The sequence below is a fragment of the Rhinoderma darwinii genome, chromosome 1 (genome assembly GCF_050947455.1).
Source record: "Rhinoderma darwinii isolate aRhiDar2 chromosome 1, aRhiDar2.hap1, whole genome shotgun sequence".
In the NCBI taxonomy this organism is placed as follows: Eukaryota; Metazoa; Chordata; class Amphibia; order Anura; family Rhinodermatidae; genus Rhinoderma; species Rhinoderma darwinii.
The window spans coordinates 521242315-521314403 of NC_134687.1; the positions used below are offsets into that span (position 1 = coordinate 521242315).

General features: G+C 42.9%; 1 long non-coding RNA gene and 1 pseudogene across 1 annotated transcript; both read right to left on the bottom strand.

Moving 5' to 3' along the window:
* Positions 1 to 6273: 6273 nt before the first annotated feature.
* On the bottom strand, positions 6274 to 8048 carry LOC142744809 (uncharacterized). The gene is made up of 3 exons (XR_012881666.1): positions 7861 to 8048; positions 6709 to 6853; positions 6274 to 6468 (listed from the first exon to the last, which is right to left on the bottom strand). It is a non-coding gene; the product is annotated as an uncharacterized LOC142744809 (long non-coding RNA).
* Positions 8049 to 28984: 20936 nt separating this feature from the next.
* On the bottom strand, positions 28985 to 30548 carry LOC142744820 (phosphatidylinositol 5-phosphate 4-kinase type-2 gamma-like; annotated as a pseudogene).
* Between the last annotated feature and the right edge of the window lie 41541 nt (positions 30549 to 72089).

Sequence of the window (72089 nt, forward strand, 5' to 3'; positions counted from 1 at the left end):
TATATTAAAGAGAAAAGTGCAATATGTATAAAGTAATGTTGCTAGTTTATTAAGGGACGTAGGCAGCATTAAGTATATTAGGCAGAGTTTGGAATTGGTCGCAGCAGGCATATTTTATTCACACAGAGTTATCACAAAGACTACGTCAAAATAATGAGGCTGATCCCCATGGACTCTTTATATTGTTTCTGTCATGTTAGGTATGAAAAGGAAATACCTTCTGTGAATTAAATTCATAATCTTTTTAAAATTACTCCTGCTTTTTTCTATTGGGAGGCTCCACATGCCTAAATGATTTCCTTATTTCCAGAGTTAATAAAAACGCTTGCATGTGAAAATGAGTGCTCAAAAAAGCTACAAGGATTGAAACCAAATAATCCTCCTTATTTCTGTGACTTTTCTCTCCTTTCGCGTGAATCTGCAGGGGACCTGTGACAGATTGTAGACAAAGCTGCACCTTATTTCCTCAACTCTGATATGAGATCCATCAGATTGGATTACACACTGGTATCTGTATAGGACTCCATAGGGATGCTGAGTGCTGGGAAAGCATTACAGGCAGGCAAACCTTAAATTGGTCTTGGTGAGAAAATATATGCTGGTTCACTGTGGGAAGATGTAAATAACAATACCAAAAGCTTATATGATTCTACGTTTATACTATACAATATATAGTCATTCTTCTGTGACACTATTAATATGATAGATGCAGTATTTAACAGATAACATGGTCTTTCACATATCTCAATAGGTATTTTTTTGACAATAGTTGCCTTTAGGTGAATCCAAAAGTAGGAATGTGTCTATATTAAAAATACTAACATGCATTCGTATTAGGGTGGTCTTACACGGCCCGACGTGGGTCGTGTAAACGAGCGGCGCTCAACAAGACAGCTCGTTGATCGGCACTGATTTGTTCCTTTGACAAGGAGCTATGTATGGGGACGAGCAGTCGTTACTACGTTCACTCGTCTCCATACATTTACCCGATAATTGGCTGGTGTAAAAGGGCTACACTGTTGTTTGCATATTTTGGATGGTCTTTTTAGCCCAGATTTTATCAACCCAAAAAATATAATTAATGTATTGTTAGATAAGCCAAGGTGCTAAAGTAAGTCAGAGGAAAAACAAAACAGAATTAGAGGAACTTTGGGTGGGAACACTAAAGATGGCCATACAGCTTTAATAGTTGTTGGCAGAACAAGCAGGTACTGTAGTTTTTTCTTCCAACCTCCACATACACACGCATGCTCAGTTTAGCCCAGTATGCAAATGTTCTCAATGTGGAAAAGGCAATCTGGCGGCGGCTTATCTCTCTTGAGAACGAAAAATCCTTTTGTTACCTGACATCTGCCAAACAAACGTTGGCCAAACATTTAATATACATTAGATGTCTGGCCAGTCCTGTTGAATTTGGTGGGTTCATAGTCATATATGTATGGCTACTGTTAATGTAAAAGCCTAACTCCTCCACAAGAAGTATCCTCAACCAGTCTAATAAAACCCCTAGCTCTATGCACATTATCACCTTTTTTTCTTCTTATCTGCCCTCCATCTTCTAAGTCAAGCACAAGTACTTCCAACATAGCTCAGGACTGGGAGCCATCTTTCATAACTGCTTCTGTCTTTACTGGTGGAATTTCTCTGCCCTGTTTTATTTCAGGCCACTATTTGAATTATTGTCTGTACACCGGGGCAGGCACAGACAGCACGGGGCCCTAGGATATGGGCACCTTGCACCCCAATAGCTAAACATAAAACACCCTTTTATGTCTCTATAACAATGAACCAGCCTTGACATTCATTAGCTTACCCCTGACAAGCAGAGAGATGTAACTATTCAGTGGAACTTGGCCTTTCATCTATCATATCTAGAGTACTTCTCCTTGGGCTATGATATGGACAGCAAACCAGGAAAGTGCAAACCTGTCTGTGGTAGTTTAGAGTGAAAACCCCAATCTAACCGTATGCTGCATGCCCAGGTTTTCTCAATGAACACCCTACAGAAACACAACAGGTTGTATTCAGGCATTATGATCCTGTGGGCCCCATTTTACATGCTATTATAACCCCAGATTATGTACCATTTAGATCAGTAATTGTTGAACATATGTCCATATTGGTTTGCACAGAAAACTAATCTCATAGACCGTGTAATTTATCTTTACTTCTCATGCTACAAAAAAAATTGTACAAGTGGTATTGAGTAAAGTATGGGCTTTCTGCTTCACGGGTCTTGGGTATCTTCCATCACAGTATATTATAACTTTCTATTACTGCCCACTAATTTACAATACAATACATCTTTCATGGACATTCTAGGATCCTTTATTCTTGATCCAGTCAACTTAGGTTTGTCACGATCCGTGGGTATGTGGAACCACTAGGCCGCACCGCCGTAGCGGAGTAGCAGCTGGTCAAACAACAGTGTATAAAGTCTATGCAAAGTTCTAGCACAAGAGTACCTCTAAGAGTCCAGACAGTAGCAAAGGCTTAAGCTCAGATGGAACTTGAAGGTAGATGACACCAGACGTGGTGTATGACAGCAGGCATGGCAGATGGCACAAGACGACTAGATAAGGCTCAGGAACAAACACAGCATGGAATACAGGATGAAGGTAGCAGGGCACAGGAACACTGGGAAAAGGAAAGACTAAGGGACCATTTGCTAAGACTAACATGGGAATACAACAACAAAAACGCTCAAACAAGGAGTGAAAGGGCAGGCCCTCTTTATAGTCCAGGGTGATTTGGGGATAATTACTAATTATTTGCATGTGCCAGGAACGGGCGCACACGCACCCTAGCGGACACTACAGGGCAGTGCGTCCGCATGATCTGGCATCTCTGAGGAGGGAGACGCCGGCAGGAGAAGAGGGGTCTGTGGTCTGACTCTCAATCAGCAGGTAAGGAGAGGCAGCAGTCCCCCCCTTACGATTTGGGTCCAGAGAGAGACAGGAATTTTTTAATGAGGGTAGGGGCATTAATGTTCTCTTCTGGCTCCCAGGACCTGACCTCAGGACCAAACCCTCTCCAGTCCACCAAATAGAAAGTCCTTCCTCCTACTTTCTTATAGTATAGGATCTCCTTCACCTCGAACACGTCAGAAGAACCGCTGGGAGCAACTGCAGGGCTAGGAACTTTACTGTAGCAGTTCAGAACCACAGGTTTCAGGAGGGACGCATTAAAGGAGTTGGGGATTCTGAGGGTAGGAGGCAGCCAAAGCTTACAGGAGAAAGGGTTTATCTGTTGCAGGATCTCAAAAGGTCTGAGGAACCTGGGATCAACTTTGTAAGGGGGCACCTTCAAACGAATATTCCTTGAGGACAGCCAGACTTTGGTTCTAGGAAGAAACTGAGGCGGCTCTCTTCTTCGTGTATCAGCTTTTCGCTTCATGCGATCGACTGCCAGTAGAATAGATGACCTGGTCTGTTGCCAAATGTGTAAAAAGTCCCCAAACGCAGAGTCAGATGCGGGTACCTGAGATGTAGCAGGAACAGGAAGAGGAATTTGTGGATGTTGGCAATAGACAATGTAGAATGGCGTGGAAGTAGTGGACTCACTTGTGTGGTTGTTATAAGAGAATTCGGTCCATGGCAGAAGCTGTACCCTGTCATCATGATGCGCGGTCGACTTGACCATTAGACTGAGGATGGTAGGCTGAGGAATAGTCCAATTTCACATCGTGGAGTTTACAGAGGGCTCTCCAGAATTTTGAGGTGAACTGAATCTCCCGATCAGACACGATATGAAGGGGCAAGCCATGCAGGCAGAAGATATATAGAATGAAGAGATTTGCCAGTCGAGTAGCAGAAGGTAGGCTGGTCAGTGGAATAAAATGTGCCATCTTAGTGAACCGGTCCACCACATCCTGCTGAGGGAGGAAGATCTGTGACAAAGTCCATTGCAATATCCTGTCAGGGAGCATTGGGTACCGGCAGAGGTTGGAATGGGCCAGAGGTTTGGAGTGGGAAATTTTATTAGAAGCACAGACAGTGCAGCAAGAGACATAGTCCACAATATCTTTGGGCAGATTGGGCCACCAGAAATTACGAGCTATCAGGTCTCAAGTCTTACGAACACCAGCATGCCCAGCCAATTTGGAGCTTTGTCCTGAGTGAAAAATTCTCCTCCTGTCTGCCAAACGAACTAAAGTCTTCTTCGGAGGGATGTCTCTAACTTGCAGGGGATTAGCAGTAATAATGCAAGACGGGTCTATGATACATTGAGGGGTCTCCACAGTGTCCTCTGTTTCAAATGACCTGGACAGGGCATCGGCCCTCACATTTTTGTCAGCGGAACAGAAGTGGAGCACAAATTGAAAACGGGTGAAGAAAAGCGACAACCTGGCTTGACAGGTGTTTAACCGTTGGGCCGACCGGAGATAGGTGAGATTCTTGTGGTCGGTGTATATCAGAATGGGATGAACTGCACCATCTAGCAGATGTCTCCACTCCTCCAGTGCCAGCTTGATGGCCAGTAACTCCAGATCCCCAATACAGTAATTGCGCTCTGCGGAAGAAAACAGTCTTGAGTAATAGCCACACACAACTGCCTTTCCCTTGAGGCCCCTCTGGAACAGAAGTGCACCTGCACCCACAGAGGAAGCGTCAACCTCCAAGGAGAACTGTCGAGATACATCAGGATGATGGAGGATCAAGGCTGAAGTGAAGGCCGTCTTGCGGCTATTAAATGCTAATTCTGCCTCTGGAGTCCACACCTTGGCGTTCACACCTTTCTTGGTAAGGGTAGAGATGGAAGCTGTCAGTGACGAGAAATTTGGGATAAACTGCTGGTAGAAGTTAGCGAATCCCAGAAAACGCTGTATGGACTGCAGACCCTGAGGATGTGGCCATTCCAGGACTTTACTGTCTCAGGCTCCATCTTGAGGGCTTGGTCAGAGATGATGTAGACCAGGAATTTTTTTCAAAAAGGCATTTCTCCAGCTTAGCATACAGGTGATTCTCCCTTAATCGTAACAGAACCTAATGGACATGCCTCCGATGTGTCGTCGGATCTTGGGAGAAGATCAAAATATCATCTAGATAGACCGCCACACAGATATAGAGGAGATCTCGGAAGATATAATTCACAAATTCTTGGAAGACCGAGGGAGCGTTACACAGACCGAAGGGCATCACCAGGAATTCATAGTGCCCGTCTCGAGTGTGAAATGCCATCTTAATTTCATCACCTTGCTGGATTCGGCTCAAGTTGTAAGCCCCACGCAAGTCCAGTTTAGAGAAAATCTGGATCAATGGCAATGGATATTTTTTCTTGACCGTGATCTGGTTGAGACCATGGTAGTCGATGCAGGGTCGACGAGATCCATCTTTTTTTTTAACGAAGAAGAACCTGGCTCCGGCTGGGGAGGAGGATTTTCGTATGAAGCCCCTTTCCGGATTCTCCTTGACATAGGCTGACATGGACTGGGTCTCTGGCAAGAAGAGAAGATATACCCGTCCATGAGTAGGTGAAGCATCTGGGACCAGTTCAATCAGACAGTAGTAAGACCGGTGTGGGGGAAGCATCTCAGCCTCCTTCTTGCTGAAGAGTCCGCAAACTGAGCAAAATGAGTGGGTAATCCCGCTATTGACTTAGACAGAAGAGGCTGGACAGGATGGATCTGCAACAGGCAGTGGTGGAGAGATTTGGAGCCCCACTAGAGAACTTCTCCGGAATTCCAGTCAAGGACTGGGGCATTTAGCCGGAGCCAAGGCAGACCCAGCAAAATAGGATTGACGGCAAGACAAGACAAGAAATGCAATCTGTTCCATGTGATGGGCTCTAACTTGGAGCTTCAGTGGCTTTGTCTCAGACACGATAGGATCGGGCAGAGGAAGTTCATTCACTGAGGCAGCAGTCACAGGCATCTCCAGAGGGACTGTGGGCAACTGGAGATGATCTACTAGGTCCTGTTGGATAAAGTTTGCCGTGGAACCGGATTTCAGGTAGGCAGAGACCCGGTGCGTCTTCTTGCCGGACAGGCCGCATGAGCTGGGTTTTCAGCACATGAATCGTGGCAAAATTGTGGCCATCAGTGAGCACTAGTCACCATTTTACAGATTAGAAAAAGGATCACATGACTTCGGACGGGCTTCCAAACAGCCAAATCAAACGTATTGGATCCAAAACAAATTTTGAGAAATTCAATAGTGCTAGACCAAAGGAATGTTACTGTTGCATATTATATTATTTTAGTTTTAATTATTTATTTATCTCAGATTGCTGTATAATTTAAGGCAATCTTTGGGATTTATGTTTTGTCTTACCATATGTTGCATGCAGCTGCTTCTGTACATAGTCATTTCTTAATGTTTTATTTCCATCACAATTTCAAAGTCAAAGCTTGTTAGAACTTTTTAATGTCACTCGTGCTGATTAAATTACCATTGTCATTTGGAAATGAAATGTTAGCAAACAGCAACAATTACTGCTACTGTACAGCGCACTTCACAGCCAGCGATTCTGAAATAAAAAAAAAATGAAACATCTGGTAAGTTAAAACCTCCTGATTTCTTGCAGTGGCATTGTTGAATAAAATCCTGCCAAACTATGTTGGTTCAAGCTGAGGAAGGGGAATTTTAAAGATCTCATTTGATTGATTTAGAGGAAGAAAGTCAATGTGCGCTATTAAACTACTTTCAGGTTTTTTCATGATGCCAATGTTTTATGTGTTTGTTTGATTTTAACATAATAGCTACATACCGATTGTTTAACAGAGCAACATCTTGGTTCCAACCAGGTATACAGTATGGGAACATGTATTCATATACTAATTAAAAGAGGCTGGCTACTTTGCAAATGTTTTGTCTGAAGTTTCAAGCATCATACATTAAATAAATGTTCCATCCTGTAATATAATAAAACATGCTGTAACCAATATAAAGCACCTAGAAGAATAAAACTTATCTGTAATGCACTCATTCCCAAACAGCTACTACATTCTACTGATACAACCGATGCAGGACCAGTTTCCTAAAGGTGATGAGGATAGATTTATAAGTGATATAGAGACAAACCTCATTTCCCAAAAACACAGACCTACTACTAAAAGATGTCCCACTACCATGGGGCCCATGCCAGTGAATAATTGCATACAGTGGGGCAGATTAATCAATGTACAGCGGGGCAGATTTATCAATGTATTTATGCCCGTTTTCTAGTGGAAATGCATTGAGCAATGACATTTGTGCCAAACGCCATGTTTTTGGAGCCCCTGCGCCTCTTCCAATATGAATATTTCAGAAAAAAAGTGGCTGGTGCTTCAGAGTCTAGTATTTAACTAGAAAAATTTAGGAAAACAATGCCAGGTCCAACCTGGCATGTTTTTCCCCCAAAATGGATTCATCAACATGGTGTGCTCTAGTATAATGGAAAGATTTGTACCTCCCCCGTATTTTGGACCCATTCCTGGTTTTGGCTTACAAATACTGATGCAAAATACTGTCAAAAATACTGCCATGTGAATGAGGCCTTACTGAGTGATCATGCTTCTTAATTATATTAATGTAGGGTTAGGAGCAGCAAAGTGCACTCATTTCCTGATTAATTGCACTGTCCAAAAGATTGTCTGCAATTGGAGAAGGTGAAGACAGCAGTGATTTCATGTAATGTGATGATTTCAGAGGCAACGCTATGGATTATATGTCTTTATGGATAATACGAGGAATCACAAACACAAATATAGGAATAAAACTCAGAATTGTGTAACACTTTCATAAAATAGAAAACTAACAGCGGTGGGTTTGTACATATTTAAAAATGGACTGGTAATAATGCAAAGATTAACACAAGTGCAGAACAGAAAGTAATAATTAATTCCACAAAGCACGCAGGGTCTCCCCCAGCTTGTCTTACCTTAGTGCCATGTACACCAGTGTTTTACAAATACAGTCTACAAGTAGCTCCAATCGGTTATGTTTTGCGATCTGTATCCCTGTACAGTACACAGCTGAAACAGGGAAGCCTGGAATAGCCACTGAGGTAATATTCTTTCTGATGTGATATCAAAAAGCTGAATTGGATTTTCCAGCTGACATCGATTTCTGCCAATTGGAAAGCAGCAGCACCGAGAAGAACCAAATAAAATACCCTATGAGGTAATAGTCATGCTGTGATGTCATAAAACTGACTTATATTTCGACCAATCAGAGAGCAGTACTGAGTATAAATAGCAGCAGCCACCTTCTCTGGTTAGTCTTGGCTACTGTATTATTCAGTAGCCTTGCAATTCCTTGTGAAGATGTCTGGCAGAGGAAATCACTGAGGGAAGTGAAGCTCTACAGCCATAAGCAGTAGAACATCAAGTTGGCGGCATACATCACTTTCTCAGGGAAGTTCATTCTCGCAAAAACTTCAGTGCCACTGTTCCTGTCCACTGTGATGCAGTATATGGGTGCGGAGTTCATGTTCTTGACTTTGAATGAAGTCCAGTATAACAACAGCCACTACGTATATTATACTTGGAGCTGGCTATGCATGCAGACGTGGAGCTGGAGAAATGCTTAAGAAATGTTGCCATGGAAATTGCACCCGAGATTCAGAGTTTGGATGAGTTCTGCACTTATGCCCAGACAGTGCGATAACCTCGAAACACATTTTCATTGACCCTACGACCCTTTTAAGGTGAGTTGAAGGGAACAAAAATTGTCCATTTAGTATGGTACACCTCCTCTTGCGGAATTATATCATGGAAATCGGTCACCAGGTGGACCCCTTTAATAAAGAGCGTCTATGAGATGATCATAGTATTGTGCTTCAGCCTGTGCTATTGCACTTGCTGAACTATACCAATGACTACTGTTCGCAGTGCCATTCAACCGCGCATGATCTACGCTAATTACAGTGCCTCTCTTCCTGATTGGCCTAGAGGCACCATATGGTCACATTTGGAACTCCTTTCACCACATAAGTGCAGGGCCCGCATCCACATGGTGCTTTGTGACCATTCTGGTAGGTAAATTCCATAGCATACAGCATACGCATTTAAATGTTGTCCTAACCTAAAGTTTAAGTCACCATTCACCAAATGTAATAACAGCTGCTGAAGTACAGTACCATGAGTGTCTTATAGATGCTGTTAACGGTAATAAATTCTAATTAAACATTTGGCTACACCAACCTGTATATAAACTTACATGCCTACAATTGTCTTGCTGCATAGGACAGAGTTCAGTAATATAGAGTAATGTCACCGCCATAGCTCACACCACTTTTCAACATGGAAAAGTAGCAGATAGCTGGCATCATCTATAAATATGCACCATAGTTAATTCATAATTATTATAATTATTTATTTCTATCTTCATGATGATGGGTATTAAACTTATTTTCTAGTGATAGTAATGGCAATGTTTTTTTCAGAAACATTGGAATACCAAGTTCTTCTTTAACTGAATGAAGCATATACTATATCTTATTGCAACAGTTTTAGTATGAATATGTTCCTATACTTGTTCTTGCATGCCAAAATATAGTGACAACTCACTATAAAAACTATTTGTGCTTTTATCTCATCATTTTACATTTCTAAAATATCTGGAAAGAAAAGCAACCTAGCCGCTGTAGCCCACTAGAGTAGCCAAGTTATGGCTTAGTTGTTCACGGCCAAAAGATTTCTTTCTAGAATCAATTAGAAATCACACAATGCAAAGCAAATAAGAATGCTCGCAAAATAATGTGTTTATAATGTACACTTCACCTTCAAACGACGTGTATTCTTCACTGCAAACCCTCGAGTGCATGTTCTGTAATGGCTTCTTTATATACAGTATGTACTAAATATCATTAACAGTGGAACCATCTGTGCCTCATGAAGTAAAAAAAAAAAGAAAAAACAGCAAAAATGGGAGCGCAGTAATTGCCTACTAAATATTTTGAAATGTTATTTTATGTGATTGCTTTCTAATGTGTTGTTAGTATTTCCATAGAAAATAGTTCTTACGGCTGTATTTTTTTACTGTACATAGTTTGTATCAAATCGTACAAATCCCTAGCCTGAACAGTCAACATTTTAATATGAAAACTTCACCAAATGCATTTAATTTCTATTGATCTAATATAAACATGTATGACAAGTTCATTAAGATGTTCAATTATAGAGTCGGAGATGAGTTTGACATTCTGCAAAGCAGTTGCAAAGTTTTACAGTCAGAAAATGTACTAAGCAGAAAGGTCTTCTCATTTGACAAGCTTTTAATCATTTGCTTCTGTAGCTGCAAATCAGTTCTATGTGTAGCAATTAGTTTTTATGCATAACGGCCATAACTAATTACAGCTAGTTCACACATCGCCTCAGCTACCGGCCACTTGTTTAATGCCCTCCAGGCAGCTAACAATTGTGGAACTTGGGGCTCATGCATAAAAAAGCGGTTTTTAAATAGACGGTTGTAAAATTTAAGCTACCATCTGATTGGTCATCCCAGGAAATGGCACTGCTAGTTCTCTGTATGACTTTTTGACCCTTTTTTAACTGTCTCATTGGCTTGATTTTTTTATTTCTTTTATTAAAAGGGTATTTCCAAAATCATAAATTATCACTTGTCTACAGAATAGGTGGTAATTTTCTGATCGCTGGGACCCCCACTGCCGGTCCTGTACCCCCAGGTCCTTCTCACGGAACTCCCTGCAGTGAGGAAAAGCTTGATGGGATTGGCGATCGAGCATGCGTCCACTGCTCCATTCTCTGTCTATGAGATTGAAGGAAATAGACGAGAGCTGTATTCAACTGCTTCCGTCATTTCCATAGACTTTGAATGGAGCGGTAGCGTGCATGCTCGACTGCCGCGCCATTTAATGTCCTCACTGCGGTCGAGCAGTGAGGAGGATCTGGGGGCTCGGAAACCCCCATTCTCATCATTGGTAGGGGTCCCAGTTGTGGGACCCCCAGCGATCAGAAAATTATCACCTATGCTGTGGATAGGTGATAATTTATGATTTTGGGAAAACCCTTTAAATTCAGTCCGGCAAGTTCTGAAATAAACAGCATCATAACTAACTAACTAACTAACTAACTAACTAACTAACTAACTAACGCAAGGCTGGGGGAGTACAAGGTATATGGTAACATAAGGCAGAAACTTCAAAATGTGGACACATAAATTGTACAATAAGGGTATGTGCACACGACAACGGCAAATACGTCTGAAATTACGGAGCTGTTTTCAGGAGAAAACAGCTCCTGTATTTCAGAAGTAATTGCTCGTACTCGCGTTTTTCGCGCCGTCTATTATGGACGTAATTGGAGCTGTTCTTCATTGGAGTCAATGAAAAACTGCTCCAATTACGTCCCAAGAAGTGTCCTGCACTTCTTTGACGCGACCGTAATTTTACACGCCGTCTTTTGACAGCAACGCGTAAAATGACAGCTCGTCTGCACAGAACATCGTAAGACCCATTGCAAGCAATGGGCAGATGTTTGCTGACGCATTGGAGCGTCTTTTCAGGTGTAATTCGAGGCGTAAAAACGCCTCCATTACGCCTGAAAAGAGGTTGTGTGCACATACCCTTAAGTTTATGTTCACACCTCAGTTGAGATGCGTTCAGTGTGCAGGTTTGAAGTGGGCCAATGAAAAACAAAATTTATACACTAGACATATGCAACTCTATGCCTATACGGTTGCATATGCCTGCCATTATAAAAAAATAATGGAATACTGCAAAGTATACCGTTTTTTTCATGATCTCCGTGTATTAAAAAGCATAGTTTACTATGCTTGAACCTTTAGGCCTCCTGCACAGTCCGTGATTATGGCACGGATGGGCAGTGGAGTGCCATCCGCGGACCCTCCGCAATCACGGACAAGATGTGCATTCATTTCAATGAGCTCGGACCGCAATTGCGGATCAAATAATGAAATGTCCTATTTTTTTGCAGTCTGGGTTTCTTGGAAATGCACGGACCGTGTGCATTGGCCCATAGGTTAGCATGTGTTTTATACTATCTGCAATTGCGGATAGTATACGGCCGCAAAACTACAGTCGTGTGCATGACACCTTGACTGACATATATACAGAAAGGCCACTCTTTTGGCATACATTTGGCTAATAATGTGAATTCATATTTGTAACAGCCATTCTCATCTGATGACGCCACTCTGTGTGGCAAAACATGTAGGGAGGCTGATTTAGGGACTTTTTTTGTTATTTTAATATATAATCCATGTATTATCCTGACAATTGATAAATGTACAATTCTAGCGACAGTAGCGGGATGATATGAATATGTAGGGATTAGCGTTTAGAGCAATCTTGGGAGGAATGCCTCCATCCATTTCAGTTTGGGCAGCTAGCAAATTTAAGAGGAATGCCTCTAATGCTTTCAATACAGATTCTTTATTCTGTATGACCAATATTAGAGTTGTTTGACGAGTAGTCTAGTGACAGCAAACGGACAAGAGGGTTGCGTTGAGATCAGATTGCAAAGCAATTTCTCCATAGGAGGAATGCCTCCTTTCATTTCTAGCTCGATTTGATAGCAGAAAGTAAATCACGAGGAATGCCTCTAATGTCCTGACTACACCTCCAAGTTCAAATCATATAGGAGGCTTATGCTGGCAATAATATTCTTAAAGAAAGTAGAAGATTTTGATATCTCTAATACATAAGTTTGCAAACAAATGGTTTTGAATATTAGCGAGCTGTCAGTGACGTCATTATTAGGGTATGTTCACACAGGCTATTTTCAGCCATTTTTCGGGCCATAAACGGCCCGAAAAACGGCTGAAAAATCAGAAGTTCTGTTCCGACGGGGTGTTTTTTACGAGGCCATTTTTAAAAAAACGGCGCCCGAGAAAGAAGTGCATGTCACTTCTGGAGCCGTTTTTGGAGACGTTTTTCATTGACTCTATAGAAAAACAGCTTGAAAACGGCCGTAAAAAACGATGTGAAAAATGCGAGTTGCTAAAGAAACGACAGAAAATCAGGAGCTGTTTTCCCTTGAAAACGGCTCCGTATTTTCAGACGTTTTTGGTTCAGCGTGTGAGCATACCCTTAGTCTACACACAACCAATTCAAATATATACTGAAATAGTATTGGTACCATCCTATAACATCATAAAAGGGTGAATTCCTACTTACAGGAATACCACCTCTTCTATTAATAAGCAAGTAGCTTATCTATCAATACCAGATTGAAAATATAATATTTGTAATTGGTAATACTAGTCCATGGATTTAATTTCTAATTCACAATTGTTTGTCCTTAGTAGGGTTAGTAAAAACTATTTTAATGTATATCATTAAAGAAACGTTTTATATCAAATATAAATATATAAATAACTATACAGTTAGTGGGAGTATATCCTTTGGATTGTCTGAGTACTATCCTTGAGTCTGAGGGTATGTTCACACGGCAACGCCAAATACGTCTGAAATTACGGAGCTGTTTTCAGGTGAAAACAGCTCCTGAATTTCAGACGTTTTGACAAGTGCACGCGTTTTTCACGGCGTCCATCACGGACGTAATTGGAGCTGTTTTTCAGTGGAGTCAATGAAAAACGGCTCCAATTACGTCCCAAGAAGTGACATGCACTTCTTTGAGGTGGGCGTCTTTTTACGCGCCGTCTTTTGACATCGGCGCGTAAAAATACACCTCGTCTGCACAGAACACCGTAAAATTACGTCCGTAAATAGGGCGTGTGAACATACCCTAAATGTGAATTAAAATGGGCTCATCAGTGTATATGCTGAATATGCACCACAGATTGCTTAGTTTGGCCTCATGCACACGACCGTGCCCGTAATTACAACCCGTAAATAACGAGCACGGCCAGGTCTTTTTTACAAAAAAAATAAATAAAAAAATAGGACATGTTTAATATTTTTCAATGGCACGGGCACCTTCCCGTAAGCAAAGGAGTCTATGGGCCCGTAATTACGGGCCGTAATTACGGGCGTTTTTACAGTCGTGTGCATGGGGCCTTACTTGGTGTACATGAGCAACAGAACACTCCAGCTTGAGGGTATGTGCACACGCTTAGTCAAACTCGCGTTTTTCGCTGCGTTTTTTACGGCCGTTTTTTTAGCTGTTTTTCTATAGAGTCAATGAAAAACGACATGCACTTCTTTTTCGCGGGCGTTTTTTGTTCGAGGGCATTTTTCAAAACGGACGCGTAAATAAATGCTTTGTCGGAACAGAACGCCATTTTTCCCATTGAAATCAATGGGCAGATGTTTGGAGTCGTTCTTGTTCCGATTCTTTGCCAGTTTTTCGGCCGTTTACGGGCTGAAAAACAGCCAAAAATAAACCATGTGAACATACCCTTATCCATTTACAACAGGAGTGCAGAGTAGGTAATAAAATTTATTGATATGAGCATTATGTTAAAATAAATTATTTCAGTGAAACAGAATTGCTTAGGTAAATCTTAGGCTGGGTTCACACGAGCATGTTACATCCGTAAAGGACAGAACGTATTTCGGCCGCAAGTTCTGGACCGAACACACTGCAGGGAGCCGGGCTCCTAGCATCATAATTATGTACGACGCTAGGAGTCCCTGCCTCGCTGCGGGACAACTGTCCCGTATTGTAATCATGTTTTCAGTATGGGACAGTAGTTCCACGGAGAGGCAGGGACTCCTAGCATCGTACATAACTATGATGCTAGAAGCCCGGCTCCCTGCAGTGTGTTCGGTCATGGGCGGCCGCCGACGGCCACGGGCCGCATTTTTGTGCCATTCTCCCATACAAAGTATGGGAGCACGGCCCGTAAAAAACAAAAAGTGGGATATGCTCCATAATTCCCTTTATCGTTCTACGGCACGGACACCTATCCGTAGCGGTACGGAAAGGTATCCACGGCCATTAGAACCGTATCACGGTCCTCAATTATGGAGATTTTGGAGATGTTTTACGGTCGTGTGCATGTCATAGAGACATGTCAGAAGTTTGGACTGGTGAGGGTCCGAGCACTGAGACCCCCACCGATCTCTAGAACGAAGCAGCTGAAGTGCTCGTGCGAGCGCTTAGCTGCTTCGTGTCTGTCCGGCTTTTTCCAGAAATAAATGTATTGGTGTACGGACTCAATAGAAAGTTTATGAGCCTGTACTCCAATACATCGGCATTCCGGAAAAAGCCGAACAGACCCGAAGCGTCTGAGCGCTCATACGAGTGCTTCAGCTGCTTCGTTATAGCGATTGGTGGGGGCCTCAGTGCTCCGATCTCAGACCCCCACCAATAAAAAAAACTTCTGACATCTCACTATGACATGTCAGAAGTTTGTCAAACGTTTAGCTACACTTTAACCTTAAAATGACACAAAATTATTCTTATACTCCTGTAAAATACTGTAGATTTTACCCTACCAATTACCAGTTTTCCCTGCACCCTAGAGGACGCTAACCCTGCAAACCCCTTCAACCCCTTGTCATAGCCCTGATGCCAAAGCAAACAAACACAAAGATGCAGCAGCACAGACATATAAACACATTTAACCGTTTCCCGCCGCAGCCATTTTTCAAATTTTAACTTTCGTTTTTTCCTCACCACATTCCAAAACCCATAACTTTTTTTTATTTTACCATTGATATTACCATATGAGGGCTTGTTTTGTGCAGGACGAGTTGTAGATCTTCACCTCACCATTTATAGTACCATATAATGTAGTGGGAAACGAAAAAAAAATATTTGTGGGGTGGAATAGGAAAAAAACAGCGAATCCTCAATCTTTTGGAGTTTTTTATTTTTACGGCATTCACCATGCGGTAAAAACAGCATGTTAAATTTATTCTGCGGGTCAATGTGATTACGGTGATACCAAATTTGTATTGTTTTTTTTAATGTTTTACTACTTTTACAAGGAAAAAACTGATTGTTAAAATAAAATTGGTGTTTTGTCGCCACATTCTGAAAACCAGTAGTTTCTATTGATATTTTGGGGTACTTGCGACTTTTTGATCACTTTTTATTCCATTTTTTTTCGTGGGAGATAAGGTGACCACAAAACAGCGATTCTGGCGGTTTTTATTTTTTACGGCGTTCACCGTGCAGACTAAATAATGATATTTTGTAATAGTTCAGGCTTTTACGAATACATCGATAACAGTTGTGTTAATTTTTTTTACATTGTGCTTGAGGCCAGTTGTTTTTTTTTAAACTTTTAATTAATAATTTTTTTTTAATTTATTAACAAAACTTTATATTACTGTGTTCTACTTTCTTTACTTGTCCGCCTAGGGGACTTGAACCAGCAATCGTTGGATCGCTTGCTTGATATACTGCAATACTAATGTATTGCAATATATCGTGATTAGGGTTGTCACGATATAAGAATTTGGACTTCGTTACCGATATTTTGTGTAGTATTGCGATTTTCGATGTCAAAACGATACTTTGCCAACAATAAAAATAAAAGCCCAGAAAAAAAGTCCTTCCATTTTCTGAGGTGAGGCACGTGGTGTGCTGAATTTTGAATCTCCATGTGCCTCACATTAATAGTAATTAACCCCATCATGTAGCTCACAGTCATCATGGGCAACATTGGGTTAACGTGTGAGGTACATTATGGGGTTAATTACTTTTAATGTGAGGTTCAAAGTTTCACACCATGTGCGTCACATTAATAAGTGATCCCCATCATTTCCCACACCAAACGGCAACATTGTGTTAACGCATTAGGGACGCAGACAATTTTGGCCTTGAGGACAGAACAATTTTTATTTTTTTCATCTTTGCATCCCTCGCTCATAACTTTTTCATTTTTTGCTGGACGTAGCTGTATGAGACTTTGTTTTTTGGTACATTTAAATTATCATTTAATTTATATCCATTTTTTATTTTGGCAAAAATGCTGAAATAAAGCAGTTTCTCTTTTATTTATTTTTTACAGCATATACCAATCATCATAAATGACGTTCTAAGTTTGTTGTGCTGATTATTAGTCGTTACGATACCAAAAATGTATGATTTTTTATGTATTGGGACTTATTTTAATAATGTTTATTGTAACACGGACTGTCTGCACTGCCCCATAGACTTGCATAGGTCCGTGCGACCCACGTGAAAACCACGCGGGCTGCACGGACGAAAATCACGTTCATGTGAATCCGCCCTCAATAAACTTGTCACACTCCAACGTATATCAGTTTAAGATTGGCGTATAAAATGCCACACTTAATAAATTCCTCCATAATGTCTTCAATAATATCATCAATATAGTTGTAAATCTTCCTGTCCATGAGATGCTGTACATATTAACTCCTTAGCGACGGTCTTTTGACAGCGGCGGTGCAGGTCCTTAGTCTATAGCAACGTCTATTAGTGTCGCTGTAGAAGAGGCTTCTGAGCGCTCCAGTGAGCGCTCATCCTCTAAGCAGGAGCTGTATCTTACAGCTGCTGAATTTAGAGCAGCCTGCTGAATACAGCTGGGGTTGGGAAAAACTCTGACCCCAGCTGTTTAACCCTTTGATCAACACAGGCCATGACCGCAGCATGATCAAAGGGGACTCCCCTCTTTGATTGTGTCACTGGAAACCCGGTGACACGATCGGAGACAGGGGGAACCCTCTCCAGTCATCCCTGGGGACCTAGAAAGGACTGTCTGTTTAGTATGCATGCTGTTAGGGTACAATATATGTTGCCCTAATAGCAGCCTGTGTCATAGTGACACAGTGTAATGTATTAGCATACAGCAGTATGCTAATAGAATATAAGTAAAAGTTGTAAATAAAGTTATCCCTTCATGTGATTAAAAAAATTTAATAAAAAGAATAAAAAAAAAAAAATGGCCAAAAAATAAAAAAGTCATTATGTAACATAAAATACATTATATTGCCATACATTACATAAAAACAAAAAACCTACACATATTCGGTATCTACATGACCGTAATAACCTGAAGAATTAATTTAACACGTTATTTGGCATGAAACAGGATACAAAAATGAACAAAAAAAAAACAATGCTGAAAATCACTTTTTCCTATATTTATGCCATAGAAATAAATTATATAACTTACACAGTAAATTTTTTGTACCCCTAAACTGCGCAGAAAAAAATAAAATTTCTCCTGCATAAAACAAGTCCTCATACAGCCATGTCATTGAAAAAATAAAAAAGTTATGGCTGCTGAAAGACAGAGAGGCAAAAACTCCTGTTGTTTAACCCTTTCAAGACCGAGCTCATTTTGACCTTCATGACCAGCCCCATTTTGTCAAATCTGACATGTGTCAATTTATGTGTTAATAACTCTGGAATGCTTTTGCCTATCCAAGCGATTCTGAGATTGTTTTCTCGTGACATATTGTACTTTATGTTAGTGGAAAAATTTGATCAATAAATTCATTGCTTATTTGTGAAAAACACAAAAATGTAGAGAAAATTTGCAAAAATTATGATTTTTCTCATTTTAAATGTATCTGCTTGTAAAACAGATAGTAATACCACACAAAATAGTTACTATTTTACATATTCCATATGTCTACTTTATATTTGCATTGTTTTTTGAACATTATTTTATTTTTCTAGGACGTTACAAGGCTTAGAACTTTAGCAGCAATTTCTCACATTTTCAAGAAAATTTCAAAAGGCTATTTTTACAGGGGCCAGTTCAGTTCTGAAGTGGCTTTGAGGGCCTAATGTACTACATAGACCCCATAAATCACCCCATATTAAAAACTGCACCCCTCAAAGTATTCAAAACCGCATTCAGAAAGTTTCTTAACCCTTTAGGCGCTTCACAGGAATTAAAGCAAAGTACAGGTGAAATTTACAAATTTTATTTTTTTTGCTGAAATTCATTTGTAATAAAAAAAAATTCTGTAACACAGAAGGTTTTACCCGAGAAACACAACTCAATATTTATTGACAAGATTCTGCGCTAATTTACTGAAACACCGGCCTCAGAAGCAAAGGAGCACCTAGTGGATTTTGGGGCCTCCTTTTTTTAGAATATATTTTAGGCACCATGTCAGGTTTGAAGAGGTCTTGTTGTGCCAAAACAGTGGAAATCCCACAAAAGTGAGACGGTTTTGGAAACTACACACCTCAAGGAATTTATCTAGGGGTATAGTTAGCATCTTGACCCCACAGGTCTTTTGCTATATTTATTGGAGTATGTCTGTGAAAGTGAAAATCTACTTTTTTTCAGAAAAAATATAAAAAAAAATAATATTTGCAAGGAATAAAGATTAAAAAGCACCCCAAAACTTGTAAAGCTACTTCTCCCGATTACGCCAATACCCCATATGTGGTACTAAACTGCTGTTTGGACCCACGGCAGAGCTCAGAAGGGAAGGAGCGCCATTTGGATTTTGAAGCGCAGATTTTGCTGGATTGTTTTTCAGTGCCATGTCGCGTTTGCAACGCCCTGGAGGGAGCAAAACAGTGGAATCCCCCCAAAACTGACCCCATTTTGAAGACTACACCCCTCAAGGAATTTTTCTAGGGGTATAGTTAGCATTTTGACCCCACAGTTTTTTTGCTGAATTTAGTGGAATTAGGCTGTGAAAATGAAAATCTACTTTTTTTCTGAAAAAACATAGAAATGTTTAATTTTTACAATGAATAAAGTAGAAAAATCACCCCAAAATTTGTAAAGCAATTTGTCCCGATTTCAGCAATACACCATATGTAGTAATAAACGGCTGTTTGGACCCACGGCAGGACTCAGAAGGGAAGGAACAATATTTGGGTTTTGGAGCTCAAATTTAGCTGGAATGGTTTTCGGGTGTCATGTCGCATATGCAAAGCCCCTGAGGTACCAAAACAGTGGAAACCTCCCAAAAGTCCCTTTAGGGAACTGGAACGAGCGATCATTAGGTCGCTGGTACAATACACTGCAATACTAATGTATTGCAGTATAATGTCATTTTACAGGCTCCTGTAACAGCGCGATCGCTGTTCCTGTCCGTTAGTCCCGGGTGTCAGCTGTAATACACAGCTGACACCTGCAGAATATGGAGAGGGCGCAGCGCGTGAGCCCGCTCCATATATAACCCCTCGCATCATGACATGCTATTAAGTCGTGGTGCGCGAAGGCGTTAATGCGCAGCGGATGGTGCAAATTGAAAATTAAAATTTTCCACTGATATGCCATTTTAATGCACAATACGTTGTGCCCAGTTTGTGCCACTGAAGACAAATACCTCATACAATGTTGAGCGGGTTCTCCCGGATATAAAATATCATATATGTGGACGTAAGCTGGTGCTTGTGCACGCTGTGGGGCTCAGAAGGGAGGGAACGCCATTTGGCTATTGGAGCACAGATTTTGCTTGGTAACTGTTCTGTTTGGGGTTTTGCTGGTATTTCAGTTTATGATGTGGGGGTATATGTAACCTGTGCAGAGAACATCAGGACATAATAAGAGGGTATAATAATGGGGTACATAAATAATAATCCGCAGATATGTGGCCGGTGTCGCACTGATAAATGGTCGCCCTATCTCATCTGCTTTTGGAACGCTCTGCACATTTTGCATTGCCATATTCTGAGAGCCAGAACTGTTTTATTTTTTTCTCCAACGGAGCTGTGTGAGGGCTTATTTGTTGCGGGACAATCTGTACTTTTCATTGGTACCATTTTAGGGTACATGTGATTTTTTTTTTATCACTTTTTATTAGATTTTTTGGGCAAGCAAAGTGACAAAGAAACATAAATTCTGACAATGTTTTTTGTAATTTTTTTTTTACAGTGTTCACTGTGCGCTATAAATGACATTTTACTTTATTCTGCGGGTCGGTACGATTACGGCGATACCATATGTATATAGGTTTTTTATGTTTTGTGGCGATTGCGCAATAAAATCACTTTGATAAAATTATTTATTTTCTGTGTTCCCATATTCTGAGAGCCATAATTTTTTATTTTTCCGTCAAAAAAGCGGTGTGAGGGCTTGTTTTTTGCGAGACGGCTTGTAGTTTTTATTGGTATTATTTTGGGGTACATGCAACTTTTTGATCACTTCTTATTCTATATTTTGGGAGGGTTGATGACCAAAAAATTGTGATTCTGACATTGTTTTTTAATTATTTTTTTTGCGGTGTTCACCGTGCGGGAAAAATAATATTATAGTTTTATAGTTTGGGTCGTTATGAACGCGGTGATACCAAATATGTGTACTTTTTTTTAACATTTTCATTTTTTTCCTATAATAAAAGACTTATTATAGGAAAAAAAGCATTTTTTGTTTTTTTTTACTTTTATAACTTGTTTTTACACTTTTATAAAACATTTTTATTACTTTATTTTTTACTTTTTACTTGAAGACTGGCAGCACTGATCGCTGCTATAATACATTACACTAGTGTAACGTATTTTAAACTGTCAGTGTGACCCTGAGAGTCACACTGACAGGAAGCTTATGAGGACCTGCCTCCGGCTGGTTCTCATAGGCTGCTGTGCATGGCAGACCCGGGGGCTGTTATATGGCCCCCGGTTCTGCCTTATAACCGACTGCAGCACCCGTAATCGGTCCCCGGGAAAGTTTGTTGTAGCAACAAACTTTCCAGTTTGTTATAGCAACACATTTTCCAGTTCGTTGCTACAACACACTTTCCCTGCGATCACATGACCGGGACCTGAACTAATCAGGTCCCGATCATATCTCCGGGACCAGAGGCAGGTGATAACAGCGCGATCCGGGTGTCAGCGCTACTCTGAGACACCCGGATCGTGCTTTTAACACCCACCGTGAATTCACGTCGGCACTGCACAGAGCCCAGCAAGTGCCGACGTGAATATACAGTGGGCAGTCGGGAAGCGGTTAATCATTTCTCTAAGTGAATTACTGTATTTTTCAGACTATAAGGGTATGTTCACACGCTTAACCAAAAACGTCTGAAAATACAGAGCTGTTTTCAAGGGAAAACAGTTCCTGATATTCATACATTTTTTAAGCCACTCACGTTTTTGGCGGCATTTTTGGCAGCGTTTTTCATGGCCGTTTTTGGAGCTGTTTTCAATAGAGTCTATGAAAAATGGCTCCAAAAACGTCCCAAGAAGTGGCTTACACTTCTTTTTTGCATCCGTTTTTCAAAACGGCCGCTTAAAAAAAACGGTGACATAAAAAGCAAAGATTCTGGTGTTTTAAATTATTAATTTTTTTACGCCGTTCACCGTGCGAGTGAGTTAAATATTGGTATACTGTAATGGTATATTAATGGTAATGGTAATAGTTCCGACTTTTACGGACGCAGCAATACCAATTTTTTTATTTATTTTTCGTTTTTTACATTGTGCTTGGGGAAAATATAGAATTTTTTGTTTTTACACATTTTATTAGTTCCCCTAGGGGATTTGAACCAGCGATTGTTAGATAGCTGGTACAATACACTGTAATACAAACTGAAAATGTTTTGCAGTACATTGTAATTTTTTACAGGCTTCTGCTAAGCCCCGCCAGAGGCATGGCTTTGTAGAGGCAGACAGAACGCAGACCTGGGGGCCTTCATTAGGCCCCCCTGCTACCATTACAAACATAGGCGCCCCCCCCCATCGCGTTGCATGGGGCGGTTGGGCTGTAGGAGGGGGCCGTCCAACTCGGGTTTTCCCATCAAGGACATTTATGACATATCCACAGGTTATGTCACAAATGTCAGATAGATGCGGGTTCCACCTCTGGTATCTGCCCCTATCTCTAGAACGGGGGCCCCCTAAACCCCGTTCTAGCTTTCTGTGCTCTCCCGGCCACTTAAGGATTACATGGTCGAGGTACGGAAACAGCGTAACTCCAAATTATTGGAGCTCCAAAACTGAAAGAGACAGAATTGTATAAAAGTCATGGGCTCCATCCATAACTTTACAGGATGGACTTTCCACTTGCAGTACACAGTTCAACCCTTTGTTAAAGAAATTCAGAAGATGTAACACACAGTACTTTTGAATTTAGTAGTGTCCTCTTAAAAAAAAATTATAGAAAACGACAAAAATCTATCAAACATGACAATTTCTCAGACCAATGAACAAAATATGGCCCATCTGATCTCCAAGCAGCAAGAATGAAAAATGTGTTCCAATAAAAATAGCAAACATTTATATTCCTATTACCCATATAGACAAGGGAAATAAATGAAGCTCAGTTTATAGGATAGAACTAGAAAATGTGATGAGAATAAAATCAGTTGGCATCTCGTAAGCAATAGTTTCTACTGATCCTTTATATATTTTCACATTAGCAAATTAAAGAAAATTATATTTGTTGCGTTTCTCACTAGAGAAGTTTATCCTTAAACCCCAATCTATTTAGTGCTAGCTAAACTGAGGTGCGGAGTCTAAGGACTCTCCCCGTTCTTCACCCTTAACCTCACCAAGGGGTATGTACTAATTCACAGTCCTTAGAGTAGTTATCAATTGGCAGCAGGTACACTGCAGGGAAAAGACGAAATCGGGAGCCAAGCAAGGGTCGTCACCAGGAAAGTGGACTGGATTTGACAAGCTAGAGGACGAGACTAAGACATAGACAGAGGATGGGCCAGGAGAATAAACCTGCAGGGCAAATACAAATACCAGAGTACGAGACAAATGCAAAATCCGTAAACAAGGCTTAGGTCAAGATCAGGATCAGTAGTAACAATATACAAGCTAAAAAAGTACCTTAATCTGTAGGCAACATTATCAGGCCGTTCTTGCCTTTATATAGGCCGCCAGGACCAATATCAGTAGTGAACACCAATTAGATTGCCAGCTGGAAACATAAGAGCTGTGGCTGGAAACTTCGGACTGCGGCTGCCAGTTGGAGATCATCGCTGGCTCAGGGAATGGTGAGTAATCGTTTTTATTTATTCAACTTAAATTAATATCTTTATCATTAAATTAGAATCTAATAAGAAAAATAATGTTAACAAAAATTATGCAAAACAAATTTCCTGATTTGGGAAGTGTGGAAAACAATGCATACAAGTCAATGAGATGCCTGACAACACTAGTTAGTACTGTCAGTGTTAAACATAGCCTGAGTGCATTGCTTGGAAGCTCAGTCACTTTTTAGTCAGTAATGATTTTATGTATAATGATAATCCAAATAACCGATCACAAAGACCTCAGAACAGCTGGAAAGATGTCGGAATACTTTCCCTTCTTCATTCTCTTTTGCTGACAGGTATGAAAACCTCACTTGAGCTGTGATCTTCTAAATCCATCAGGCAGCAGAGCCCAATGTCCCTGCGAATTGTAAGCCTTCATAGGTGTTATCAAACTAAAGTGCTACATATTTATATGCATATATATTTTCAAAATTAATCTATGCCTATATTTAGGGCCTGTTCACATCAGCGTCACCCTTCCGTTCATCCGTTCTGTCAGACCTTTCCTTCGGAGGAACCCATGAACCTAAAGGCAAACGGAAACCATAGCTTCTGTTTCCATTACCATTGATTTTAATAGTAACACTTCCATTGAAAAGGTTTCCATTTGTCTCCGTTCCGTAAGGTTTCTGTCTTTTTAGCAGAAACAATAGCGGAGTCGACTACGCTAATGTTTCCGCTAAAGAAAAAAGGAAACCTTACGGAGCGGGGACAAACGGAAATCATTTGCAATGGAACCATTACCATTGAAATCAATGGTAATTGAAACGCAAGCTATGGTTTCCGTTTGCCTTTACGTTCATGGGTTCCTCCAACAGAAAGGTCTGACGGAACCCATGAAAGGAAGGGTGACGCTGATGTGAACAGGCCCTTATTGAGACAGTGGTGAGACATGTGCCCTGGGTGTCAGGGGGGCCACAACAAGTAACTCTAACTCGACCTGTGTATTTAGATACAGGACTAGGACAGCAAACTTAATGTTTGTCCCATGTGAAGAAAAGCCTAACTACCACTCTGCCTGTGCAACCAATTTATATACTATGTACAATTCTACTGGGCCAGCCTGCACTCAGGGAGCTATATAACATATAATGGCTGAAGTAGACCCTTTGACGTATATATCTGTATATGAATACCATTTCACTCTTAACACATAGAATACAGCTACATCTAAAATGTTGAGTAACTTTGCATTACTTATCTTGTAATGATCTTGAGTTAAAGGTTCATACAGGATAAGAAAAAGACGACAGTGTTCTTCCAAAAACAGCACCATACCTGTCCACAGGTTGTGTGTGGAATTGCAGCTCAGCTCCTATTGACTTCAATGCAGCAGAGATGCAAAAGCAGTCCCAACCTCTGGACAGGTGTGGTGCTGTTTCTACAAGAATGCAGTTATGTTGTCTAATCCTGTACAAACCCTTTACAGCCTGTGTAATAGAACAGAACTGCAAACATAGTTCTGCAATCTTTTGAGATGACATCTCTGTCTGCACAGAATTTGATCTGCATTCTGGCAAGAGTCCTCTTTACACCAAGCACTGTGCAGTAATGTGATGTAGGAACATCCCACTGCATTATTTGAGCTCCGCTATGTGTCTGACAGCAAGGTTGTCAAGTGTTTCCAATGACAACCAGAAGAACTGTCAGTGCAGTTCTGGAAATCAATAGAGCTTGTTATTGAACTTTTTATGTAAAACCTATATACTGTGTGTATATATATATATATACATGTATACACTACCGTTCAAAAGTTTGGGGTCACCCAGACAATTTTGTGTTTTCCATGAAAACTCACACTTATTTGATAAATATGAGTTGCAAAATGACTAGAAAATATAGTCAAGACATTGACAAGGTTAGCAATAATGATTTTTATTTGAAATAATAATTTTCTCCTTCAAACTTTGCTTTCGTCAAAGAATGCTCCATTTGCAGCAATTACAGCATTGCAGACCTTTGGCATTCTAGCAGTTAATTTGCTGAGGTAATCGGGAGAAATTTCACCCCATGCTTCAAGAAGCCCCTCCCACAAGTTGGATTGGCTTGATGGGCACTTCTTGCGTACCATGCGGTCAAGCTGCTCCCACAACAGCTCTATGGGGTTGAGATCTGGTGACTGCGCTGGCCAATCCATTACAGATAGAATACCAGCTGCCTGCTTCTTCCCTAAATAGTTCTTGCATAATTTGGAGGTATGCTTTGGGTCATTGTCCTGTTGTAGGATGAAATTTGCTCCAATCAAGCGCTGTCCACAGGGTATGGCATGGCGTTGCAAAATGGAGTGATAGCCTTCCTTATTCAAAATCCCTTTTACCTTGTACAAATCTCCCACTTTACCAGCACCAAAGCAACCCCAGGCCATCACATTACCTCCACCATGCTTGACAGATGGCGTCAGGCACTCTTCCAGCATCTTTTCAGTTGTTCTGCGTCTCACAAATGTTCTTCTGTGTGATCCAAACACCTCAAACTTCGATTCGTCTGTCCATAACACTTTTTTCCAATCTTCCTCTGTCCAATGTCTGTGTGCTTTTGCCCATATTAATCTTTTCCTTTTATTAGCCAGTCTCAGATATGGCTTTTTCTTTGCCACTCTGCCCTGAAGGCCAGCATCCCGGAGTCGCCTCTTCACTGTAGACGTTGACACTGGCGTTTTGCTGGTACTATTTAATGAAGCTGCCAGTTGAGGACCTGTGAGGCGTCTATTTCTCGAACTAGAGACTCTAACGTACTTGTCTTGTTGCTCAGTTGTGCAGCGGGGCCTCCCACTTCTCTATCTACTCTGGTTAGAGCCTGTTTGTGCTGTCCTCTGAAGGGAGTAGTACACACCGTTGTAGGAAATCTTCAGTTTCTTGGCAATTTCTCGCATGGAATAGCCTTAATTTCTAAGAACAAAAATAGACTGTCGAGTTTCACATGAAAGCTCTCTTTTTCTAGCCATTTTGAGAGTTTAATCGAACCCACAAATTTAATGCTCCAGATTCTCAACTAGCTCAAAGGAAGGTCAGTTTTATAGCTCCTCTAAACAGCAAAACTGTTTACAGCGGTGCTAACATAATTGCACAAGGGTTTTCAAGTGTTTTCTAATCATCCATTAGCCTTCTAACACAGTTAGCAAACACAATGTACCATTAGAACACTGGAGTGATGGTTGCTGGAAATGGGCCTCTATACACCTATGTAGATATTGCATTAAAAACCAGACGTTTGCAGCTAGAATAGTCATTTAGCACATTAACAATGTATAGAGTGTATTTCTGATTAATTTAATGTTATCTTCATTGAAAAAACTGTGCTTTTCTTGCAAAAATAAGGACATTTCTAAGTGACCCTAAGCTTTTGAACGGTAGTGTATCTATATATATATATATATGCGCATACACACACATACACACACACACACACACACACACACACACGCTAACACACTTTAAAATAGTGCTGAAAAGTTGACATACCCTTTAGGGCATGCCCAGACGTGGCGGATTTCTTCCGCAACTGTCCGCATCAATGCCGCACAGAATCTGCGTTGCAGATTCTGTTGCGGATCTGCCCAAAATGGGCATTAAATTGATGCGGACTAGCCGTTGCGTATTGAGGTGAAGTACTTCCCTTCTCTCTATCAGTGCAGGATAGAGAGAAGGGACAGCACTTTCCCTAGTGAGAGTAAAATAATTTCATACTTACCGGCCGTTGTCTTGGTGACGCGTCCCTCTTTCGGCATCCAGCCCGACCTCCCTGGATGACGCGGCAGTCCATGTGACCGCTGCAGCCTGTGATTGGCTGCAGCCGTCACTTAGACTGAAACGTCATCCTGGGAAACCGGACTGGAGGAAGAAGCAGGGAGTTCTCGGTAAGTAGGAACTTCTATTTTTTTTACAGGTTGCTGTATATTGTGATCGGTAGTCACTGTCCAGGGTGCAGAAACAGTTACTGCCGATCGCTTAACTCTTTCAGCAGCCTGGACAGTGACTATTTACTGACGTCGCCTAGCAACGCTCCCGTAATTATGGGTGCACACACGTAGTCACCCGTAATTATGGGTGCACACACGTAGTCATCGTAATTACGGGAGCCCCATTGACTTCCTCAGTCTGGCTGTAGACCTAGAAATACACATAGGTCCAGCCAGAATGAAGAAATGTCATGTTAAAAAACCAATACGCTCCGCAGCACACATAACATCTACATTACATCTGCGGACTTCATTGCGGAATTTTGAATCTCCATTGAAGTCAATGGAGAAATTCTGCAATGAGTCCGCAACCAGTCCGCCACATGTCCGCAACAACCATTGTATGCTGCGGACACCAAATTCCGCTCCGCAGCCTATGCTCCGCAGCGGAATTGTCCGCAACGTGCAAACGAACCCAACCACAAAGCTGAGGAAGGCAATGGAAAAACGTGTACGCTGCGGATTTCCAGAGCAAATCCGCTACGTCTGGCCATGCCCTTAAAATCACAAATAGAGTCCAAATAGATTGGAGTTATTTTTTTTTTTTTAAATATACGTTTTTATCCTCTAGAATACACCACAATTAGTCAACTCCAAGTAGTGAACCGAAAATATGCACACAAAGATAAATTATGAAATGTATACATCTACATAAACAAATATTTACTAATAACCTCCTATAACTGCAGTTATAAGGATTTTGCTTGTTTTCACATTTACCAAACCCAAGTGCACAGGCGTATAGAACAAATTGCAAAAAACGGGGGCACATATAAAAATGTAATGGTTTGCCTAAACTGTAGCCAATGGTCCCATTTCAATTTATTTTGCCATAGACAGGAGTGTGGTCACAGGAAAGAAGGAAAGGTTAGGGTAAACTGTTAGGGTAAACGCTAACCAAAAGTAAACTGAAAAAAATCAGAGGTAAACACCCTGGGATTTCGGCATTTACATCATGCGCATCATATTAGGCACGTACGCAAGAATACCGAGCTTAATCTGTTTGAAATACAAAAACATTTTCTTATGGCAGATCAAGTGACACAATGCTGCCTAGGCTGTTTGTAAGAATGGTAGTAACAATATTAGGAAGGGGTCTAATTTTTCAGTTGCAGGCCTAGTGTTTGATCATTTGCACAAAGGCAGTTAATCCTCGTACCATCAGATTTAGATATTTTTTCCACCATCAATGTGGTCCATAAACTTATATAGACTTTTTTATTACTCGAAAACTTGCACCCAGGATGGATTTGCATTTTGTTTTACAGATTACTTTGCCTCCTATGTGCTAAAGACAAACAAAATTCCAGGACGCCATTTGGATTGGCGGTCTGAATTCAGAAGAAGGATTTCTTGTTCAATTTAGTCAAACGGCAATAAATCCATGGGAACAAAGTCCTGACATTTTATGCAAAGATGTTTGTGACAAACTCTAGGAATCTTTTTCCATACTGATCTGGGTTCACTGTATAAATCTCCGCACCAGCCCCATACTTCACAGTTTTGGCTGCATGAGCGGCTTTCTTCTTTGCATCATACTGTGTAAAAATGTCAATCAGTCCCATAAAATAGACTTCCTTCTGTGGCGCACACTCAGAGCTTTTGATGGCATAAACATCGATGAGTGGCGCAAATTCTCCAGGGCCTAGAGGTTTATGGGAGTTCAGGTAGCCAGCTATTCCTTCAGGAGAGGTCCCATAGGAACCAACTGTTGCATGAACCGTTGCCTCATTTTCAACATCCTCTTCCTCAATCTCCTCATCCTCTTCTTGCTCCGCTCGAATGCCATCATGAATTCCCAGCAAAAGACTATAATCCATAATTCTAAAGAGGCTCTGTCACCAGATTTTCAAACCCCTATCTCGTATTGCAGCAGATCGGCGCTGCAATGTAGATTACAGTAACTTTTTTTTTTCAAAAACGAGCATTTTTGGCCAAGTTATGAGCATTTTTATATTTATGCAAATGAGCCTTTCTTAAGTACAACTGGGCATGTTTAAAGTTAAGTCCAAGTGGGTGTGTATTGTGTGTGTACATCTGGGCGTTTTTACTTGTTTTACTAGCTGGGCGTTGTGAATAGAAGTGTATGATGCTGACGAATCAGCATCATCCACTTCTTTTCGTTACCACCCAGCTTCTGGCAGTGCACAGACACACAGCGTGTTCTCGAGAGATCACGCTGTGACGTCACTTCCTGCCCCAGGTCCTGCATCGTGTCGGACGAGCGAGGACACATCAGCACCAGGCGACAGAGGCTACATCGACTTACCTGCAAACGCCGATGCTGCTGCAGAATCAACTGTAGCCTCTGTCGCCTGAAGTACAAGTGTGCTACCATGACGTTTCACGATATGTTGGTGGTAGTCTGATAGGATACTATGCATGTTTGCAATATCTTCACTTGAGATTTCCTTAACTGCCAGGTTCTTGTCATAAGACAGAAGAAATCTTCCATCATGAGCTTCACTTTCAATATATGGAGAACTATGTGTCAGAGAGACCTGGTAGTCAAACACTCACAAAGATTTCGGAATACTTGGGGACAGTACTCTTTAAATTTGAAATGACTAGTTAAATTCTCCCTGTTAAAGAGCTGATTAGTGACCTTAATTTTTGAGTTAGCCTTAAAATCATCAGGTAAAAGCATCACCGGAACAGGAACTTGGTTGAGTCCATTGACCGAGTGATTGACTCCCCACATGAAGACACTGACGAGTGGGTCGCTGGCCCGGAACACCTTCACTTTCTGCTGCACAAAGTGTTTATTCTTAGTTTTAGTCTTGGCTGTAGTGGTGGGCAGAATGTTTACAGCTGCTGAGGAAGTAGCAGGCATCGCGCTGGAAGACATGTCAGCACCACGGAGCTGCCAGCGGCCACGACCCCTGAGCCACCTCCCCTTTTTCTTCTGTCCCAAGCGGGTGCTCCCCCGCCCGGCTGGGCTACAGGCACTCTCCGCCCCTTCTAACTCCGGAGTAAGTTTTTAACACACTTGTAGAACAACCGGTAGAGCTAAAATGTTGCCAATAGCAACAAATCAGAATACAGCTGACTCATTATTGTGCCACTCAAAAACAATCTAAGCTACAACCTCTTCCAAATCACGACCCCTACATCCTCTTATCCTCTTTGTGCCATTCCAGTCCATGGAACTACTAAGAGTTCTAACGTAATCTAATGACACCAAGCTCGGCTATGTATCAGAAACCCCCCATCAGCAGACACAGGCTGTTTTATGGCAGTTTGAATTCTACTGATATATATGCAACAGCAAAGAATAAGACTTAAAGGCTATAGACACCCTTGAAATTGAAAAAAATATTTTAACGTATGTTAGTGATTACCTGGAGTTAAAAAAGTTGCATTAAGTTTCAGACTGCAATCTTCATTCCTTCATTCATTTTCAGACTCCCTGATCTTCAGTTTATAACCTGCTCCTACTTTTCTCCTTTGGGCGTCCCACCCAGTAATACATGCGGGATGTGAGTTCTGTGTGTACAGTATGTTGCTGTCTTCACTAGATCTCATGAACTAGCACAGTATTAATACTCTACTACTTTCTCCTTTTAATACCACACCTGTATGATCTCCTCTCCCCTGTGCTGCCTGCGGGTGATCTCTAGTGTGACCTGCGGATTCTGGCCTGGGTTCTTGTGTGACATAGCAGAGAGAGAGAAAGAAGCAGGGTCGGATTTGCCCACCGGATGACCGGAGAATCCTCCGGTGGACCCAGGCGCTGAGCTGCATCTTTCTCAAGCCAAGGGGCGGGGAGCCATTGGCTCACTGTACCGTCGCTTACTATTGTAAGCCACAGGCTGTTTAAGGCCTGTGGCCTACTAAAGGTCGGGATGAAATCAGCGTCACGGCCCTGGTGAAGCGATGACATCACAAAGCTAGGCTATGGAAGAGGACCTATTCTACTATACGGAGGGCACAGGGGGGCCTAACTATTATATGGACGGCACAAGTGGGCCTAACTACAACATGGAGGACACAAGGTGGCCTAACTAATGTATGAAGGGCACAATGAGAGATAACTACTTAATGGAGGGCACAAGGGGCCTAACTATTATTTGGAGGGCACAAGGGGGACTAAATACTATATGGAGGGCCCAAGGAGGCCTAACTACTGTATGTAGGGCACAAGGAGTCCTAACTACTATAAAGAGGGCGCAAGAAGGCCTAACTATTAGATGGAGGGCGCAAGGACGGCCTAACAAATATATGGGGGGCACAAGGGGGCCTAACTACTATATGGAGGGCACAGGGCGGGTCTAACAAATATACGGAGGGCACAAAGGGGCTTAACTACTGTATGTAGCGCACAAACGGAGCTGAACTACTATATATGGGCATAAGGGGCCTAACTACTATTTGGAGGGAACCTAAAAGATCTAACTACTATATGGTGACCCAAGGGGTCTAGCTACTATATAGGGGCACCAAGGTGGCATAACTGCTATATAGGGGCACAAAGGGGATCTAACTAACATGGAGACACAAAGGGGTCCTAAATACTTTATAGGGGTACAAAGGGGACCTAACTAACATGGGGACACAAAGGGTTTCTATCTATAAAGAAAAGGGAACGGCTCCAATGTGAGATGTCACCAGTGAGTCACTATATCCCTGTACTGTAATTACTTATATGGTCTGCAGAGCGCCTGTATAGGACTGGTATCTGTCACTATATGGTCACTATAAACTAGTAATATTGATATCTGGTTTACTACACACATTTTACTACACAATCAAAAGTGGTCGCATAATTTCTATATGGCAAAAGGGTGGGGCCCAAAAACACACATCTTCACACACATTTTGTGTCTCCCTTATTTCCTCATAGATTGTAAGCCCTGAATTGTAAAGTGCTGCGGAATATGTTGGCGCGATATAAATTAAGATTATTATTATTACTACGACCATGTGAATCCAGCCTTTAGGATGCAGAATTAAAATTAGTATTAATAGCGTGTGATTTATTTTCAATTTCATTTGTTTAATGTAATTAAACATATATTTTTACATGATCAAATTTGTTTTCATTTACCGAATTGACTGGATGTAACTATGCTGTTGGTACAATATTTAAAAATTTGGGGCCCCACTTGTAATTTTGCCCAGGGCCACACTTTGCATAAAACTGGTCCTGAAACTGATGGGGACTGAACAATCGTATTAACAATTGTTTATCCCATACAGTATAGCATCGGCTTGTGTAAAAAGGCCTGTTGACGAGTGTTGATTGACTTGTTATAATGTTGATTGGCATTTGTTATGGACAGAAATCTTCCCATTTAAACCCACTTTCAGGGGCAGTTCACACGTTGCGTAAATACTGCGGTTTTTCTGCAATTAAATTTGTTGTGGAAAATCCACAGCAAATACAGTAGCAGCAAAGTGGATGAGATAAAACAAATCTACCTAAATACTGAGCGGAAAAAACGCTAAGAAATTAACCTGCAGTGCGAAATATTATTCAGCAGCATGTCAATTGTATTTGCGTAAACGCTGCTTATTTGTTGCCAGAATTCCCCATTGAATTCAATGGTGAAGTAAATCCCACAACAAATAGCAGTTGTTGCGGTTTTTTGCAGCGGCTTCGCAAAGATCCCGCCACAAAAAGTGCAACTCAGGAAAAAAACAAAACCTCATACTTACCCAGAACTCTGTGTTCCTCCCTCCAGCACGGCCTCCTGGGATGACGTTTCATCCCATGTGACCACCGCTGCAGCCAATCACAGGCTGCAGCAGTCTCCTGGGATGAAACGTCATCCCAGGAGGCCGGCCTGGATGACGTCAGAGGGCCGGCCTCCTGGGATTACGCTTCATCCCATGTGACCACCGCTGCAGCCAATCACAGGCTGCAGCGGTCTCATGTGATGAACTCCGGGGCGAAAAACTGCACCACAGTTTGGTGCACTTTTTCACCCGGAATTCCCAGCGGCGCAAAGGGTGGATACGATGCGCGCTATTACGCAGCGTATCCGCCCCGTGTGAACAAAGCCGAACACTGAGAAAAGGGAGGGCGAGAGCATAGAGTGCACATGACATCAACACTGTGCCGACATGAGCGGTGATGTCTGTTCTATGTCAAAAGCAGCATCACAGCCAGCTATGTACAGAAGTTGCACAGACTCTACAACAACAAAATGGTAGGAGATTTTTAATGAAGACTCTTTAGAAAGCTGCTTTATTTTTCACTTAGGAAGCAAACAAACTATAAAAAAAAATCAGTGCAAAAATGTTCATAGCCTTTAACCCCTTCCAGCTGTGGCCACTTTTGACCTTCCTGACAGAGCCTTATTTTCAAATCTGACATGTGTCACTTTATGTGGTAATAACTTAGGAATGCTTTAGCATCACATGGCAGGGCTGCCGATTTGCTACAAACCACTAAGATGCAGCGATCGCTTTCGATCGCTGCATCTAAGGGGTTAATTGCAGGGATCTGAGCTAGCTTTGGTTCATGCCGTTACATCAGGGTGTCCGATGCAACATACAGCAGACACCCACTGCTGATGACGCCGGCTCAGCTTCTGAGTCGTAAGCTGAGCAGATGCCATCTTGCCATTGGTACCGGAAACAGCCTTTTAGGCCCCGCCTCTGAGCGGGGCATAGGAGGCTTCTGTAGTTTGCAGACCGGGAGGTCATTATTAGGCCTCCGGTTACAATTGCAGCCACCGGCAACCCAGCGATCACGTTGCTGGGGTGCCGGAGGCTAAAAACCCCTCAGATGCTGCGATCTCTATTGAACGCTGCATCTGAGGGGTTAATTGGTCGGATCGGAGGCTAGCTTCGGTCCTAGTCATTACAACAGGGTGTCAGCTGTAACATGCAGCTGGCACCCGGAGGTGATGGTGCGGGCTCAGCTCCTTAGCCCGCACTATCACTGCAACGTAAGTGTACTGTGGTTTGCGGGAGCCCTTGCCTGACAACGCTGTATATATACGGTGGATGTCAGGGAGGGGTTAAATATCATGCAGTTAAAGCAATTATATTCACAATATAAACAGGCCCATACACCAGTAGTGTGTATTAAACCTCAACAAGCCAGATTGTAATCATGGCTATTTTCTAACTTTTTCAGCCAATACAGTTTTAAAAGGTAGAAACAAAACTAGGGACCAGCTCTTAAAATATAGCATTTGTCTGTAAACAGCAACAGTAGTTAAGGAGTAATTAGAGCCGTACTGTGCAAAAGGGATAGGAGCCATCAAGCAGATGAAAGGATTTCAATATCTTACACAGAAGTTGAATGTTAAATAATTAAACACAATATTAATTTATACTATAATATTAATCAAAGAAGAAACGGAATGCCTTGTTGTTAGGTGTATAGAAGTTTAGACATAAAAAAGCACAGTGAGTTTTTCTAATTATTCAAAAAATGTAAATGTATAAAAAGTTAAAAAAATAATCACTATTGATAAGCATCAAAACATCAATTAACTTAAATTGCTTCTCTCCTGGCTGATATAGGTTTGTCTTATTTCATTTTTCTCCATCCATGATATCTATATGTCCTAGTAGAGCATAGGGAACGATCTTATTCATTAACTCCTTCCAACCGCCCACTGTCCTTTGACAGCAGGCAGTGCAGTTCCAGAGTCTACAGTCTATGTCTTTTGACATCGCAGTAGAAAAGGCTTGTGAGCCCTCCAGTTAGCACTCATTTTCTATGCTGGTACTGTTACTAACAGTTCCTGTACTTAGAAAAGTCTGCTTAATACAGCTGGGATTTGAGAAAACTCCTATCCCTACTGTTTAACACTTTGATCACCGTGGCTCATGACTGCAGCATAATGAAAGGGGACGCCCCTCTTCTATTCCAGTGACGTGATCAGAGATTGGAGGAACCCTCCACAGTCAGCTCTGGGTACCTAGAAATGGCCCCAGAGTTGTCTATTCTGTATGCCTGCCATTAGGACACAGTATAATCAGGGGCATAACGAGGAAACACTGAGCCCCAAAGCAAACTTTTGACTGCCCACCTCCCCTGGGTGCCACACACAGCCCCCCCTTGTAGATAGTGCCCCCTGTAGATTGTGTCATACAGCCCCCCCCCTGCAGAATGTGCCATCCAGCCCCCATGTAGGTAGTGTCATACAGCATCCCCTGTAGATAGTGCTATACAGCCCCCTGTAGATAATGGCATACAGCTCCCCCTGTAGATACTGCCCTACAGCCTCCCTGTAGATAATGCTAAACAGCCACCCTGTAGAAAATGCCATACAGCCCCCCCCATGTAGATTGTGCAATACAGCCCCCCCTGGAGATTGTGCCATAAAGCCCCACATGTAGACGGTGCTATACAGCCCCCCTTGTAGATAGTGCCACACAGCCCCACCTGTAGATAGTGTCCCCTCCCCTTGTAGACAGTGCCATACAGCCCCCCTTGTAGATAGTGCCCGCACCTCCCCCTTGTAGACAGTGCCATACAGCCCCCACCTCCCCCTTGTAGATAGAGCCATAGAGCCCCCACCTCTCCCTTGTAGTTAGCACCATACATCCCCCACCGCCCCCTTGTAGATAGTGCCATACAGTCCCCCACCACCCCCTTTTAGACAGTGCCATACAGCTCCCCACCACCCACTTCTCGTGATGAACAGAGCTGTTCCGCAACGCCAATGGGATCCTTGCGTTGGCCTGTGCTATCTAGTGACGTCATCACGCCGGCCTGCGCAGAGATCCTGTCCCTGCGCCTGACAGACTGCAGGTCGAACAGCTTGTAGCCTAGTAAATGGCAGAGCAGGGAGCTACCTCCTTGATCTGTTATAGTGTTCAATAGTATCTGCATCCTAAGGATGCAGATACTATTTAATGTTGCGCCACCAGGCATGGGGAGCCGGCGCCGGCGGCATGGGCCCCCTCATGCCGCGTGCCCCATAGCAGCCGCTATGGCTGCTGGGGCAGTAGTTAGGCCACTGAGTATAATATATTAACATACAGAAGTTTGCTAATACATTCTAAGTATACAATAAAGTTAGAAAAAAGTTATCCCTTCATGGGATTAAAAAAAAGTGTAACAAAAAATATAATAAAGAAATGTCCAAAAAAAAAACTGTCATTATTTAGCATAAGATACATACAGTCATTAAAAACAAAAAACACCTACACATTTTAGGTATCTATTAGAAATAAGGAGGCTGGTCCTCATAGGCTTCCTGTCAGAGTGACTCTCGTTACACTAAGTAGGTGCAAGTCTCGTAGTCCCCTAGTGGGACAAGTAAAAAAAAGTATGAATAAGTTAATAAAAATGTTTTATAAAAGTTTAAAAATAAAAGTTATAGGATACATAAACAAAAAATGCTTTTTTCCTATAATAAGTATTTTATTATAGGAAAAAAATGAACACGTGAAAAAAAGTACACATATTTGGTATCACCATGTTCGTAACAACCCCAACTATAAATTGATAATGTTATTTTTCCTGCACGGTGAACACCGCAAAAAAAATAAGTAAATAAGTAAATAAGTAAAAAAACAATGCCAGAATCACTATTTTTCACAAAATATACAATAAAAAGTGATCAAAAAGTCGTATGTGACCCAAAATAGTACCAATAAAAACTAAAACCCGTCCCACAAAAAACAAGAATATGGGGACACAAAAAATAAATAATTTTATAAAAAAGTTATTTTATTGGGCAAAAGTAAAATAAAGATATTAGTGAAAAAAATTAAATAAATATTTAAAGTCCAAAAGAAAACCCTTTTCCCATTTTTTCACTAAAGCAATGTAAAAAAAATAAAAAAAATACACAAAATTAAGAGTCCGAACTATTACAATATACCATTATTTAACTCGCAAGGTTAACACCATAAATAATAAAGAATTTAAATGCCAAAATCACCGTTTTTTTGGTCAGCTTAGCTCTAAAAATTTTTTTATAAAATGTGCTCAAAAAGTTGTATGTACCAATAAAAACTACAGCTCGTCCTGCAAAATATAAGCCCTCACACCTCTCAATCGACTAAAAGAATAAAAAAAAGTGATGCCTCTCGAAGTAGTAAAATATAAAAAAATACATAGCAATTTGGTATCACCGTAATTGTAGGTAGTCGCAGGAAAAAGTTAAGTTGTTGTTTTTACTGCACGGTGAAAGCAGTAAAAACAAAACCCAAAAAACAATGGCGGAATCACAGTTTTTTCCAGTTTCAGCAAAAAATGTTTGCAAGCCAGGTGACCAAAAACAAGCAATTCTGACAATGTTTTTTAGTTTATTTTTTGCGGCGTTCACCGTGCACTATAAATGACAATTTTACTTTATTCTGCGGGTCGGTACGATTACGCCGATACCATATGTATATAGGTTTTTTATGTTTTGCAGCGTTTGCGCAATAAAATCACTTTTTTATAAAATTATTTATTTTCTGTGTCACCGTATTCTGAGAGCCGTAACTTTTTTATTTTTCAGTCAAAAAAGCGGTGTAAGGGCTTGTTTTTTGCGGGACGGTTTGTAGTTTTTATCGGTACTATTTTCAGGTACATGTGACTTTTTGAACACTTTTTATTCTCTCTTTTGGGAGGGGTGGTGACCAAAAAAATTGTGATTCTGGTGTAGTTTTTTATTGATTTTTTTTGGGGTGTTTATCGTGCGAGGAAAACATAACACTACAGTTTTATAGTTGGGGTCGTTACGAACGCGGTGATACCAGATATATGTACTTTTTTTAACGTGTTAATTTTTTTCCTATAATGAAAGTCTTATTATAGGAAAAAATGCAGTGTTTGTTTATATAACTTATAACTTTTATTTTTACACTTTTTTAAAACATTTTTATTACTTTTTTTTACTTTTTTCACTTGTCCCACTAGGGTACACTTAGACTTGCAGCTCTGATCGCTGCTGGAATACATTACACTACCTACGTAGTGTAATGCATTCCAACTGTCATTGTGAAGTGACAGTCACACTGACATGAAGCTTCGAAGGACCGGCCGGAGGCTGCTCCTCCAAGGCTTCCTCCGTACATGGCAACCCGGAGGTCATTGTCTGACCTCCGATTGCCACGACAAGCATCGGCAGCCCCCACAATCACTTCGTGGGGGCTGCCGATGTGCTTCAAACCCCTTAAATGTGGCAAACGCAATCGTCGCCGCATTTATGGGGTCAATTGCCGAAATCAGCGGCGATGGTCCGCTGACCGGCAAGGCTGGAGTGTCAGCTGTCGGGGACAGCTGACCTCCCTGTTCCCGGATACTGTCCGCTAGGACAGTGTGCGCCGGGAACTACTCCGCAACTGTACGTCCTGATGCGGGAAGCAACCCCTCTGCAGGACGTACAATTGCGGAGCAGCGCATGAAGAGGTTAAGGGGTTAAAGACCTTAAAAAAATTATAGAAATGGGATTTGGATGCTGCTAATGCAATTGCTTTAGAGGCCTTGGAGTTGAATATTTAAGAATATTAGGATAACTGGGGTGTGCAAGAACATCTGAGGCTGATCAGAGTAAGCAACTTAGTTGATCCATACATCGGTAATGGAATATGGATTTGAATATAAAGTATTTATCGTACTTATATATTATGGGATTAACCCCTTCCCTCTTTGGCCACTTCCTGGCAGAGCTTCGGAATGCATTTACCTATCCAAGCGATTCTGAGATTGTTTTCTCATGACACATTGGACTTTATGTTACTGGCAAAATTTGCTCGATACATTCAGAATTGAATTGTGAAAAACACCAATATTTAGCGAAAAATTGCAAAAATTGCAAAAAGACTGGCAGTTATACCATACACAAAATTGTTGTTAATTAACATCCCCATATGTCTACTTTAGATTGCCATCTTTTTTGAACATCCTTTTATTTTTCTACAATTTTCAAGAAAATTTCAAAAGGCTATTTTTGCATGGGCCAGTTCAGTTGTGAAGTGGCTTTGAGGGCCTTATATATTAGAAAACCCAAATAAGTCACCCCATTTTAAAAACTTCACCCCTCAAAGTATTCAAAGCATTTAGAAAGTTTCTTAACCCTTTATTTCACAGGAATTAAAGCCAAATAGAGGTGAAATTGACACATTTAAAAAAAATTTGTTGTTTTAATCAATTTTTTTGGAACACAAAGTTTTAGCAGAGAAATGCAACTCAATATTTATTGCCCAGGTTCTGCAGATTTAGGAAATATCCCATATGTGGCCCTAGTGTGCTAATAGACTGAAGCACCGGCCTCAGAATGAGAGGAGCACCTAGTGGATTTTGGGGCCTTCTTTTTATTAGAATATATTTTAGGCACCATGTCAGGTTTGAAGAGCTCTTGCGATGCCAAAATAGTGGAAATCGCCCAAAAGTGACCCCATTTGTGAAACTACACAGCTCAAGGAAATTATGTAGGGGGTATAGTGAGCATTTTGACCGGACAGGCTTATTGCAGAAATTATTGGAATTAGGCCATAAAAGTTAAAATCTACATTTATGTCTAAGAAAATGTAGGTTTAGCTATTTGTTTTTCCTTTCCACAAGGATTAAAGGAGAAAAAGCGCCACAACATTTGTAAAGCAATTTCTCCCGAGTAAAACAATACCCCACATGTAGTCATAAACGGCTGTTTGGGCACACTGCAGGGTTTAGAAGGGAAAGAGCGCTATTTGGCTTTTGGAGATCACATTTAGCAGGAATGGTTTGCAGTGGCCATGTCGCATTTGCAAAGCCCATGAGGGGACAAAACAATGAAAACACCCAAAAAGTGTTTCCATTTAGGAAACTGCACCCCTTGAGGAGTTCATCTAGGGGTGTAGTGAGCATTTTGACCCCGCCGATGTTTCATAGAATTTATTAGAATTGGGCAGTGAAAATAAAAACAATCCTTTTTCTTCAATAAGACATAGCTTTAGCTCCAAACTTTTCATTTTCTCAACAAATAAAGGAAAAAAAGAACCACAACATTTGTAAAACAATTTCTCCAGAGTACGACAATACCACATATGTGGTCATAAACGGCTGTTTGGGCACAAGGCAGGGCTCAGAAGGGAAGGAGCGGTATTTGGCTTTTGTAGTGCAGATTTTGCTGGATTGGTTTCTGGTCTATATGTCGCATTTGCAAAGCCCCTGTGCGACCAAAACAGTGGAAACCCCCCAGAAGTGACCATATTTTGGAAACTACATCCCTCAAGGTATTCAGCTAGTGGTGTAGTGAGCATGTTAACCCCACAGGTGTTTTGCAGAAATTAGTGTGCACTCTATGTTGCATAGATATGCCAATATGTGGTGCCCAGCTTGTAGCACGCTGTGAAGCAATCCTTTCTGCACAGGCCAGTGTCGCACTGATAAACGGTGTCTTTACTCATCCCCCTTTTGTTCCACACTCTGCACCTTTGCAGTTTGGGGAATTTTGCTGGGAAGTGTTGTCCTTGTATAATACGGGCACAGTCGCTTCCAGCAGATATGTTTGGGCCCTCCCCTTCCTGGTTTCCTAATTTTAGGGCCTTGATAATTCGCCTCTTGAAACAGAAGAAATATTCCCCTCGGGCCTGCACAACTGCATATTTTTTTATTTCCTGACATATGGAGGCCTTAACTAATTTTATTTTTTAATAGATGTAGTGGTATGAGGGCTGTGTTTTTTTGCGGGATGAGCTGTAGTTAGTATTGGTACCATTTTGGGGTACATTCGACTTTTTAATCACTTTTTATCCTGTTTTATTGGAGGCAAGGTGACCAAAAAACAGTAATCCTGGCATAGTTTTTTAGGTTTTTTTATACAGCGTTCACCAGGCATTACAAACTACATATTAACTTTATTCTGCGGGTCAGTCCAATTCTGGAGATACCTAATTTATAGCACTTTGTTATGTTTTACAACTTTAGCACAATAAAATTACTTTTGTAAAAAGAATGTATTTTTTCTGTCGCCAAGTTGTGAGAAACAAAACGTTTTAATTTTTTAGTCGACGGAGCTGTATGGGGGCTTGTGTTTTGCAAGACGAGCTATAGTTTATATAGGTACCATTTTTGGATACATGCAACTTTTTGATCACTTTTTATTCCAATATTTGTAGGGCAAAGTGACCAAAAAATAGAAATTCTGGTATAGTTTGTTACGGTGTTTTTTTTACGCTGTTCACCGCGTGGAATAAATAACATAATATTTTTATTACGGTCGAAGTGATACCAAATATGTATGGTTTCTTCTTTTTTTCAACAATAAAGGACTTGATAAGGGAAAAAGGACGATTGTGTTTGATTTTATTACTTGAAACTTTTATATGTTTTAAAACTTTTTTTCACTTTTCTTTTACACTTTTTTTTTATACTTTTTTTTACACTTTTTTTCAAGTCCCTCTAGTTGACTTGAAGGTCAAACTGTCTGATTTTCTACCTATGTAGTGCAATGTATTAGATCTGTCAGTCATTCACTGACAGCAAGCCGATTAGGCTTCGCCTCCCAGCGGGCCTAATCAGCTTCCGTAAAGGCAGATCAGGAGGCCATTGTTAGCCATAGCAGCAGTCGGCAGCCCTGATTGCATGGCAAGGCTGCCAATCTGCTAGCAACCTCTAAGATGCAGCAATCGCTTTCGATCGCTGCATCTAAGGGGTTAATGGCAGGAATCGGTGCTAGCTACGGTTCCTGCCATTACAGGTGGATGTCAGCTGTAACATACAGCTGACATCCACCACTGATGATGCCGACTCAGCTCCTGAGCCGACGCCATCTTGCCATTGGCTATGAAAGCCTTTCCGGCTCTGCCTCCGGGTGGGACCTGAAAAGCTTCCGTACTAGGCAGACCGGTAGGCCAGTATTAGGCCTCCGGTTGCCATTGCAGCATTTCATTGCTGGGGTGCCGACGAGCTGCAAACAACCTAAATGCAGCGATCGCTTTTGACCGCTGTATTTAAGGGGTTAATGGCGGGGATCTAAGCTAATTCCAGTCCCCGCCGTTATAGTCAGATATCAGCATAATACACCGCTGACATCCGGCAATGATTGCACCGACTTCTGAGCCGGTGCCATGCATTTGTCGTATGGATACGGCACTAGCTTTCCATGACGTATCCATACGACAAATGTCGGGAAGGGGTTAAAGATACATCTAAAATATCCACAACATCCCTGTTTTGGCTTTGTGTCATTAGTCTTAGCTTCTAATGATGCTGAAGTTTTCAAGAAATAAGTCAAAGTTCTTTCCTGGCACACAGACATTTGCGTTAGAATACATTCCAAACAATATGGCCCTTTTAGTATTCATGACTTATGGTTTACTAACAGTAAATGTCAGAAATTATTTTTGTAATCGGTACTTCTGGGCAACGTGTTCTGTGATATATTCAATAATCTCCCCAGACAGACAAAGTAAATTACATCATGCCCTGAGCATAACAGGAGAAAACAGATAAATAGAGGTGTTGTAATAAATCATGATAGCGAAGCAAGAACAATGAAAAGGGCAAGTAATTAGACCAAAACCGTAAAAGAACCATATTTTTAAAAACAATAAATAAAATCTCTGGTTCCGTTTAAAGAGCAATACAATTAGTTTTACAGTTCGAACATACGGTGAATTGTGCTTGATTTATGTAGTTATCTTCACTGAACAATATGGAGAAAATGTATTCTATAGATGTTTAGAAGTAGCAAACCAAAATAAGCATTATATTAGATGTCCAATTGATGGCCAGAAAAAAATCATATAAATCACTACCTATGAGTGATGCTTCCTTGCTCTTTATGTTTAGTGTTGGCAACTTGGCTACTTCTTAGCTCTGCTCCAATAGGCCACAGCTATGATCAGTGACTGCAGTAGACCACCATCAGAAATTTCTGGGCTCCATATAGTAAAAAGATGAGTGCTTTTTGGAATCTTTTTCTGTTCTCAATTTCTAAGAAATCAGCCCCCGAGTGTGTATTTTACATGGCAATTATATTGTGAGCTGCATTGGAGATAGTGACGGACAGGAATTAGTGATTAGAAATGTGTGCAGCTCAATAAGGCTCACTTTATAGATGATCTTGTACATTGAGTTTCATGTACGCAGCTAGAGCACAGCTCATTTATAGTAAAATGCTGTATGGGTGACTGTGTGTAAAACAACGCACCTGCTGCCCTTACAAGCTCAAGATCTTGGTGATCAAATTATTTATCAGTGCATATTACAAACTTATCACATTTTTCAAGTGTAGCTAAACGTTTGACAAACTTCTGACATGTCATAGTGACATGTCAGAAGTTTGGATTGGTGGGGGTCCGAGCACTGAGACCCCCACCAATCGCTAGAGCGAAGCATCAGAAGTGCTCATGTGAGCGCTCAGCCACTTCATTTCTGTTCGGCTTTTTCCGGAAAGCCGGTGTATCGGAGTACGGGCTCATAGACTTTCTATTGAGTCCGTACACGATACATTTATTTCCGGAAAAAGACGAACAAACACAAAGCGGCTCAGCACTCTCACGAGTGCTTCAGCTGCTTCGTTCTAGCGATTGGTGGGGGTCTCAGTGCTCGGACCCCCACCAATCCAAACTTCTGACATGTCACTATGACATGTCAGAAGTTTTTCAAACGTTTAACTACACTTTAATGATAAAAAAAAAAACTCTAACTCTTACAGCTGTAGGAAGCCATGAAATGGCATGATATTTATGCTACCTAAAGGGGTTATCCCAAAATCAAAATTTATCACATACCCCCTCCGATCACTAGAACAGGAGTCCCGAGCCTGCCATTCCTCCTCACTGCACGACCACAGTAAGGAGAATTTTTAATGGAGCTGCATCTAACATGCACCCTAACTTACATTCAAAGTCTATGACAATGATGGAGACAGCCAAGTACAGCGCACAGCTGTATCCATTAGTCCCATAGACATTAAACACAGCGGCAGGGCACATTTTTGACCGCCACTCGATTCAAGCTCCTCATCACTGCAGGAGTGCAGTGATGAGGAATGAGGGGCTTCAGACCCCCATTCTAGGGAAGTGAGGGATCCAAGTGGAGGAGCCCCCCCAGAGATGAGACATGTATCCCCCTATTCTGTAGACAGATGATAAATGTAGATTTGGGGACGACCTCTTTAAGGGAGACACAACTGACTCCAAATTTCATGTCTGCTGAGCTGAAATGACCAATTAACTCTTTAAATATAAGGACTTACCAGGTTAGGTACAGAGTTAGGCGCCGTAAGCAAGTGTCCAATGCGCCTCATTATATATAAGTAATACAGCAAAACTTCATATAATCATGAAAAACTGAGAGGAGAAGAAGTCATTTCGCCACAGGTAAAGTAGAAAAATAGCAAAATTTTATTAGGACATACAATACAAAATATTATTAAGAATAAAATTCAAAGACGGATCCGAATAAAAGAAGGGAGAAGCAGTGTGGTGGCTTCAAGAACATTGAAGATTGGGATACAGTGCCCACCGCGGACACACAGTCCCAGGCAAAGAATCACTGCCCATTGTAAATCACAGGTAACATGGTCTAGCTAAAGTACTGCCTGCACAAATATGAACTAGCAATGAAAAACAAAGTGATTAGGAATTTATCGTAACAAAGCGTCAGCTCAAATAGCCCTATTGCTTGTGACATTAATAGAAAGTAACACTTAAGTGTCCATAGTCAGTTTGCGCTTTGCAGAAGTGAATGAGAAAGGCCTGGACCAGAGTGTCAAAGTGAGACTAAAACTGCCAGAGAAGCGGTCAAGTGTGTATGGTCCATGTGAACTCACAATGGGTCTCTATCGGATATGGAGAGTGTAATGGTGGGCTTACCCATAAGGATGGACGTGGTAAGGCCCCGCACTGCAGCCTGAAAGTGTTGCGCCCCGACGCGCGTTTCGCCAATATGGCTTCCTCAGGGGGTAGTATATTATGAACTGCGATGTCGAGCTTTATATGTGATTCCATTAATCAAATGGTATGCGATTCTGGTGTCAGTCCTCCCGTTCTGGTCTACGGCGCATGCGCGGGAACCTGACCTGAGCCACGGGATCCCTGTCCTTTGTTCGTCTCGCTCCCAGTGCGCCTGCGTGCCCCCGGGGACACGTGTCCATGGGAACAGAGCAGGCGCAGTGCGAGCGTACAGACGACAGAGGAACAGGGCGAGGCTCCCAGGTTCAGCTACGGCATTCGCAAACCCCAGGACGTATGGAGATATTAGAGAAAAGTGTAAGGACATGTACTCCTGCATAGAAATGTGAGTGTGACCGGCAATGAAAAGGAAAGTAGAAAAGTGTTGATGATGTTTGTCCTCCTCTCTATTTCTTTTTATTCCTTGTTTCCTTCTCAGTCACCCTTTTGTTTGACCCCTTCGGACAAACATCATCAACACTTTTCTACTTTCCTTTTCATTGCCGGTCACACTCACATTTCTATGCAGGAGTACATGTCCTTACACTTTTCTCTAATATCTCCATACGTCCTGGGGTTTGCGAATGCCGTAGCTGAACCTGGGAGCCTCGCCCTGTTCTTCTGTCGTCTGCACGCTCGCACTGCGCCTGCTCTGTTCCCATGGACACGCGTCCCCGGGGGCACGCAGGCGCACTGGGAGCGAGACGAACAGAGGACAGGGATCTCGCGGCTCAGGTCAGGTTCCCGCGCATGCGCCGTAGACCAGAACGGGAGGACTGACACCAGAATCGCATACCATTTGATTAATGGAATCACATATAAAGCTCGACATCGCAGTTCATAATATACTACCCCCTGAGGAAGCCATATTGGCGAAACGCGCGTCGGGGCGCAACACTTTCAGGCTGCAGTGCGGGGCCTTACCACGTCCATCCTTATGGGTAAGCCCACCATTACACTCTCCATATCCGATAGAGACCCATTGTGAGTTCACATGGACCATACACACTTGACCGCTTCTCTGGCAGTTTTAGTCTCACTTTGACACTCTGGTCCAGGCCTTTCTCATTCACTTCTGCAAAGCGCAAACTGACTATGGACACTTAAGTGTTACTTTCTATTAATGTCACAAGCAATAGGGCTATTTGAGCTGACGCTTTGTTACGATAAATTCCTAATCACTTTGTTTTTCATTGCTAGTTCATATTTGTGCAGGCAGTACTTTAGCTAGACCATGTTACCTGTGATTTACAATGGGCAGTGATTCTTTGCCTGGGACTGTGTGTCCGCGGTGGGCACTGTATCCCAATCTTCAATGTTCTTGAAGCCACCACACTGCTTCTCCCTTCTTTTATTCGGATCCGTCTTTGAATTTTATTCTTAATAATATTTTGTATTGTATGTCCTAATAAAATTTTGCTATTTTTCTACTTTACCTGTGGCGAAATGACTTCTTCTCCTCTCAGTTTTTCACCAATTAACTCTTGTTCGGAGAGCCACTAAAATGCATGCCCCTAATTTCCCATCCCACTTTTTAGATTTGTCAAGTAGGACTACATGGCTGTAACCAAGGCACTTTAATTTGTATGGTCTATTCTGCGGACGTTCTGCGAGTACACCACAGTGGAATTCACTTACTTGTTTTTAAACGAAGGGTCCAGTCCTGGAAACAGATTTCCTCTAACCAAATCTCTGCAAGCTAATCAGCCCGAACTCTAGGTTGATACTTTATAAATACACTGATATGTAATGATAGGGGTAGGGAAACGGACAAGTGAGCCCTAATCTACCCGCCACTCTGTCCCTGCCTACTTGCAACGACCCGCCCTAGGCGACGGGGTACAACTGGGCGGCGGTCCCTACGCTCAGTAAGTGCACGAGACAAAACATACAAGGGAATATAAAGCAAAGGGAAAGGGGCGGTTGCCCACGGCGACACCGTGAGCAACAGAGTGGTGAACGAGCCAAGTCAAACCAGGAGAGCACGAGGTACCAAACGCAGAGCAGAAGAGTAGTCAGAAAGCCAGGGTCAGAATGGAGCAGGATCAAATTGTTAGGAGCTGTAGCTGGGCCAGGAAACCACACGGAAAGAATCACAAGCAAGGAGGAAAAGGAAAGGCAGGTATAAATAGACAGAGGGTGGGAGCTAGCTGAGTCTGGCCAGGCTGCGATAGGCTCTCCCACTCCTAAGCCTGCCAGCCTGAGTGGTGGAAGCTGGAGTCAGTCTCAGAGGGATAGACTCAGGTGAAGACTGATTACCTAAGGAAGTTAACCCCGAAGCTGTGCCTGGCAGATCCTTTACAGTACCCCCCCTTTTATGAGGGGCCACCGGACCCTTTCTAAGCGGACCTGGTTTACTGGGGAAATGAAGGTGGAACTTCCTGACCAATACCCCAGCGTGAACATCCCGGGCGGGTACCCAAGTCCTCTCCTCAGGCCCGTATCCTCTCCAATGGACCAGGTACAAGAGGGAGCCTTGGAGAATCTTGCTGTCCACAATCTTGGCGACCTTGAATTCCACCCCCTCAGGGGTGAGAACGGGAACAGGAGGTTTCCTCGAGGGAGCCAAGGACGAGGAGCAGCGTTTAAGGAGGGAGGCATGAAACACGTTGTGTATACAAAAAGATGGGGGTAACTCCAGCCGGAAGGAGACAGGATTGAGGACTTCAATGACCTTATACGGCCCAATAAACCGGGGAGCAAACTTCTTGGACGGGACCTTAAGACGCAAGTTCCTAGATGATAACCACACCAGATCCCCGACCATAAACAAGGGGTTAGCAGAACGTTTTCTATCAGCCTGAGTTTTTTGTACGCTCTGGGACGCCTCTAGGTTCTTCTGAACCTGGGCCCAGACTGTGCACAGTTCCCGATGAACGACCTCTACCTCGGGATTGTTGGAACTACCAGGTGAAACGGAGGAGAACCGTGGATTAAACCCAAAATTACAGAAAAAGGGGGAGACCCCTGACGAGTTACTGACCCGGTTATTAAGGGAAAATTCAGCGAGGGGAATGAATGAGACCCAATCATATTGACAGTCAGAGATAAAACACCTTAAATATTGTTCTAGAGATTGATTAGTCCTCTCAGTTTGGCCATTGGTTTCAGGATGGAAAGCAGAGGAGAAGGACAGATCAATCTCCAACTTCTTACAGAAGGCTCTCCAAAACAAAGAAACAAATTGTACCCCTCTGTCCGAAACAATATTGACAGGGACCCCATGGAGACGCAGGATGTGTTTGACAAACAAGGTAGCTAACGTCTTGGCGTTGGGTAGTTTCTTGAGGGGCACAAAGTGGCACATCTTACTGAAGCGGTCTACTACCACCCACACCACCGACTTGCCTTGGGATGGAGGCAAATCGGTGATAAAATCCATGGAGATATGGGTCCAAGGTCTCTGGGGAATGGGCAACGAACGTAGTAAGCCCGCTGGTCGGGACCTGGGAGTCTTGGACCTAGCACAAACCTCACAAGCGGCGACGTAGGCCTTAACGTCTTTAGGCAAGCCAGGCCACCAATAGTTTCTGGCAATGAGGTGTTTGGTACCCAGGACGCCTGGATGACCAGATAGTGCGGAGTCATGATTTTCCCTAAGTACCCTTAGCCGGTATTGCAGGGGAACAAACAGCTTGTCCTCAGGAAGGTTCCCGGGGGCTGAACCTTGATCAGCTGCAATTTCAGAGACTAAATCAGAATCAATAGAAGAAATGATTATACCGGGAGGCAAAATACAAGCAGGATCTTCCTCCGAAGGAGGGCTGGCCATGAAGCTACGCGACAGTGCATCGGCCTTAATATTTTTAGACCCAGCCCTATAGGTAACCAAAAAGTTGAATCTGGTAAAAAATAGCGCCCATCGAGCTTGTCTCGGGTTTAGCCTCCGGGCAGATTCTAGGAAAACCAGATTCTTGTGGTCGGTAAGGACCGTTACCTGGTGCCTAGCCCCCTCCAGGAAGTGGCACCACTCTTCAAATGCCCATTTAATGGCTAAGAGTTCGCGGTTGCCAATATCATAGTTACTCTCAGTGGGCGAAAACTTCCTGGAGAAGTAGGCACAGGGGCGGAGATGGGTGAGGGACCTGGTACCCTGGGACAAGACAGCCCCCACTCCCACCTCGGATGCGTCAACTTCCATGATAAATGGCTCCATTTGGTTGGGCTGAACCAGCACCGGGCCGAGATAAAGCACTTCTTAAGGACCTCAAAAGCCTGGACAGCCTCTGGAGACCAGTGGAGGAGATCAGCACCTTTGTGAGTGAGGTCCGTAAGAGGCTTAACGATGACCGAGAAGTTAGCAATGAATCTCCTGTAATAATTATCGAACCCCAAAAAACACTGTAACGCCTTCAGGGAGGCAGGTTGGACCCATTCTGCCACAGCCTGAACCTTGGCGGGGTCCATGCGGAATTCATGAGGAGTGAGGATTTGACCCAAAAATGGTATCTCCTGTACCCCAAACACACATTTTTCGGTTTTTGCAAACAGTTTGTTTTCCCGAAGGACCTGGAGCACCTTCCTGACATGCTCAATGTGGGAGGGCCAGTCCTTGGAAAACACCAGTATGTCATCAAGGTACACTACAAGAAATATCCCCAGGTAATCTCTCAAAATCTCATTTATGAAATTCTGGAAGACCGCTGGCGCATTACACAACCCAAAGGGCATGACGAGGTATTCAAAATGACCTTCGGGCGTGTTAAATGCAGTCTTCCACTCATCCCCCTCTTTGATGCGGATAAGGTTATACGCCCCCTGTAGATCAAACTTAGAGAACCATTGGGCCCCCTGAACCTGATTAAAGAGATCAGGAATCAAAGGAAGGGGATACTGGTTCCTTACAGTGACCTTATTCAGGTTACGGTAGTCAATGCATGGCCTAAGACCACCATCCTTCTTCCCTACGAAGAAGAAGCCAGCACCTACCGGAGAAGTAGAGGGGCGAATGTAACCCTTGGCCAGGCATTCCTGGATATACTCTCTCATGGCTTCACGTTCGGGACAAGAAAGATTAAATATCCTACCCTTAGGAAGCTTAGCTCCTGGTACCAATTCGATAGCGCAATCGTATTCTCTATGAGGAGGTAACACTTCGGAGGGCTCCTTAGAGAAAACATCAGCGAAGTCCCGAAAAAACTCAGGTAGCGTGTTCACCTCCTCAGGGGGAGAAATAGAATTAACAGAAAAACATGACGTCAAACATTCATTACCCCATTTGGTAAGCTCCCCAGTATTCCAGTCAAACGTGGGATTATGCAACTGCAACCAGGGAAGGCCTAAAACCAAATCGGACGATAATCCCTGCATCAACAGTACAGAGCACTGCTCCAAATGCATGGAGCCAACAAGGAGTTCAAAAACAGGGGTATGCTGTGTAAAATAACCATTAGCAAGAGGAGTGGAGTCGATACCCACTACCGGGACAGGTTTAGGCAAATCAATCAAAGGCATAGCAAGAGACATAGCAAATTCCACAGACATGATATTAGCAGAGGACCCTGAATCCACGAAGGCGCTGCCGGTAGCAGACCTACCACCAAAAGAGACCTGAAAGGGAAGCAAGATCTTATTACGTTTCATATTTACGGGAAATACCTGTGCGCCCAAGTGACCTCCCCGATGATCACTTAGGCGCGGGAGTTCACCGGCTGCATTCTTATGCTTAGGACAGTTGTTCACTTGATGCTTGTCATCCCTACAGTAGAAGCAGAGACCATTCTTGCTGCGGAAATCTCTACGTTGTTGGGGGGACACGAAGGCCCTGAGTTGCATAGGTACCTCTGAGTCTTCCGGGGAAGAACGAAGCAACGGAACCTCGGGAGGCATCATGGGGGAGTCGGAGGAGAAAACACATAAACGTTCGCGTTTTCGTTCCCTGAGACGTCGGTCAAGTCGTACCGCTAAAGCCATAACCTGGTCTAGGGAGTCAGAAGAGGGATAGCTAACTAGCAGGTCTTTCAGGGCATTCGACAGACCCAACCTAAACTGGCACCTTAAGGCAGGGTCATTCCACCGAAAAGCTACGCACCACTTCCTAAAGTCAGAACAATACTCCTCAACAGGTCTCTTACCCTGACGTAAGGTCACCAGCTGACTCTCGGCAAAGGCAGTCTTGTCAGTCTCGTCATAAATGAGTCCGAGAGCAGAAAAGAAAAGATCAACGGAGGAAAGTTCAGGGGCGTCAGGAGCCAAGGAGAAGGCCCATTCTTGGGGCCCGTCCTGGAGGCGGGACATAATTATACCCACTCGCTGGCTCTCAGAACCTGAGGAGTGGGGCTTTAAGCGAAAGTAAAGCCTGCAACTCTCCCGAAAGGAGAGAAAAGCCCTCCGGTCCCCTGAGAACCGGTCGGGCAACTTGAGGTGGGGTTCAGGAGTTGAGGTAAGGGGAACCACCAAGGTAGCCTCAGGCTGGTTGACCTTCTGAGCCAGGGCCTGGACCTGTAGGGAGAGACCCTGCATTTGCTGAGCCAGGGTCTCAAGGGGGTCCATAGTAGTGTCAGGGACCAGGGTAGACTAGGTATATGGGCTTGTGATTATGTAATGATAGGGGTAGGAAAAGGGACAAGTGAGCCCTAATCTACACACCACTCTGTCCCTGCCTACTTGCAACGACCCGCCCTAGGCGACGGGGTACAACTGGGCGGCGGTCCCTACGCTCAGTAAGTGCACGAGACAAAACATACAAGGGAATATAAAGCAAAGGGAAAGGGGCGGTTGCCCACGGCGACACCGTGAGCAACAGAGTGGTGAACGAGCCAAGTCAAACCAGGATAGCACGAGGTACCAAACGCAGAGCAGAAGAGTAGTCAGAAAGCCAGGGTCAGAATGGAGCAGGATCAAATTGTTAGGAGCTGTAGCTGGGCCAGGAAACCACACGGAAAGAATCACAAGCAAGGAGGAAAAGGAAAGGCAGGTATAAATAGACAGAGGGTGAGAGCTAGCTGAGTCTGGCCAGGCTGCGATAGGCTCTCCCACTCCTAAGCCTGCCAGCCTGAGTGGTGGAAGCTGGAGTCAGTCTCAGAGGGATAGACTCAGGTGAAAACTGATTACCTAAGGAAGTTAACCTCGAAGCTGTGCCTGGCAGATCCTTTACAGATATATTTCGGCAAACAATCAAAACATGAGAGAGATTTGTGCTGCAGCTCATGCTTACCTCGTAGTGTGCTGTCCTGTAGTAATAACCATGCTGGTTGTGGTGTCATGAAACTGATCTGACTTTTCCCCTATCAGAGATCAGCACTGCGGGCTATTTAGATTTAAAAAATGGAATAGCCACTGGGGAAATATTCTTTCTGACTGTTTTGTCATTGAGCTAATTTGGATTTGCACCAAGAAAAGAGTAGCACCTTTCAGGAGAACAAAATAGAACAATCTATGACACATTAGTCATGCTGACTGTGATGTCATAAAGCTGACATTGAATTCCACCAATCAGAAAGCAGCTTCACCCAGAAGAACAAAATAAAAAAACCCCATGAGGTCATTATAACTGTGATATCAGAAAGCAAGAGCAGTACTGGGTATAAATAGCCCCTGCTGCCTGCACTGCTCAGTTTTGGTTGTTGTCTTATGCAGTAGCTTTTCTGTTTCTTGTGATCGCGTCAGGAAGAGGAGATCGCAGAAGGAAGAGCAGCCAGGAGCAGCAGAACATACAAAGCTAATTTTAAGTTCCTAGTTGGCCATACACCATTCAGCCATAACAATAAAACCACAGGCAGATGGAGTGAATAACATTGATTATCTCCTTACAATGGCGCCTTTCAAGGGGCGGGATATATATTAGGAAAGTGGTTTAAGTGGCTTGTGAACTAAATTCGTTCCAGCTGAGCAGCTGTCTAGGAGGAAGGGGTTAACTGGACACAGGTGATTCGTTCCAGCTGAGCAGCTGTCTAGGAGGAAGGGGTTAACTGGACACAGGTGATTCGTTCCAGCTGAGCAGCTGTCTAGGAGGAAGGGGTTAACTGGACACAGATTCGTTCCAGCTGAGCAGCTGTCTAGGAGGAAGGGGTTAACTGAACACAGGTGATTCAGGATATAGACTGGGAAGAACTAATGTCAAATAATGGGACAAATGATAAATGGGAGATTTTCAATTCTACAATGGGTTATTATAGTGCAAAATGTATTCCTACAGGTAACAAGTATAAACGACTAAAATTAAACCCCACATGGCTTACACCTTCTGTGAAAGGGGCAATACATGACAAAAAAAGGGCATTTAAAAAATACAAATCTGAGGGTACATCTGCAGCCTTTGTAAAATATAAAGAGCTTAATAAAATCTGTAAAAATGTAATAAAATCAGCAAAAATACAAAATGAAAGGCAGGTGGCCAAGGATAGTAAAACAAATCCTAAAAAATTTTTCAAGCATATAAATGCAAAAAAGCCCAGGTCTGAACATGTAGGACCCTTAGATAGTGGTAATGGGGAGTTGGTCACAGGGGATCAAGAGAAGGCAGAGTTACTAAATGGGTTCTTCCGCTCTGTATATACAACAGAAGAAGGAGCAGCTGATGTAGCCAGTGTCAGTGCTGTTAATATATCAGTTGATATACTGAATTGGATGAATGTAGATATGGACCAAGCTAAATTAAATAAAATAAATGTACACAAGGCCCCGGGACCAGATGGGTTACACCCTAGAGTTCTTAAAGAGCTTAGTCCAGTTATTTCTGTCCCCCTCTTCATGATATTTAGAGAGTCTCTCATGAGTGGTATAGTGCCAAGGGACTGGCGCAGGGCAAATGTGGTGCCTATTTTCAAAAAGGGCTCTAGGTCTTCGCTGGGTAATTATAGACCAGTAAGCTTAACATCAATTGTGGGGAAAATGTTTGAGGGGCTATTGAGGGACTATATACAGAATTATGTGACAATAAATAGTATTATAAGTGACAGCCAGCATGGTTTTACAAAGGACAGAAGCTGTCAAACCAACCTGATTTGTTTTTATGAAGAGGTAAGCAGAAGCCTAGACAGAGGGGCCGCTGTGGATATAGTGTTTTTGGACTTTGCAAAGGCATTTGACACTGTCCCTCATAGACATCTAATGGGTAAATTAAGGACTATAGGTTTAGAAAATATAGTTTGTAATTGGATTGAGAATTGGCTCAAGGACCGTATCCAGAGAGTTGTGGTCAATGATTCCTACTCTGAATGGTCCCCAGTTATAAGTGGTGTACCCCAGGGTTCAGTGCTGGGACCACTATTATTCAACTTATTTATTAATGATATAGAGGATGGGATTAATAGCACTATTTCTATTTTTGCAGATGACACCAAGCTATGCAATATAGTTCAGACTATGGAAGATGTTTGTGAATTGCAGGCAGATTTAAACAAACTAAGTGATTGGGCGTCCACTTGGCAAATGAAGTTTAAGGTAGATAAATGTAAAGTTATGCATCTGGGTACGAAAAACCTGCAAGCATCATATGTCCTAGGGGGAGCTACACTGGGGGAGTCAATTGTTGAGAAGGATCTGGGTGTACTTGTAAATCATAAACTAAATTTCAGCATGCAGTGTCAATCAGCCGCTTCAAAGGCCAGCAAGATATTGTCGTGTATCAAAAGAGGCATGGACTCGCGGGACAGGGATGTAATATTACCACTTTACAAAGCATTAGTGAGGCCTCATCTAGAATATGCAGTCCAGTTCTGGGCTCCAGTTCATAGAAAGGATGCCCTGGAGTTGGAAAAAATACAAAGAAGAGCAACGAAGCTAATAAGGGGCATGGAGAATCTAAGTTATGAGGAAAGATTAAACCTATTTAGCCTTGAGAAAAGACGACTAAGCGGGGACATGATTAACTTATATAAATATATGAATGGCGCATACAAAAAATATGGTGAAATCCTGTTCCATGTAAAACCCCCTCAAAAAACAAGGGGGCACTCCCTCCGTCTGGAGAAAAAAAGGTTCAACCTGCAGAGGCGACAAGCCTTCTTTACTGTGAGAACTGTGAATCTATGGAATAGCCTACCGCAGGAGCTGGTCACAGCAGGGACAGTAGATGGCTTTAAAAAAGGCTTAGATAATTTCCTAGAACAAAAAAATATTAACTGCTATGTGTAGAAATTTTTTACTTCCCCTTTCCCATCCCTTGGTTGAACTTGATGGACATGTGTCTTTTTTCAACCGTACAAACTATGTAACTATGTAACTATGTAACCAATGTACAGATGTACTACCTCCCTATGGCTCCAATTTCATATGATTAAGGTTTTAAAAAAAAGTTGTGGCATGTTCCATCGGATGCCAATTATAAAAGATTATCTTCATATAAAGGGCACCAGATGGTTCATTGTATGGCAACCCTCATTGCCCCATTCTGTATGGAAGGTATAAATAAGGCCTAACTAATAATACACATATGCTTATTAATACATTTTGGAAATTAAAAATACCTTTTAAGGGAAACTCCAGTGAAACCATAAGTTTCCATGTAAATTTCCACCTGTAATCATGTTATCAAGTGTCACTGCTGTATTTTGTAGATTGCAGGGTAACAAATAACAGGCAAAATATGTCTGGCCATTACATACAGTAGAAACAATCTAGGAATTCACTGTTTGATAGCCTGCAAATCTTCTTAGCCCTGTATATTCGGAGTATATACAGTATGCTCAGTGAGCATAATTCAAGCTGGACTTGAATTATGATTAAAGCGACACTCCAGTCCAAAAAAATAAAAATTGTCTACACATTTATTTTATCCCCTGTGTTGCCACTGTTTTCAGCAGCGGTGTCATCAGCGTTAGTCCATCGGAGGGCAATTCAAGGAGTGGGGGACATGTCTCAGACTTTGAAAGATCTCCATAGAAAAGTCTGAGACAGCGGCAGGCATTTTGGATACTGGAAAGCGGGGTACAGGAATGTAGGCGGATCATTCACAAGCTGGACAGCAGATACGTTAACTATACATTTGCAATGTATAGTCAATTTTTATTTTTTTTGGGCTGGAGGGTCGCTTTAAGAGTTGTAAAGTTAAAGAGATTTTCCATTTACATGTCTTCATGTTGGATTAGTTTAACAGGTTCCCGACCGCTGGCCATATTTATACGGCCAGCGGTCAGGGTCTCTGAAGTCCGCCGTATAGACTATTTACGGCGGCACTTCAGAGACTGTGCACGCGCGATCGCGTGCACACAGCTCTGTGCCCTGGCTGTTGCTAACAGCCATGGGCACTGGGCAGAATGTCAGGGGTCAATCTTTTGGCCCCTGAACATGTGATCGCTGTGACAACCAATCACAGCGATCACATGTATTTCTGCATAGAAAACAGTGTGCACGCGATCGCTTGCACACAGCCCTGTGCCCACGCTGTTACCAACAGCTCTGGGCACTGGGCAGAGTATCAGGGACCAATCTGATGGTCCCTGAACATGTGGTTGCTGTGAAAACCTATCACAGCGACCACATTTGTTTTATTTTGACTTTTCTGGCAGTAAATCTCCTGCCTCTTTTCTTCTCCTCAAACATTGTTTCAGTTTGAGGAGAAGAAGAGACTCGGGAGAATTGCTGCCAGAAGATTACAGTTACAGTTACACAAAAAATACAGTTACACTCTAAAACATTCTCTGTATAGATAGATTTCTATCTATCTATACAATCTATCTATCCATCTATCTTTTTTTCTATATATCTACCTTTCTATCTTTTATTCTATTAGAATAGGCAGGTAGGGAGTATATAATTATATATATATATATATCCACATATATATAATATATATAGCAATAGCGGTTTATTTTTTTGTTAGCGGTAGTGTAGATATATATACCAGTTAGTTTGTGTGTTTTATATAAAAAAAAACAAAAAAACAATTTGTTTAGTTAGTGTTAGTGTTAGTTACGTTATGGCGAGGAAGTTGTTTAGCGCCGAGGAGGCATATGCCATGCTGTGGTCTGAGTCGGAGACCGCATCAGAGATGGCGTCCGAGATGGAACCTGTTTTAGGTAGTGACCATGACAGCGTCACTTCAGGTTCATCTTCAGGGGACGTTGTCCCTGATGCAGTTGAAACTGCAGAACTTGAAAGCGCAGGGCCAAGTAGCACTGTAGCACGGGACAGCCTGGTCCCTTCAGTCCAGGCTCTTGTATGGGCACCTGCCCCATCTTTTGGGCCTAGAATCCACGGATTTACTGCCACTCCTGGCATAACCGTGGACAATACAAATTTTGTCCAAATGGATTACTTCCATTTATTTATAACGGACGACATCCTAAATCAGATTGTCCACGAAACAAATTTATATGCCACTCAATATATAAGGCAGAAACCTTCATCCACCCATGCCAGAGATTGGACGCCCACCAATTTGCTGGAATTAAAAAAAAATTTGGGGCTCACCCTAAATATGGGTATTGTCAAAAAGCCCTCCATTAGGTCTTACTGGTCAACAAGACCCGCCCAAGCCACCCCAGTATATTCTGCAGTAATGCCCAGGTCTCGTTATGAGACAATAATGAGGTTCCTCCACTTCACAGGCCCCCCCAATTACCGATGCAAACCGGGATCGGTTGTTCAAAATAAGACCGCTAATAAATTCCCTAAATAATTTATTTCTGCAACTCTACACCCCTGAGCAGAATGTAAGTGTGGACGAATCCCTCCTCAACTTTCATGGCAGACTTAGCTTTCGCCAATATCTACCTTCAAAAAGGGCAAGATATGGCGTTAAGCTCTACAAATTGTGTGAAAGCGGGTCAGGATATACCACCGCCTTCAGGATTTATGAAGGGCGGGACCGCACAATAAATGTTCCTGGATGCCCCCCTGATCTTTCCACCAGCAGTAAGATCGTGTGGGAGATAATGCAGCCTCTGCTTCACAAGGGGTACCACCTGTACTGTGATAATTTTTATTCGAGTGTGCCCCTGTTTAGGCATTTGCATGCTGCAAGGACTGGGGCATGTGGTACCATGCGCAAAAACAGAATTGGTTTTCCACAGCAATTAGTGGGGAAGCGCATGGTAAAGGGGGACTCCTGTGCTTATGCATCTGAAGAATTGCTGGCGGTCAAGTTCAGGGATCGCAAAGACGTGTATGTGCTAAGCACGATTCATACCGCAGGAACAGTGGCAGTGAGGGAAAGGGGGGCAACATCGGACAAGCACAAACCAGTGAGCGTGTCCGAATATAACAAGTACATGGGGGGGGTGGATTTAAGCGACCAGGTTTTACAGCCCTATTTAGTAAAACGGAAAACTAAAACCTGGTACAAAAATGTGGCCATTTATCTGTTACAGGTGACAATCCACAACTCATTCGTGCTCTACAAAAAAAACAGAGGCAGAGACACATACCTGGATTTCCAGGAAAATATTATTGAAGGCCTCATTTTTGATGTTCAGGACACCCGAGAATGCCCCCAGTCTGAGGATGTCACGCGACTTGACTGAAAGACACTTCATCAGTCGGATTCCCCCAACACCAACCAGAAGCAACCCTCAGAAAAAGTGCCGCGTCTGCAGAAAAGACGGGCACCGCAAAGATTCCCGATATTTCTGTCCCTCATGTCCCTCACAACCAGGCCTGTGCATTGAGCCATGTTTTAAAAAATACCACACTGTTCTGAATTATTAGATTTTAGTTAATTCGTTGAAAATATATTTGCCCTACATTACGTTTTTATTTTTCCCCTAATTTTACTCAAAGGGTGAGGGAGGGAATGGGTGGGTGGGGGGTGGATGTCATGTTTGCATATTCTCTAAAGTTCATCTGCTGGAGAGCTCCATTTGCATAAACCTGCAATTTCTTATTTTAGAATACCCAAAAAAATAAATTCCCATTATACCCCTAGATGAATATTTTGGGATTTCTGCTTCAAGAGCAGATATTTTGGAAGTGTTATAGAAACTCTGTTGAGTTTTGTAAAACCAGCTTTGAAAAAAAGCGATTTGTGAAATAAGCTTCTTCTATCGTCCGCCCTCCTACTTCTCTATGTGATAAATAAGACACACATATTTGGAATCCCCATGCACAGGAGAAGTGGAAGAATGTGAAAGGAGATGAATTTTGGTCGTGGTCTATACCGTGTGTGAAAAATGCTGGTATAAACTGACGCATTTGCTAAAAAATTGCTAATTTTATTTTGATCCATCTTATTCAAGAAACTTTCAGAAGAAAACTGGACTGTCTAAAAATATGATAAACCCCTTGAAGAAAACCTTGTGGGGTCTACTTGCATGAATGAAGTAATTTATGGGGTGATTCTAATCTTTCAGCAGCATTAGGCCCCCCAGAAAACAGTATGCGGCTATAAAATCAAGTGCAGAATTCCTGGACCGAAAAGGCCAAAAAGCCTCCTTTTATGCCAAGCCCTGGCACATGCCCGTGAATAAAGCACACATATTTGGTATCCCCATGCACAGGAGAAGTGGAAGAATGTGAAATGCGATGAATTTTGTCCGTGGTCCATTTTGTGTGTGAAAAAGCTAGCATAAACTGACGCATTTGTTAAAAAAAAGGTAATTTTATTTTGTTCCATCTTATTCAAGAAACTTTCAGAAGAAAACTGGACTGTCTAAAAATATGATAAACCCCTTGAAGGAAACCTTGTGGGGTCTACTTGTGTGAATGAAGTCATTTATGGGGTGATTCTAATGTTTCAGCAGCATTACGCCCACCAGAAAACAGTATGCTGCTATAAAATCAAATGCAAAAATCCTGGACCGAAAAGCCTCCTTTTATGCCAAGCCCTGGCACATGCCCGCACAGTGAATAAGGCACACATATTTGGTATCCCCATGCACGGGAGAAGTGAAAGAATGTGAAAGGAGATGAATTTTGTCCGTGGTCTATGCCGTATGTGAAAAATACTAGCCTAAACTGACGCATTTGCTAAAAAATAGCTGATTTTTTTTTGTTCCATCTTATTCAAGAAACTTTCAGAAGAAAACTGGACTTGCTAAAAATATGATAAACCCCTTGAAGGAAACCTTGTGGGGTCTACTTGTGTGAATGAAGTAATTTATGGGGTAATTCTAATGTTTCAGCAGCATTACGCCCCCCAGAAAACAGTATGCTGCTATAAAACCAAATACAAAATTCCTGGACCGAAAAGGCCGAAAAGCCTCCTTTTATGCCAAGCCCTGGCACATGCCCGCACAGTGAATAAGGCACACATATTTGGTATCCCCATGCACGGGAGAAGTGGAAGAATGTGAAAGGAGATTAATTTTGTCCGTGGTCCATACCGTGTGTGAAAAATGCTAGCATAAACTGGCGCAATTGCTAAATTCTTGCATTTTTTTCCAATTTTGCCCACTTTAGAGAAAAAAATAAAAATGATATATACTGACAAATGCCAATAAAACAAAGCCCTATCTGTCCTTTAAAAAGAGTGTAAAATTCAAAGATGAACTTTATTCACCTGCTGAGTTATAGTCATCTAAAGAAGCGCATAGCAAAATTGTGAAATTTGCTCTGGTCATTTAGCTGTAAAACAGCCTAGTCCTTAACCGGTTAATTATAGATCGATATATATATATACAGTGAAGGAAATAAGTATTTGATCCCTTGCTGATTTTGTAAGTTTGCCCACTGTCAAAGTCATGAACAGTCTAGAATTTTTAGGCTAGGTTAATTTTGCCAGTGAGAGAAAGATTATATATAAAAAAAAAAGAAAATCACATAGTCAAAATTATATATATTTATTTGCATTGTGCACAGAGAAATAAGTATTTGATCCCCTACCAACCATTAAGAGTTCAGCCTCCTCCAGACCAGTTACACGCTCCAAATCAACTTGGTGCCTGCATTAAAGACAGCTGTCTTAAATGGTCACCTGTATAAAAGACTGCTGTCCACAGACTCAATTAATCAGTCTGACCCTAACCTCTACAACATGGGCAAGACCAAAGAGCTTTCTAAGGATGTCAGGGACAAGATCATAGACCTGCACAAGGCTGGAATGGGCTACAAAACCATAAGTAAGACGCTGGGTGAGAAGGAGACAACTGTTGGTGCAATAGTAAGAAAATTGAAGACATACAAAATGACTGTCAATTGACATCGATCTGGGGCACCATGCAAAGTCTCACCTCGTGGGGTATCCTTGATCCTGAGGAAGGTGAGAGCTCAGCCGAAAACTACACGGGGGAACTTGTTAATGATCTCAAGGCAGCTGGGACCACAGTCACCAAGAAAACCATTGGTAACACATTACGCCGTAATGGATTAAAATCCTGCAGTGCCCGCAAGGTCCCCCTGCTAAAGAAGGCACATGTACAGGCCCATCTGAAGTTTGCAAATGAACATCTGGATGATTCTGAAAGTGATTGGGAGAAGGTGCTGTTGTCAGATGATACTAAAATTGAGCTCTTTGGCATTAACTCAACTCGCCGTGTTTGGAGGAAGAGAAATGCTGCCTATGACCCAAAGAACACCGTCCCCACTGTCAAGCATGGAGGTGGAAACATTATGTTTTGGGGGTGTTTCTCTGCTAAGGGCACAGGACTACTTCACCGCATCAATGGGTGAATGGATGGAGCCATGTACCGTCAAATCCTGAGTGACAACCTCCTTCCCACCACCAGGACATTAAAAATGGTTCGTGGCTGGGTCTTCCAGCACAACAATGACCCGAAACATACAGCCAAGGCAACAAAGGAGTGGCTCAAAAAGAAGCACATTAAGGTCATGGAGTGGCTTAGCCAGTCTCCAGATCTTAATCCCATCGAAAACTTATGGAGGGAGCTGAAGATCCGAGTTGCCAGCGACAGCCTCGAAATCTTAATGATTTACAGATGATCTGCAAAGAGGAGTGGGCCAAAATTCCATCTAACATGTGTGCAAACCACATCATCAACTACTAAAAATGTCTGACTGCTTTGCTTGCCAACAAGGGTTTTGCCACCAAGTATTAAGTCTTGTTTGCCAAAGGGATCAAATACTTATTTCTCTGTGCACAATGAAAATAAATATATATAATTTTGACAATGTGTTTTTCTGTTTTTTTTTTTAAATATAATCTATCTCCCACTGATAAAATTAACCTAGCCTAAAAATTCTAGACTGTTCATGTCTTTGACAGTGGGCAAACTTACAAAATCAGCAAGGGATCAAATACTTATTTCCTTCACTGTATATATATATATATATATATATAAATATATATATATATATATATATATATATATATATATATATATATATATATATATATAGTGGATATAAAACGTCTACACACCAATTTTAAAATGCCAGTTTTTTGTCATGTCGAAAAATCAGTCCAAGATGAATCATTTCAGAACTTTTTCCACCTTTAATGTGACCCATAATCTGTACAGTTCCATTGAAAAACAAACTGAATTCATTTAGAGGGGAAAAATAAAAATAACAAAAACGACAATACACCGTCTTCCAAATTATTATGCACATTGGATTTAAGTGTCATAAACATTTCATTATTAGTTTTTCAATTAAACTCATGGATGGTATTGTGTCTTAGGGCTCTTTGGATCATTGTAATCAATCTCAGACACCTGTGATAATTAGTTTGCCAGGTATGCCCAATCAAAGGAAAACTACTTAAGAAGGACGTTCCACAATATTAAGCAGGCCACAGGTTTCAAGCAATATGGGAAACAAAAAGGATCTCTCTGCTGACGAAAAGCGTGAAATAGTGCAATACCTTGGACAAGGTATGAAAACATTGGATATTTCAAGAAAATTTCAGCGTGATTATCGTACTGTGAAAAGATTTGCGGCTGATTCAGAGCACAGACGGGTTCGTTCAGATAAAGGCATAATGAGGAAGGTTTCTGCCAGACAAATTAATAGGATTAGGAGAGCAGCTGCTAAAATGCCCATTGCAAAGCAGCAAACAGGCATTTGAAGCCGCTGGTGCCTCTGCAGTCCCGCGAACCTCAAGGTGTAGGATCCTCCAGAGGTTTGCAAGTGTGCATAAAGCTATTAATCGGCCACCCCTAAACAATGCTCACAAGCAGAAACGGTTGCAGTGGGCTCAGAAATACATGAAGACTAATTTTCAAATCGTGTTGTTTACTGATGAGTGCCATGCAACCCTGGATGGTCCAGATGGATGGAGTAGTGGATGGTTGGTGAATGGCCACCATGTCCCAACAAGGTTGCGACGTCAGCAAGGAGGTGGCGGACTCATGTTTTGGGCTGGAATCATGGGGAGAGAGCTGGTCGACCCCTTTAGGGTCCCTGACGGTGTGAAAATGACCTCTGCAAAGTACGTGGAGTTTATGACTGACCACTTTCTTCTGTGGTACAAAAAGAAGAACCGTGCCTTCCGTAGCAAATTTATCTTCATGCATGACAATGCACCATCTCATGCTGCAAAGAATACCTCTGTGTCATTGGCTGCTATGGGCATAAAAGGAGAGAAACTCATGGTGTGGCCCCCATGTTCCCCTGACCTCAACCCTATTGAGAACCTTTGGAGCATCCTAAAGCAAAATATCTATGAGGGTGGGAGGCAGTTCACATCAAAACAGAAGCTCTGGGAGGCTATTCTGACATCCTGCAAAGATATTCAAGAAGAAACTGTCCAAATTTTCACAAATTCAATGGATGCAAGAATTGTGAAGGTGATATCAAAGAAGGGGTCCTATGTTAACATGTAACTTGGCCTGCTAAGTTTTTTTGATTGAAAGAGTTTTTGATTTCTGTAAATATGACCTCCTGATGCTGCAAATTCAACAAATTACCTTTTTAGTTCTCTTTACAACCTTTAAAATGTTTTGATCTCTGTTGTGCATAATCATTTGAAACAGTGCATTTTGCGTTTTTTACTTCTAAAAAAAATCTGTTATCATTAGGAGATTTGTTCAATAAAATTTGCATTATACTCCAACGATTGATGGCATTTGCATTGACTATTTAGGAAAATCAGCGAAAAATAACATTTGCATAATAATTTGGAATGCGGTGTAATGTGGTTGCATAAGTGTGAACACCCTCTTATAATTGGGGATGTGGTTGTCTTTATAATTAGACAATAACATTTAAATTCATGTTAAATAGTAGTCAGTACACAGCCACCATTATTTAAAGTGATTCTGAGTAACCCCATAGCTGTTCTATTAGGATTTTCCTGACATTTTCTTTGTTGCATGTGACAGCAAAAGCCATGGTCCGTAAAGAGCTTACAACACATCAAAGGGATATGATTGTTGAAAGGCATCAGTCAGGGGAAGGGTACCATAGGCATTAGATATACCAAGGAAAACAGTGAAGACGGTCATCAAGAAGTGGATTACATTTGGCACAAAAGTGACATTACCAAGAACTGGAAGTCCCTCAAAACTTGATGAAAAGACCAGACAAAAATTTGTCCAGGAGGCTACCAAGAGGTCTACAGCAACATTAAAGGAGCTGCAGGACTTTCTGGCAGGTACTGATTGTGTAGTGCATGTGACAACAATCTCCCGTATTCTACATATGTCTGGGCTGTGGGGTAGGATGGCAAGATGGAAGCCTTTTCTAACAAAGAAAAACATCCAAGGCCGGATATGTTTTGCAAAGACCTACATCAAGACTGCCAAAAGCATGTGGGAAAATGTGTTCTAGTCTGATGTGACCAAGCTTGAACTTTTTTGCCATAATTCCAAAAGGTATGTTTGGCGCAAAGCCAACACTGCACATCACCAAAAGAACACCATACCCACAGTGAAGCATGGTGGAGGCAGCATTATGCTTTGGGGCTGTTTTTCTGCAGCTGGAACTGGGGCTTTAGTCACGGTGGAGGGAATTAGGAACAGTTCCAAATATCAGTCAATATTGGCACAAAACCTGCAGGCCTCTGCTAAAAAGTTGAAGATGAAGAGGAATTTCACCTTTCCGCAGGACAACGACCCAAAGCATACCTCCAAATCAACAAAAGAATGGCTTCACCAGGAGAAGATTAAAGTTTTGGACTGGGCAAGCCAGAGACCAGACCTGAATCCCATTGAAAATCTGTGGGGTGACCTGAAGAGGGCTGTACACAGGAGATGCCCTTGCAATCTGACAGATTTGGTGCGCTTTTGCAAGGAAGAGTGGGCAACAATTGTCAAGTCAAGATGTGCCATGCTGCTAGACTTCTACCCAAAAAGACTGAATGTTGTCATAAAGTCAAAGGGTAATTCAACAAAGTATTTGTTTAAGGGTGTGCATATTTATGTAACCACATTATTTTTGTTCTTTATTTTTATTTTTCCACTCTAAAAGATTTCAGTTTGTTTTTCAATACAATTGTACAGATTATAGGTGACATCAAAGGTGGAAAAAGTTCTGAAATGATTCATCTTTGACTGATTCTTTGACATGACAAAAACCTGGCATCTCAACAGGTATGTGTGGACTTTTTATATTAAATATATGTGTGTGTGTGTGTGTGTGTGTGTGTGTGTGTGTGTGTGTGTGTGTGTGTGTGTGTTCGTGTAGCAGGGCTAAATTTGGAATTCGAGTCCTTAGGGGTGATGTAATGACGGGGGTAGGAAAACGGACAAGTGAGCCCTAATCTACCCGCCACTCTGTCCCTTCCTACTTGCAACGACCCGCCCTAGGCGACGGGGTACAACTGGGCGGCGGTCCCTACGCTTAGTAAGTGCAAGAGACAAACAGACAAGGGAACACAAAGCAAAGGGAAATGGGGCAGTTGCCCACGGCAACACCGTGAGCAACAAGAGTGGTGAACGAGCCGAGTCAAAGCAGGAGTGCACGAGGTACCAAACGCAGAGCAGGAGAGTAGTCAGAAAGCCAGGGTCAGTATGGAGCAGGATCAAATAGTCAGAAGCTGTAGCTGGGCCAGGAAACCACACGAGAAGAATCACAAGCAAAGGAGGAACAGGAAAGGCAGGTATAAATAGACAGAGGGCGGGAGCTAGCTCCGTCTGGCCAGGCTGCGGTAGGCTCTCCCACTCCTAAGCCTGCCATCCTGAGTGGTGGAAGCTGGAGTCAGTCTCAGAGACATAGACTCAGGTGCAGACTGATTACCTAAGGGCGTATACACAGAAGTTGTGCCTGGCAGATCCTTTACAGTACCCCCCCACCCCTTTTATGAGGGGCCACCGGACCCTTTCTAAGTGGACCTGGTTTATTGGGGAAACGGAGGTGGAACCTCCTGACCAATACCCCAGCGTGAACATCCCGGGCGGGTACCCAAGTCCTCTCCTCAGGCCCGTATCCTCTCCAATGGACCAGGTACTGGAGGGAGCCTTGGACCATCTTGCTGTCCACAATCTTGGCCACCTCGAATTCCACCCCCTCAGGGGTGAGAACGGGAACAGGAGGTTTCCTCGAGGGAGCCAAGGACGGGGAGCAGCGTTTAAGGAGGGAGGCATGAAACACATCGTGTATTCGAAAAGATGGGGGCAACTCCAGTCGGAAGGAGACAGGATTGAGGACTTCAATGACCTTATACAACCCAATAAACCGGGGAGCAAACTTCTTGGACGGGACCTTAAGGCGCAAGTTCCTAGACGATAACCACACCAGATCCCCGACCATAAACAAGGGATTAGCAGAACGTCTTCTATCAGCCTGAGTTTTTTGTACGCTCTGGGATGCCTCTAGGTTCTTCTGAACCTGGGCCCAGACTGTGCACAGTTCCCGATGAACGACCTCTACCTCGGGATTGTTGGAACTACCAGGTGAGACGGAGGAGAACCGTGGATTAAACCCAAAATTACAGAAAAAGGGGGGGACCCCTGACGAGTTACTGACCCGGTTATTAAGGGAAAATTCGGCGAGGGGAATGAATGAGACCCAATCATATTGACAGTCAGAGATAAAACACCTTAAATATTGTTCTAGAGATTGATTAGTCCTCTCAGTTTGACCATTAGTTTCAGGATGGAAGGCAGAGGAGAAGGACAGATCAATCTCCAACTTTTTACAGAAGGCTCTCCAAAACAATGAAACAAATTGTACCCCTCTGTCCGAAACAATATTGACAGGGACCCCATGGAGACGCAGGATGTGTTTGACAAACAAGGTAGCTAACGCCTTGGAATTAGGTAGTTTCTTGAGGAGCACAAAGTGGCACATCTTACTGAAGCGGTCTACTACCACCCACACCACCGACTTGCCTTGAGATGGAGGCAAATCGGTGATAAAATCCATGGAGATATGGGTCCAAGGTCTCTGGGGAATGGGCAAAGAACGTAGTAAGCCCGCTGGTCGGGACCTGGGAGTCTTGGACCTAGCACAAACCTCACAAGCGGCGACGTAGGCCTTAACGTCTTTAGGCAACCCAGGCCACCAATAGTTTCTGGCAATGAGGTGTTTGGTACCCAGGACGCCTGCATGACCAGATAGTGCGGAGTCATGATTTTCCCTAAGTACCCTTAGCCGGTATTGCAGGGGAACAAACAGCTTGTCCTCAGGAAGGTTCCCGGGAGCTGAACCTTGATCAGCCACAATTTCAGAGACTAAATCAGAATCAATAGAAGAAATGATTATACCGGGAGGCAAAATACAAGCAGGATCTTCCTCCGAAGGAGGGCTGGCCATGAAGCTACGCGACAGTGCATCAGCCTTAATATTTTTAGACCCAGCCCTATAGGTAACCAAAAAGTTGAATCTGGTAAAAAATAGCGCCCATCGAGCTTGTCTCGGGTTTAGCCTCCGGGCAGATTCTAGGAACACCAGATTCTTGTTGTCGGTAAGGACCGTTACCTGGTGCCTAGCCCCCTCGAGGAAGTGGTGCCACTCTTCAAATGCCCATTTAATGGCTAAGAGTTCGCGGTTGCCAATATCATAGTTACTCTCAGTGGGCGAAAACGTCCTGGAGAAGTAGGCACAGGGACGGAGATGGGTGAGGGACCTGGTACCCTGGGACAAGACAGCCCCCACTCCGACCTCGGATGCGTCAACTTCCATGATAAATGGCTCCATTTGGTTGGGCTGAACCAGCACCGGGGCCAAGATAAAACACTTCTTAAGGACCTCAAAAGCCTGTACAGCCTCAGGGGGCCAGTGGAGGAGATCAGCACCTTTGCGAGTGAGGTCCGTAAGAGGCTTAGCGATGACCGAGAAGTTAGCAATAAATCTCCTGTAATAATTAGCGAACCCCAAGAAACACTGTAACGCCTTCAGGGAGGCAGGTTGGACCCATTCCGCCACAGCCTGGACCTTGGCGGGGTCCATGCGGAATTCATGAGGAGTGAGGATTTGACCCAAAAATGGTATCTCCTGTACCCCAAACAGACATTTTTCGGTTTTCGCAAACAGTTTGTTTTCCCGAAGGACCTGGAGCACCTTCCTGACATGCTCAATGTGGGAGGACCAGTCCTTGGAAAACACCAGTATGTCATCAAGGTACACTACAAGAAATACCCCCAGGTAATCTCTTAAAATCTCATTTATGAAATTCTGGAAGACCGCAGGAGCATTACACAACCCAAAGGGCATGACGAGGTATTCGAAATGACCTTCGGGCGTGTTAAACGCAGTCTTCCACTCATCCCCCTCTTTGATGCGGATAAGGTTATACACCCCCGTAGATCAAACTTAGAGAACCATTGGGCCCCCTGAACCTGATTAAAGAGATCAGGAATCAAAGGAAGGGGATACTGGTTCCTTACAGTGACCTTATTCAAGTTACCGTAGTCAATGCATGGCCTAAGACCACCATCCTTCTTCCCTATGAAGAAGAAGCCAGCACCTACCGGAGAAGTAGAGGGGCGAATGTAACCCTTGGCCAGGCATCCCTGGATATACTCTCTCATGGCTTCACGTTCGGGACAAGAAAGATTAAATATCCTACCCTTAGGGAGCTTAGCTCCTGGTACCAATTCGATAGCGCAATCGTATTCTCTATGAGGAGGTAACACTTCGGAGGCCTCCTTAGAGAAAACATCAGCGAAGTCCTGAACAAACACAGGTAGCGTGTTCACCTCCTCGGGGGGAGAAATAGAATTAACAGAAAAACATGACGTCAAGCATTCATTACCCCATTTGGTAAGCTCCCCAGTATTCCAGTCAAACGTGGGATTATGCAAATGCAACCAGGGAAGGCCTAAAACCAAATCGGACGATAATCCCTGCATCAACAGTACAGAGCACTGCTCCAAATGCATGGAGCCAACAAGGAGTTCAAAAACAGGGGTATGATATGTAAAATAACCATTAGCAAGAGGAGTGGAGTCGATACCCACTACCGGGACAGGTTTAGGCAAATCAATTAAAGGCATAGCTAGAGACATGGCAAATTCCACAGACATGATATTAGTAGAAGACCCTGAATCCACGAAGGCGCTGCCGGTAGCAGACCTACCCCCAAAAGAGACCTGAAAGGGAAGCAAGATTGTATTACGTTTCATATTTACGGGAAATACCTGTGCGCCCAAGTGACCTCCCCGATGATCACTTAGGCGCGGAAGTTTTCCGGCTGCTTATTCTTACGCCTAGGACAGTTGTTCACTTGATGCTTGTCATCCCCACAGTAGAAGCAGAGACCATTCTTCCTGCGGAACTCTCTACGTTGTCGGGGGGACACGGAGGCCCCGAGTTGCATAGGTACCTCCGAGTCTTCCGTGGAAGAGCGAAGCAACGGGACCTCGGGAGGCATCATCGGGGAGTCAGAGGGGAAAACACAAAAACGTTCAAGTTTTCGTTCCCTGAGACGTCGGTCAAGTCGTACCGCTAAAGCCATAACCTGGTCAAGGGAGTCAGAAGAGGGATAGCTAACTAGCAGGTCTTTCAGGGCGTTCGACAGACCCAACCTAAACTGGCACCTTAAGGCAGGGTCATTCCACCGAGAAGCTACGCACCACTTCCTAAAGTCAGAACAATACTCCTCAACAGGTCGCTTACCCTGACGTTAGGTCACCAGCTGACTCTCAGCGAAGGCAGTCCTGTCTGTCTCGTCATAAATGAGTCCGAGAGCAGAAAAGAAACGATCAACGGAGGAAAGTTCAGGGGCGTCAGGAGCCAAGGAGAAGGCCCACTCTTGGGGCCCTTCCTGGAGCCGGGACATAATAATACCCACCCGCTGGCTCTCAGAACCTGAGCAGTGAGGCTTTAAGCGAAAGTAGAGCCTACAACTCTCCTGAAAGGAGAGAAAAGTACTCCGGTCCCCTGAGAACCGGTCAGGCAACTTGAGGTGGGGTTCAAGAGGTGAGGTGAGGGGCACTACCATGGTAGCGTCAGGCTGGTTGACCCTCTGAGCCAGGGCCTGGACCTGTAGGGAGACACCCTGCATTTGCTGGGCCAGGGTCTCAAGGGGGTCCATAGTAGTGTCAGGGACCAGGGTAGACTAGGTATATGGGCTTGTGATTATGTAATGACGGGGGTAGGGAAACGGACAAGTGAGCCCTAATCTACACACCACTCTGTCCCTGCCTACTTGCAACGACCCGCCCTAGGCGACGGGGTACAACTGGGCGGCGGTCCCTACGCTCAGTAAGTGCAAGAGACAAACAGACAAGGGAACACAAAGCAAAGGGAAATGGGGCAGTTGCCCACGGCAACACCGTGAGCAACAAGAGTGGTGAACGAGCCGAGTCAAACCAGGAGTGCACGAGGTACCAAATGCAGAGCAGGAGAGTAGTCAGAAAGCCAGGGTCAGTATGGAGCAGGATCAAATAGTCAGAAGCTGTAGCTGGGCCAGGAAAGCACACGAGAAGAATCACAAGCAAAGGAGGAACAGGAATGGCAGGTATAAATAGACAGAGGGCGGGAGCTAGCTCCGTCTGGCCAGGCTGCGATAGGCTCTCCCACTCCTAAGCCTGCCATCCTGAGTGGTAGAAGCTGGAGTCAGTCTCAGAGACATAGACTCAGGTGCAGACTGATTACCTATGGGCGTATACACAGAAGTTGTGCCTGGCAGATCCTTTACAGGTGACTTCATAATTTGTGCATTATGATAATGCTTTGAGTTAAGATAATGTCACGATCTGTGGGTATGTGGACCCACTGGGCCATACCACCATAGCGGGATAGCAGCTGGCCAAACAGTGTACCAAGTCAATGTATATATAGTCCAAGCACAAGGGTACCTGTAGTAGTTCAGACAGTAGCAACGGCTAGGCTCAGATGGGACCTTGGCAGCAGACACCAGGCGCGTTGTAACACAGCAGGTGTGACCGGTGGCAGAACATGACTCCAACTTTCTAAGGCACAGGAACAAGGTAGCATGGGATACAGGATACAGGTAGCAGGTACGGGGACACTGGGAACAGGATAACATTAAGGGACCATTTGCAAGACTAACACGGGTAATCACAACAACGCTCAGGCAAGGAGTAAAGGGGCAGGGCCCTTCTAATAGTCCAGGGTGATCATGGGCTAATTGATGATTATTTTCATGTGCGCGCTCTGGCCCTTAGAGGCCGGGCACGAACGTTCACGCGCACCCCACGGGACACAGCAGAACGGAGCGGAAGTGAGCACTAGCGTCTCCTGAGGAGGAGATGTGGGGCAGCGCTCACAGATCCATATCTGCAGCCGTCGGGGGGGGGGGTGAGTAATCCCGACGCTCCGCGGGCGTGGACACTATAGATAATAATGCAGGAAGTATAACTACTGTGTCTGTGAAAAGTTACAGATAACATATTGTCATCTTATAGTTGTACCAAATATCAAATAGAGTTCTGCTACATATAACAAACTGCTAGAATTTTTTGCACTGAACTGATATTGG